The sequence below is a fragment of the Phoenix dactylifera genome, chromosome 1, assembly GCF_009389715.1.
Source record: "Phoenix dactylifera cultivar Barhee BC4 chromosome 1, palm_55x_up_171113_PBpolish2nd_filt_p, whole genome shotgun sequence".
Classification (NCBI taxonomy): Eukaryota; Viridiplantae; Streptophyta; class Magnoliopsida; order Arecales; family Arecaceae; genus Phoenix; species Phoenix dactylifera.
The window spans coordinates 36,113,913-36,185,786 of record NC_052392.1 but is presented as its reverse complement, the minus strand read 5'-3'; the positions used below and the strand labels follow the sequence as shown (position 1 = coordinate 36,185,786).

The 71,874-nt window shown below is 37.5% G+C and overlaps 5 protein-coding genes and 1 long non-coding RNA gene across 10 annotated transcripts; 3 read left to right on the top strand and 3 right to left on the bottom strand.

Annotated features, from left to right (window-relative positions):
* Positions 1-3,339: 3,339 nt before the first annotated feature.
* Positions 3,340-5,531, bottom strand: LOC103715910 (receptor-like protein 1). Its single transcript, XM_008803703.2, has one exon. The coding sequence runs from the start codon at positions 5,529-5,531 to the stop codon at positions 3,465-3,467; it is 2,067 nt and encodes a 688-aa protein (XP_008801925.2). The 3' UTR covers positions 3,340-3,464.
* Positions 5,532-18,342: 12,811 nt separating this feature from the next.
* LOC103715891 (pyrophosphate-energized vacuolar membrane proton pump-like) lies at positions 18,343-24,461 on the top strand. The gene is made up of 8 exons (XM_008803680.4): positions 18,343-18,748; positions 20,700-21,274; positions 21,530-21,909; positions 21,989-22,075; positions 22,164-22,494; positions 23,165-23,575; positions 23,654-23,713; positions 23,849-24,461. The coding sequence occupies exons 1-8, from the start codon at positions 18,496-18,498 to the stop codon at positions 24,053-24,055; spliced, it is 2,304 nt and encodes a 767-aa protein (XP_008801902.2). The 5' UTR covers positions 18,343-18,495; the 3' UTR covers positions 24,056-24,461.
* A 9,627-nt stretch (positions 24,462-34,088) lies between these two features.
* LOC103715890 (arogenate dehydrogenase 2, chloroplastic-like) lies at positions 34,089-35,701 on the bottom strand. The gene has a single exon (XM_026808018.2). It carries the CDS (start codon positions 35,392-35,394, stop codon positions 34,327-34,329), a length of 1,068 nt encoding a protein of 355 aa, XP_026663819.1. The 5' UTR covers positions 35,395-35,701; the 3' UTR covers positions 34,089-34,326.
* A 1,910-nt stretch (positions 35,702-37,611) lies between these two features.
* On the top strand, positions 37,612-53,118 carry LOC120112922. 2 transcript variants are annotated; one of them, XR_005514601.1, is made up of 3 exons: positions 37,612-38,096; positions 45,655-45,729; positions 52,691-53,118. It is a non-coding gene; the product is annotated as an uncharacterized LOC120112922 (long non-coding RNA). The 2 variants fall into 2 exon arrangements; XR_005514599.1 differs by lacking the exon at positions 37,612-38,096 and having other exon boundaries at positions 44,930-45,729.
* On the bottom strand, positions 43,299-57,122 carry LOC103715889 (probable 2-oxoglutarate-dependent dioxygenase At5g05600). Its single transcript, XM_008803678.4, has 4 exons — positions 56,865-57,122; positions 53,091-53,341; positions 44,595-44,922; positions 43,299-43,926 (listed from the first exon to the last, which is right to left on the bottom strand). The coding sequence occupies exons 1-4, from the start codon at positions 57,096-57,098 to the stop codon at positions 43,684-43,686; spliced, it is 1,056 nt and encodes a 351-aa protein (XP_008801900.2). The 5' UTR covers positions 57,099-57,122; the 3' UTR covers positions 43,299-43,683.
* A 4,039-nt stretch (positions 57,123-61,161) lies between these two features.
* On the top strand, positions 61,162-69,026 carry LOC103715888 (calcineurin subunit B). Of its 4 annotated transcripts, none has more exons than XM_026808015.2 (7): positions 61,162-61,574; positions 61,651-61,775; positions 61,875-61,968; positions 62,177-62,286; positions 62,616-62,690; positions 68,282-68,359; positions 68,454-68,753. In XM_026808015.2, exons 1-7 carry the CDS (start codon positions 61,505-61,507, stop codon positions 68,580-68,582), a joined length of 681 nt encoding a protein of 226 aa, XP_026663816.1. In that variant the 5' UTR covers positions 61,162-61,504; the 3' UTR covers positions 68,583-68,753. The 4 variants fall into 4 exon arrangements, with proteins under 4 accessions (XP_026663816.1, XP_026663815.1, XP_008801899.1 ...); XM_026808014.2 differs by having other exon boundaries at positions 61,170-61,574; positions 61,872-61,968; positions 68,454-68,752; XM_008803677.4 differs by lacking the exons at positions 68,282-68,359; positions 68,454-68,753 and adding an exon at positions 68,760-69,026 and having other exon boundaries at positions 61,175-61,574.
* The last annotated feature ends 2,848 nt before the right edge of the window (positions 69,027-71,874 follow it).

Here is a 71,874-nt window from a genome sequence, read left to right as displayed (position 1 = left end):
ATATTTATACATAGAATAGAGCTCTTATGAAAGTTGTTTTCGAACTAGATGCCTCTTCAAAAGCTAGGAGGATTGCTTTAGCAGCTACTACGCTCTCCTTCTTCCCAGCACAAAATAGCAACGTATCATCCGCAAACTGCAAACTTTTGATTTCTCTAAATTCTTGCTTATTTTCCATTTCTTCAATTAGACCTAGTGCACCAGCTTGCTTGAGCAGTCTAGCTAACACGCCCACAACAATAATGAAAAGATCAGAAGAGAGCAGGTCACCTTATCGTAGCCCCTACCACACTTGATCCATCTTCCAGGTCTACCATGTGCAAGGGGAGCAACTGAAACCGAAGATGGAAGACTATGCACCCAACTATTCCACCTGCTAGAAAAATCTCTGGCTTGGAGAGCTGCAAAAAAGAAAATCCCAATTTATCCTATCAAATGCCTTCTCGAAATCCAATTTACATAAAACACTTTTTTGCTTCGTTATCTTACAATAGAAAATTATTTCGTAGGCGCTAAGAAAATTCTCTATAATGTATCGCCCTTTGACAAAAGTACATATTGTCCTTCAAACTCTGTTGATTGCCCTTTCTGTCGTCAGAAGACTTAGTATTATTGAAATCACCCACCAAAAGCCAAGAGCTTGACAAAGTGCTTCAAACCATCGCCAATTCTTGAAAGAAGACATCTCTCTGATCCCTATCATTCGGACCATAAACAGCCGTTTTATAAATAATCTTCCTCACCGTCCTACAATATAGTTCAACTATGAGTGAGAATTCCTTTTTAGCAGAGTTTCTATGATCAAACATTCTGGATATCCATCCGATTAGAATTCCTCTAGCAGAATCTACAGCATCTAAGTGTTCCCAACTGTCCAATTTAGAGCTGCCCATGGAGCTTAGGAAGGCCGATGTAGGTACTGCAATTTTCGATTCCTGTATAAGGATGACGTCGCAAGAGGAGGCTAAAATAAGATCTTTAATTGCACTCCTCTTTTCAGCGGCCCCGGAACCCCTGGCGTCCCATGAAACTGTAATCATAGCAGCATTGATTTCCCTCTCAAAAGAACTCACAAACAGCACCGGTTCATTAACATACAGAGCATCCACAACCATTGCCAATTCCATGTAGGTTTGAACAATAGCATGGATTCATCAGCGCACACAGCATCAATTCGCCTCCACCGCAATGCTAAGTCCACTGTTCCAGGACAAGTCCAAAACGGTAGTGAGCAACCTCCACAAAACCAGCACCACGTCACTGTGTTATTAATGCGAGGCATCCACCGCAAGTTCAGCACACTAATAGATAGCAAAGAGGAGTAGATCGCACCCGCATCTCAGGCATTTCCCCAAGTCAACATCATAGCTCATCCTTAAATAGAGAGACAGAGCAAGAGCCAACTAAATGGAAGGGGGGCAAGCAAGCTAACCATAACCATCACCAACACTAAAACCAAGACTAGGATAAGACCATCCTGGTTGCAAAAGCAAGAGCCAACTAACCATAACAAGTAAAAATCCATAGCAGATTGAAAACCACCACCAACCATCAACCAGAAGCACCACTGCGCCAGCATCGCCGCCTTCCCCTTCTCCAACTCAAGCAGGGTGTCGATGACTTCCTTTGCAACATCCTCTGAGAAAGAAAACCTGCATGTCCTTCCCCATTCCAAGAGAAGTCGCTGTGGGATCGATGAGAGGGGCCTGACATGGGTTTAAGATCAACTCATCTGCTTTATCACCTCTTTTCTTCCTACAAATTGGAATTAACTTAGCAGTTGCCTCCTTCACAGAGCCCCCACAGCCCTTAGTCTTGTTGATCTCCTTAGCCTGGCCTGTGATGCAGGACGGATGTAAGGGATGGAAGGCAACGTGAAAGAGGAGAAGAAGAGGGGAAGAAGAAGAAAAGAGGAGAGAAGGAGGAGGAAGAAGAAGACTAATTTTCTTGCATTAATTCATTCAAAAATAAACAAATGCATGCCCTATATATATATATATATATATATATATATATATATATATATATATATATATATATATATATATATATATATATATATATATATATAGGGCCACAAAATAACAAATAAGTCCCAACGAAGAAAACAATTCGAAAAAAGGTCCTCAAGTGACAATATGCAAATTAATCCTACCCACATAAAATAAATAAATAATAAAAAATAACATCAATCAATCCAGCCACAACGAAAGTGGCTGGACTGTCCTCCTACGACGACCATGATTCTGTAAAATAATCAGTTCAGTACTCGTGTCTGCACCGGCCTGAAGCCTCCTCCTTCATTCTCTAAAATTTCCTTTGCCTCAGTGGTTTCCCCAATGTCCTCTGTATCTTGTTCAACGCAGGACGTTATGGTCAGCCTGCATGCTTTCCGCTGGAAGACCTCCCACGTGAGGTCTCCTCCACAACGGTTTCTTGGTCATCTACATTAGGAGAAGGGTCCATCTCCACATGAGACTCAGGGCCCATTGGATTCACGCCAGGTGTCTGCTATTTGATCTCCTCCACCTGTTTCGTAGAGAAGAGTGCCGACCCATAGTTGGGATAAAGACAATAATAGAGCTCATAAATGGAGTTTAATGAGCACCGGACTCCTTTTGAAAAAAGTGAGTTGTTCTGGCCTGAAGAGAAACCTGGCAAGTTTCCGAGCCGTCTGCGCAGCTGGAGCTTGGAAGATGAAAAGAGCGGCCGATTGGCTGACAACCTTCGTTCCTTAGTATTTCGGTGGTCTATTCTAAAATAGTTTAAAGTCCTTTTTTCTTCCTCCTTTGGTTTATTTCGGTAGACATACGGCTTCACTAGGTTCCTCAAACTACCGGTTCCCACACCAAAGCCTTATCCACTAGACGATGGAGCACCAGACATTAAGACATATGGTTCAAATTAATCTGCTGATGACCACATCATCCATCTAAGATAGCATGTCAACATTGATCCAAAGCCGTCGTATTATGTATCAATTTCTCATCTCAAAGAAATCTGATGTCCAAGCATAAGAAGCCCAAGGGTCATGGCGAAGGGTCAATTTCAATTGCTCCCACCATGGAGATGACATAGGCATTTCAGGTGATAATTAAGTTTGTCATAGGATCTCAAGGTTCACAATCATTGATCACAAGAGTCTGGAAGAAAGTTTTGGAAAGCTGCCATATAGCGTGGTAGGTCGTGAATGATCAGAGACAACGGAATAGAATTGGATATAAGTATCATCTTCACAACCTACAATTGATTGTCCAAAAGCATATGAGTGATATAATCATTCAAATAAGTACATATAGAGGACTTGTACCTAGATGAAAATAAGGGAAGAAGCCATGGAAAACTATATCAAAGTTGATTGCATGGAAGATTTCAAATTACTACATTGAACGGAAGCTTGCTTTGCTTTATTACAAAGTACCAAAAAGAAAGACTTCTCTAAAATGCCCAAGGTACTGTTTATCTCACTTGCGATTCCGCTGCATGCGAGTCCACTTATGTACTGCCATTAAGATCCTTTCAATCAATGAGTCCACATAACCATCCAATATACTGCGAATGTGCTGCCCAATTCGATGACATAACAAAAAAGCAATACAACCCCAGAAGGCAGCCACAAATGAAGCTGCAAGTATTGCAAAGAAGATGGCATCATCCTCCACACTGCTATCATCTTGGTTTTCTTCTACTTCAGGTGGCACAATTGGAGTCGAGTCAGATGTGCAGGTCATATCCAACGGCGGCCCATGTAATCCAATATTACCTTCATAGCTACTCACATTAAATGTGGCAAATTGGTCTTTGAAACCTGGTGTACATCCAGATAAGTTATTGTAGGCAACTGAGAAGACCTCCAAGAAGTTTAGTTGAGTCAATTGCCAAGGTATCCCACCACTCAACTGATTGTGTGACACATCCAAGCTTTCAATCTGACTAAGTTTCGAAAAAGTTTCGGGGATTGGACCTGTCAGCTGATTGAACGATAGATTCAATTGTACAAGCTCGTTTAGATTTCCAATTTCTGGCGGTATGTTTCCCGTCAACTTGTTTCCTGCCAAATCAATTGCAGACATCAAAAGCAAATGATCTGTTGGGTAGGCATATAAGTTTCCTTTGGTGATGAAGTCCACCATCAATATATCAACTTCATAAAACTCAATCCGCACACTTGTACTGAATTCGATCCATCCAATTTCATACCGAGGAATATATGTATCTGTTGAGTCAGCCTTCCTGAAGTGCATTTTGCCAAAGCAAGAGGGCATTGATCCTGAAAGAATGTTTTGTGAAAGGTCCAGAATGTGTAAAGACCGTAGCTTGCATAACTCAATTGGTATATGGCCTTCAAGTGAATTTTCACTAAGAACAAGAATCTGCAAAGACAGTTTTTCTCCGATATGTCTTGGCAGTTTACCTGAAAGCTGGTTATTACTGACATCGAAAACTTCAAGGGATGAAATATTGAAATAACTACTTGGAATTATGCCTGTTAAAGCATTCCCAGCAAACTTGAGAAGCACTGGTTTGGATGATTGGAAGCAATCAGGTAATGACCCGGAGAAGCTATTATGGGATAAGTCTAACACGTAAAGCAGTGTTAGATTACACAAATGATTTGGTACTTCGCCATAGAAATCATTTCCTCCTAGGTTAAGGTAATATAGATAGGAAACAAGTCCTATGCTCTCTGGAATTATACCTGATAATTGGTTATTGTGGACATCCAATAAATATAACTCCTGGTAGGATGGCAGATTGCTCGGCAATGGTCCAGTAAACTTGTTTCCATCTAGATAAACATATTCCAGTGAAGGATAACCATAATTTGTACTAAACATCTTCCCATGCAAGTTGTTGTTGGAAAGCTTCAAGACAGACAATTCAGGGCAATCAATCATCAGGCGAGTTGGTAGTTCCCCGGATAAATTATTATGGGACAAATCCAATATCCCCAGATTACTCAAGTTACCCAATGATGAAGGGATACTTCCGGTTAGATAATTTGAGGACAAATTCAAGACCAACATCTTTGGAAATATTGTGACGATGTTTGTAGGAATCAGTCCACTGAGGAGATTCATGGAGAGATCAAGGGCAAACATGCTCGTATTTAGATGCTTTGGCAATTGAAATGCACCCATTATTGAGTTATTTCTCAAGTTGAGAACTACTAGTCTGGTCAGATTTTGGAGCGACCAATGGGGAAAATTTCCTATCAAGTTATTGTGGGAAAGATCAAGAGCTTCTAACTTGTCTTGGGAAGAAAGAAACGTCGGTGTTGCAAGTGGGTTCGCATCAAGGTTACAATGTGACAACTGGAGGGACCGTAGCTGGAAAGACGGAACAAACTTTCCACTGTCAAGATGTACAAATAATTCCTCATTGCTTGACAAGCCTATAAATTCTAGCTTTGAAAGATTACCGAAGGAGGAAAATGAGAAATGCCCATTGAATAGGTTGCCAGAAAGATCTAGATACCGAAGTGAAACAAGACCAGCGAAGATGTGTGGTGGAATATTACCCTTCATCATGTTATAAGAAAGAGCTAAATGTTGAAGAGAAACTAGTTTCTCCAGAGATAAAGGAAGACTTCCATTGAGTTGGTTGTAAGAAAGATCCAACTCATGTAGGTTCTGTAGTCCACTGAGCCCTAAAAAAAAAGGAAGAAAATTAAAAAAAAACATTTTGCCCCATAATATGAACAAAGTTAGAAAACTTGTGACTCAATACTTGTCTACTCCTAATTTTTTGTCTTCGGTGAGTCATCTTGGTGACACAAGTCAGTCATGCATGTTAAACAAAAATATAAATGAAATACAATAAGAGAATAAATAAAAAAGAGGTTAAAGGTGCCTAGTGATCAAGGGAAGTAACATTTGAAAATTACTATTAAAAAAATTATACAATTAAAATTTATATTCTCCACTCACTGATTCTGGATAACTGATTAAGTATCGCTATGTGTCATGCGAACTTAGTGTAAATGCTTGATATGATGAATCAAAAGTCATTTTAACTTGCTGAAGCCAATTTAGAACGATTGTTGGATTTAAATTGGGGAACATAAGTTTGATAAGTTTTCTAATTTAGCCAAGTTAACTTAATCAAGATTGAATTTGGCCGCAATTTTGGCTTAGACTAAAAAAATGATTCAGCTTGGCTAAATCATCAGTCAACATGTACAGATTTTTTAGCTTTGAATATGGGGGAATTTGTGACCTTAAAATAAGGAACATGTTAAATTCTTAGTCAAAGGAATAAACATTATACCTTATGAAGGCACTAAACCTATTAGATTATTTCGATCCAAATATAAGAAATTAACGGAAGAAAAATTTCTCAAAGCTATGGGTATCCCTCCTATGAGCTGATTAGCTCCAAAATCAAGCACTCTAAGCTTTTGCATTCCTAGCATGCCTGAAATATAGAGCCATAAATATAAACAAAGAAGATAATATAAGCCATTATACTCAATGTGCTGATAGTCTCATGTCAGAGAATAATTGCGGATGAATCCATAAATTATTATGTTCCACATTAAGTGTGCGATTCAGCTTGTTGCCTTTTAGATTCAGGACAATGAGAGAAGATTGATTTTTAAGAGATAATAGAACAGTTCCAGTGAGGATCAAGGATTTCTAACTTTCTCAATACTAATATGTCATTATCAAATACAAAGTTTCCAAAAAAAGTGAATCTAAATCAAAAATATTTATGATAACATGATAGAAAATATGAATAGACTGAAATTGCAGAAACAAATTGGATGAGGGAGAGGCTGACATCAACCAAGAAGACAATATAAAAACCATTATAATCAATGTGTTAATGGTCTTGTGAGAGAGAAATAAATGTAGATGATTTTGTAACTTATTACCTTCCACATCAAGTGTGCCATTTAGCATGTTGCCTCTCAGATATAAGGCACTGAGTGAAGAGAGTTTTTTATAAGATAATGGAATAGTTCCAGTGAGCTCGTTATAGCTGAGATCAAGGATCTCCAACTTTCTCAATCCTGTGATGCCTATCAAATATAATATTTTCAAAAAAAATCTAGATCAAAAATATTTACAATAAGTGGATAGAAAATATGAATAGACTGAAAAAATTAGAGAAACAAGTTAGATGAGGGAGAGGCTAACATAAACCAAGAAAACAATATATAAACTATTATACTCAATGTGTTAATGATCCTACGACAGAGAAATAATTGTAGAAGACTCTGTAAGTTATAAATGAATTGGAGAAATAAGATGGATGCAGGAGAGGCTGACAAAAACCAAGAAGACAATATATAAACCATTATAATCGATATGTTAATTGTCTCGTGATAGAGAAATCAATGTAAATGATTTTATAACTTATTACCTTCCATATCAGCTGTGCCGTTTAGCATGTTGCCTTCCAGATATAGGGCCTTAAGTGAAGATAGATTTTTAAAAGATAATGGAATAGTTCTAGTGAGCCCGTTTTCCCTGAGATCAAGGATCTCCAACTTTCTCAATCCTGTGATGCCTGTCAAATATGTTATTTCCAAAAAAAAATCTAAATCAAAAATATTTACAACAAGAGGATAGAAAGTATAAATATGTTAGAGAAACAAGTTGGATGAGGGAGTGGCTGATATATAAACAATTTTACTTGATGTGTTAATGGTCTCGTGATAGAAAAATAAAGGCAAATAATTTTGTAAGTTATTACCTTCCATATCAAGTGTGTCATTTAGCATGTTGCCCCACAAATATAGGGAACTGAGTGAAGATAGATTTTTAAATGATAATGGAATAATTCTAGAGAGCCCGGTATTGCTGAGATCAAGAATCTCTAACTTTTTCAAGCCTGTGATGCCTGTCAAATGTGATATTCCCAAAAAAAGAAAATCTAAATCAAAAATATTTACAACAAGAGGATAAAAAGTATAAATATATTGGAGAAATAAGTTGAATGAGAGAGAGGCTGACATAAACCAAGAAGACAATATATAAACAATTTTACTTGATGTGTTAATGGTCTCGTGATAGAGAAATAAAGGCAAATAATTATGTAAGTTATTACCTTCCACATCAAGTGTGTCATTTAGCATGTTGCTCTGCAGATATAGGGCACTGAGTGAAGATAGATTTTTAAAAGATAATGGAATAGTTCCAGTGAGCCGATTATTGCTAAGATCAAGGATCTCCAACTTTATCAATCCTGTGATGCCTGTCAAACACGATATTCTCAAAAAAAGAAAATCGAAATCAAAAATATTACAACAAGTGGATAGAAAATATGAATAGACTGAAAAAATTAGAGAAACAAGTTGGGTGAGGAAGAGGCTAATATTAACCAAGAAGACAATATAAACCATTATACTCAATGAGTTAATGATTTTATGATGGAGAAATAATTATAGAGGACTCTGTAAGTTATTACCTTTAACATCAAGTGTGCCATTTAGCTCGTTGACACTCAAGTTCAAGACTCTAAGTGATGATAGATTTTTGAAAGATAATGGAATAGCTCCACTAAGGCGATTATAGCTGAGATCAAGAATTTCTAACTTTCTCAATCCTGAGATATCTATCAAATACAAAATTTTCAAAGAAAGAGAATCTAAGTCAAAAATATTTACAACAAAGGGACAGAAAATATGAATTTACTAAAAAAATTGGAGAAACAAGTTGGATGAGAGAGGGGCTGACCCATGTGTGATAACGATCCTATAATTTGATTGTAGGACAAGTTAAGCTGTCGGAGCTCCTGAAAGGAGGAAAAAATGCTGAAATTCAATCGCCATTTCTCAAGTTGATCAAATTCTACGAGCCTCGAAAGCCTAAGCTTCGACACTCGTCGTGTGCTATTGTTGCAAGTTACTCTCTCCCAGAGGCAGCAGTCTCTCCCTCTTGCCCATGTAGGTGGTGAAGTGTAATTGTTGCGAAGGAGAGAAGATCTAAGCCCTAATAGAGCTTCATACTCCTCCAAAGGACACCCGAAGCTGCTGCTATAGTTACACGGGACTATAATCAATGAAGTCCATAACAAAATTGCTAGCCTTGAGTAGGAGGCAAGGCGGTAGCAATTCCTCATAGCAGAGTGACTGTCGTAAGGTAATTGTGAGATGCACATTTGCTTCTCATCTCATCCTTGCACAATTCATATAAAAGCATAGAGGTATGGAAATCTAAGCCTACGGTCAACTCATCATACTAGTAGGTTGACCGCATGGCTTTCAGTAACGTCATGTTCAATTCTTCAATGCCAAGATTTTTTTCGGAAAAATAGATGGGCGTGGACCCCACTCTGAGAATAACTATTAAAATTGAAAGCGTTTGAACGGTAACACACGGAATGAGAGAACAAGTAGAAGGACAAAAAAATTCAGAGACAAACGAGCAACTCACGGAAGGTAAAAGAGAGAAGCAGAAGTAGGAAAACATGGCGAACAATTTCTTGTGAGGTCTAGAATCCACACATTGAGGATAAGAAAGTTTTGTGGTAGAAACTTCATCCGCAAGCTTGGACTTGGAATAAAATCTTCAATCTTTCCACATGCGCCGACAAAATGCACAGACCAGCAAATCCAAGTCTACATGGAAGAAAAGTACCAATCGACAAATGTAGAAGAATTGACTTAATTACTATGCAAGAATTGACTTGAGCATGACAAAGGCTCCTTGACTGTGGACTACACGTGTCTGCAGACCAAATTGTCCATCTTTAACTACTATTCAAGAAGAGTAATATTTGAATATACGATGCGAAGATCAGTGAACAGACAGAAATCTGTTGGTATATCTATATATTCTTTGTTGCACTTGATTTCATAGATGTTAATTAGCCATGCATGCGGTGTATACCCTTCATTAGCTCAACACCTCTTTAAGTTGCACTTAGCTCTTTTAAAGGTTTATTAATTAGTTCTAGTATCAATATGGGAGACCTTACCCTCTCCACTTAGCCTCTCCAATATGGACCTTCGCACCTGTTTGACAGGTATTATCCACACGAAGCACTTCTCCTTCTCTGATCCTGAAGTTCTCCTAGATGCCACGGCTGCTGCTTCACTCCCTGTCGATCCTAGAATTGAAGACAGGCTGCCACGTTGGGGTCGTCAATGGAGCTTTTCAATGCAACTATGTTTCAATTCGGTATTATAAGGAGTAATGTAGTACTGCCCCCCGGGGTAATGTTATATATATAATAATAGAGAAAATATTCATTACAACATGATATTTAGTATTATAAGGCCAGATTCATTACCCCATTACGATAAAAGCCATCTTTTTTTTTTTCAAATATTTCTCAGGCTGCATTGAAGACCAGGTCAAGGTAGTACCTCTAGATCTTATACCGAAAAAGCTATCTAATATCTAATTACTGGCCTTCAATGCTAAGTTATGGAAGATTAACAAATTTGACCCTAAAGTTAATAGTCACATTAGCCAACTATAATAGTAGAGTTAGACAAATTGTATTTATTAATTATGTTCTTCTTTTATATCTATGGGTAGGGAAAAAAATTCCCTACCCACAGAAAGATTTTGTAACTTAGAAAATATTTGATTAGTATTTCTTAGAATAATTTGATGTGTTCTTATCATTAGTGCTTGTAGACTATTTATTCCCACCACTACCTGAGTTTGGAATGACATGTATGTGAATCAAAAGGCAGACCTTGCATATCCTATAAGGTTAACCCTAGGGATATTCAGTCGTCTGTCATATTCTCGGCTTAGGCTATCGGGTCGGCGTGTGATAGTGAGACTGCGATATCATGGATTATGAGTATAGTTTCAAGCCCAACTATGCTTTATTATCATAAAGAAGGAAAAAACTTATAAAGCAACATATTTATTTCATTATTTATTCTATGATCTAAACCAAAAAAACTTATCAATTGTGTTTACAGTACCCCATCCAACGGTGCGAGCAAGGAGGAGTCATCACTATTTGAGAAAGTGGAATGATAACTATCTCACATTTTCCCCACTGCATTCTTTTTCTTCTCTATCTCTTTTTAAACTAAGCACATCTTGACTCTATTGAGGCAGGGAGAATAATGCAACAAGAAAGAAAGAAAGAAAAGAATAAGAGCATACAATATTTATGGAGATTACATAATATAAAATTTCCTCACCAACACTATCTTCTAATACATTCGATCTCTAGAACACTCAATTGCTCTCCTCATTTTAGGGTTATGAGTGATATATATGATAGAGTAAGTCAATTTGAACTCAAACTGGTGTTCTACAATAATCAAGTTAAGTCTGGCTGGCGGGAGCTCCGACCCCACGACCCCGGTTAACTATTCATGCAGCCCAAACAAAACATGTATGGCAGCCTGGGGGATCTTTTGGCTTTCTAGGACTTGTAAATTCAGGACATGCTCAACAAACTCTATATCGTAGATTTTGGCTGCAATCAGACATCACATGCACGATCGTGACTAACCATGATGTTGTCTGACACTGTGTATCAAAGGAAAACCACATTATAGCCGTCCAGTTGCTCATCACTAGTGATGAATGTGACAAAAGCAAACCAAGATATTAATTCCTGCACATACAATCTTAACAAAAAAGGTGCACTGTTATCGCATGCATTAGAAAAGATTGTCACATTTGTTTGATCCTTGAATGATTTCAAAGTACCATGTGATTTGCGTAGACAAATATGGGATGGAAGTTGAAGGCCAATGTCACATGACACAAGGAATATCCCTTCCCCTGAAGGAATAAGGTACTAATAGAACATAATTTTGCGGCAGGATATCTCAAATGAGTTGGACATCTGCGGTCTCACAAGCACCAATGATTGACAACTAATAGGACTCACATGTCCTTCCAGCCACCAACAACAATCCAATATTATGTCTTGAACTACCACGCAATTACAGCCGTAGATACACCCCACATTTACAGTAACAAGTTTTGTCTTTCATTGAAGGTTAGAGTGGGGGAGTGGGGATGTGGGGGAGGGATTCTCCAACTGGCTAGATTCGCTGGACATGACCAGTCTTTCCATGCACCTGAAGAGAGGGGAGGAATAAACTTTTCTCTTTGTTTTCCCTTTGACAAGGAGAGGTTGGGGCTCTTGTCTGCACAATAGAACTAAGTATGATGATAATAAAAAAACAATCTAGAGGGTCTTCTTCCTAAAGCATTCATTCACATGCCAGTGGGTGGTATGTTCCCCACCCTCCCTACCAACCTAGGTAGCCAAGCATACCAAAATATGCTTGGAATGCTAAAATTTAGACTAACTTTAGGTATCAATTTTTGGCCTCAGTAAGATCACCATCCACCAAAATATAGTTCGAATATCTTAGCTCAAGATAATTTGGATTATTTATCATTTTGGTCTAGTAGGATGAGCATCCATATCACTGGCTTGCTAACGACCCAACCATGAGAAAAGGCTAGTTTAACTAACTCAGAGATAAGAACCATATAACTCATAAACGTTCAGATTCATGAATTGCATTTGTACTGGTAATGCCTCCTCAGCCCTAGAAAACAATCGAACGCCATTGTTGGGCTGCAAAGGCTACATGATGACCTATTAATTTGATCATCCAATTCATAGATCTTCAAGTTTGGATCAAACAAAATGGCTTGATGTCAATGAATTGAGTTTCGATTCTACATATATATAGGGCTTGATTTCAATCAGCCCAGCTTGAGTTGTATCTATATATCTGATTCGCAAAATCATCGTACTACAAAGAATGCTGACAATTTTTTTGAGCATAAAATATAGGCAATTTTTTTGCACCACATACCAAAATAAACTTGCAGTATTAGCACTTAGGGCAACTTTGTTAATCGCTAAAACAAGAAAATCAAAGGGCGCCCATTAGCTTCAACATGCAACTTGGTAGCCAAGTCTTTTTGGGACGATACAAACCAAATTAACAAGACTTCAATTGAATAAGGATTTTCGTAATGTCAATATTCTCATAGTGTAGATCTCCTTCTCGTTGTAATGACTTTGTGATAAGCAACGAACTCTAGAAGCTAGGGGCCTTTTTTTAATACCTTTGGACTACTTAATTAATTTTGCTTAGACCAGATTTGTCGACGATAAAATATTGACAATGCTCAACATCATTGTTGTTTTTGTATTTTTATTTCTCTAATAATAATATTTGCATAAAACTTTATCTATTTCTCTCTTCTATTAATTTTCATTTATTTTTGAAAATAATAATTCTTTCTTTCTCCAAAGATTTTAGAAATAATTTAAGAAAATATTAAAGTTTATGAGTACATTTCTCTTTATTGTTTTATGGAGGAAAAAAGAGAAAGATAAACCATCAAATGAACCCCTAAAATAATAGCCCATTTGCTTATGGTTGTTCTCTCATTTAAAATAGAGTAAAAAGTCCATAGCGGATACAAAGATTGAACTAAAAGGAATACTAGTTTATGCATAAGAATGTTGCACATGTCAAATAATAGTGTTGAGTAACTTTCCAGGGAAAACAATGGGATGTCTAATTATTTGTATCAAGAAAATGAAAGAGGATATTTATATATATATATATATATATATATATATATATATATATATATATATATATATATATATATATATATATATATAAAATACAAACCGATAGTGGCATCCTATAACGTATAAAAAGAGCATGCCTACTTTTATTATTTTACTTTGATATGCTATTAGTTTAGTTGAGGCACTATGTGCTCTCATCTAATTAGTATGTAGGTTATGTTTTTATCCAAGAAAGATTCGTATAAGTTATTTTTCTAAAACCTTTCTTTTATGGTACGATCAAAATGGAAGTGTGATATTAACTTAGCATATAAAAAATTCTTTCTTTTGACAATTCATATCAAAGAAAAACTGTTCAAATCAGGAATAAATTATATATAAAGACAACTTTAGTGGGCATACAATATAACAAGAAATATGTAACAGCGATTACAAAGCACGGCAGCCGTTGTTTTGTACCTTGGATTGTAGGAGTTAGGGAAAAATATTAGCAAGCACCGCTTTAGTGACTCACACGTGTATCACGGCACACACCTATCGCACGTCTTCCTAATTTTTTACCACATCATGACGTTGGAGTTGGTGGGAAAAGTTCTTGCATGTGGTCCCGCACGTACACCTATCACCTCCCTTCCCAGTTCCCACCTATCTTTGCCTTCCATGACAGGATAACAAAGGCAAAGAACTTCCATGACAGGATAACAAAGCCAAAGATCACCACACAACAAACCATGGCCTCCATCTCCCCAGTCCACACCCACCCCACACCGACGATAATGAGATCAATAAATAAAATCGGTTACTAAAATATCAAATCTCCTATTAGAAATAATAAAACCAAAACTTAATTTATTCCGGTACCTCCTTGTACCATGTTTGCTATTTATCAGGGAAGCCACATGAAGGATATAATGCAATAGAAAAGAAAAGTTTTTAGTAACACAATTATCCTATTGCAATCTAGGGTTACTGCTCTTGAACATTAAAACATGAAAAATATTTACTGTACCCTAGTGCATAGCTTAATGGGAACCATAAGTAATAAAATGGATGTTAAGGGCCTATTTGAGTAATTTAGTCGGACTTGAACTGAATTTCATTCTAGATTCAGGGACTAAGAAGTTTATTTGAGTATGCCCATATCAACCCAATATCCTCGGCTCGAATCTTGTAAAAGTGAGGAAACGACCTTTGTGGGATTTTTTTTCCTCCTTATAAATCAAAAGACCCACAGACTGAAATTTAGGATGAAACTTTGGCTAGCCCTTAGAAGATTCAGGCTAGTTAGGTTGACTTGCCCATTTTCCTCAGAAACCTAGCAATCTAGCATTCTACAGCCACATTGTGCTCGGATATTTTTTGGATTTTTACCAATACCTTCTTGTCATGCTGTGATGGAATCTAATGTTTTCTTGTGAGCGTCATGGTCATTATTTCTGCAATCTAATATTCATGGATTTTAACATCACATCATATGATAGATCACCTTTTACATGTCAAACCAACATTCTATTTAGAAATAAAATTTATTTAATAAATAATGGAAGTAAGAACCATGATAATTGTCACTTGACCTCATGTTATTTGTACTAGAGGCATGCATATGCAAGTGTTATGTAGGTAACTAACACATAATATGGCAATGCCATATACTTGGCAACATATTTAAATTTATATATTAAATACTAGTTTTATAAAAATTAAATTGCAGTGAATAATTTATTCGTCATGCAATATATTGCAGGTTTTGTGAATTCCAATTAATATAGAGATATGTACATTGAATGTTGTTCAACATACTTCATAAAATTATAATGTTGTTTGTGAACCATACAACAATGTTAAGCTAAACAATGATAATGTTTCCAAAGTTTTTCATTTAAACTATCATGGTTAGTTGCTAATATCAAGTAGAGGGATGAATTTACATCTTGATTTATCTTGAAGAAAATGGAAGAAAATAATGCAACATAAAAGGGTATTTAGTAACACAATTACCCTATAGCCCTTCAACATTGCTAGTGTTCAATACTAATAATAGAAGTAGGAAAATGCTTTGGAGGAATTTTTTTCATGCACACACACCAAGGTTAACTGACCCTACTAAAGTTTGCTTGGCAACTAAAAATTTAATTATGATACTATGCTGATGTCATTAAAAAAATTATCTGTGTGCATAATGAAAGTGGCATACAATTACCCATAAAGACAATAACCAATATTATTATTGCAATCTAACTTTTGATTATTTGCATACCCGCCATTAATTTTACCAAAACTATAATAACTAATAACAAAAAGAAAATTGATAGCATCACATCATCTAGCAAATTGCTCACTTTGTGCTTTTCATAAAAATTATTTTTTAGAAATAAAATTATTATAAAAATAGTGGACAGATTAAGTATGAGCTGCTTCACAAATGTAAAGGCTGTGATAATTATACTATATGTCAGACATATAATAAAGGTAAGCACATGAAGGTGTGTAAATGTTGAGGCACATATAATATGATGCTAAAATATATATTTAATAACACATCTAAAATATATATTATACATTCTAGTCTTTATAAAAATAAAATCAATTTTAATAAATAATATCTCTATTTTTATTATGTAATATGTTGCAAGCTATGCATATTTTACTTAATAGAGAGATATGTGAATTTAGTTTCGTCCAACAGATTTCATAAAGCTATTATGTCATTTATGAATCATACAATGATGTTAAGCTAAAAGAATGACAAAACTTTCAAAGTTTCTTATCTTGATCATTATGGTTGGCTGCTAGCAAGATGAGCTAAGGTTTTGGTTTGCTTTAGAAAAGATGGAAAATAGAAAAAAAAATGAAAGCTTCAAGGTTTTCTAAGATTTTGGTCAATATTTAAGGAAAGCCTATAGTAACTATCATTTAGAAACAAAAATTATAAACTTAAGAGATAAAATTTCATTAAGGTTAGAAAATTTTAAAGGATGCAACCATGGTATCCTACCAAAGCAACCAAAAAAAAAAAATACTAGTTTTCTAAATTATAATAAATAACATTTCTATTTTTATTACATAATATGTGGCAAGCTATAAGTGTTCTAATTCATATAAAGATATGTGCATCCATCATTTTTCAACAGACTTCATAAAATTACAATGTCGTTTCTGAACTATTCGACAATATCGCGCTAAAAGAACAATATGGTTTTGAAAGCTTACGTCTTTACATCATATTCAGTTGCTAATGCTGAGCTGGAAAATGAGTTGAGATATTGATTTATAATGAAAAAGATAAAAAATTGAAAAAAATTAAAAGGTATCAGTATCGACATATTCTAAGATTTTAGCCAATATTCGACACTATAAAATCTAGACTAGCCATCATTAAAAACATAAATTTTAAACTAAATAGATAAAATTTAATTCATATTAGAATATTTTGATGGATGCAACCATGTTATCATCCCATATGCACTATTTTTTACAAAATTAAATTATTATATGTAATTTTTTAATTTTATTATGTAATATGTTGCAAGCTAATATGAATTCTGATTAATATTGAGTTATGTGCATCCAATATTGTTCAACAGACTGCATAAAGTCGTAATGTCATTTATGAACCATACAACAATTTAAGGCTAAAAGAACGACAACGTTTTTAAAAGCTTCTTGTTTCAGTCATCATGGTCGGTTACTAATATCAAACGCCAGGATGAAATAAGATCTTGATTTATCTTGAAAAGATGAAAAATTAAAATATAAAAAGTACCGAGATATTTCAAAATTTTAGCCAACAAACTGGGGAGCTGAGATAACAAAACATCAACAGATACAATAAAACCTAAGCTAGCCATCATTTAGAAATATAAATTCTAAATTTAATTGATAAAACTTCATTAAGATAAGAAAATTTTCAAAAACGCAACTTTATTTTACCAAGGATACAAGCCAAAAATAGAGAGGGAGAGAAAGAAAAGGGGCCCCACACAAACACAAAGCTACAAACCAATACATCAGCCAAGATAAAAGAAATAGGTAAACTGGGGTGCGGCAGCCTGTTTTCGGATTTTTCAACGGGAAGTGAAAAAAATAAACAATCGCAACTCGGCACCAAGCGTTATCCGCCGGGCAGCGGCCGCACGCCATCCAATAAACTGTTCCCCCACGCCACCGACGTGGACCCTCGCCCCCTCTCAAACCCATCCCGACCGTCCATTTCATACCATTCTTATCCCCTTCTCCATGCCGACCGTACATTAATCCATACACTGCACCGGTGTACTCTCGTCACTCCGGAGTTCCTTTTGTCCTGGGCCTTATCCACTCGCCAGCTCCCATTACTTCCCCATTAATTCACCAATTAATCACCAACTAATTATCGTTATCCCCCCCTCGATCCAACGGCCGGGATCGCTCCTGCTGTAACAATCTACCAAATTCCCCTCCAGCACAACCGCGCTAACCTGTCCTCCGACATTCTCCCCAATCAAAGAAAGACACGCGTATTCTCGGCGTCACGGAGCCACGCTCGCGTTGGAATAACGCGATACTTTATCCAGGACGGGCTCGCAGGAGGTGCGCGGGAGGGCGGATCGGCTGTGTGTGCTTCCGGGATGTTTGGCCCACAAGGTGGGATCCACCGTGTATTTTTACGTAGGGCCCACCATATTAGCCGGCCATAGATGGGCAGCATAGGAGGCCACACGGTGGTGGCCGCAGAGGATCTGGATTTAATTGAGGATCTCCATAAAAGAGGAAATTGTTAGTGTAATTAAAATTCTTCTTCGTTAGCTTTTTTAATTAATAATTAATGATTAATGATCTCTATATAAGGAGCTCAGTGTCGAGGTATTGGAGGAGTACTCTACATGGAGAGGGAGAGCCAAAAACCCTCAAAAATCGCTTTTTAATCTCTCTTCGACCTTTTCTCGTCCTCTTTTCTTGGAATATAGGAGTTTGGTCCGTGAGGTTGAGGTTTCGTTTTTGCGGGCAGATCGAGCAATGGGAGCGGCGATACTGACGGATCTCCTGACGGAGATCCTGATCCCGGTGGCTGCCGTCGTCGGGATTGGGTTCTCCTTGATACAGTGGGGGCTGGTGTCGAGGGTGAAGCTGTCGCCGGAGAGGCAGGGGCTGCCGGCGGGGAGCAACGACAAGAACGACTATTCCGACTACCTCATCGAGGAGGAGGAGGGGCTCAATGATCACAACGTCGTCGTGAAGTGCGCCGAGATACAGAGCGCCATCTCCGAAGGTGAGGGCTTTTGATGCTTTAGATCCCCAGGTTCTCCACTGTTAAGGAAAAAATAATAATTTGGGTGCTCCCGGATTTGGTAGTTTCGGGATTTGATCTCTCCTTATGGTTTTATCTTGAAAAAAGTTTTTTTTTTTCTGAAGATCTTGTTGCGAGCTGAGGAGAAGTGGTTTTTTTCCTAAAAAGAATTTTTTAAAATTCTGAGAACCAGTCTGCAATTTGGCTTTGTTTATTTCTTATGTTATTTGTATTTTATTTGATCCTTGTCGATTCCTGTGAAAGAAATTTAATATGAAGTGTGTGAATAGTGAAATTAAGAAAGCTATGATTATTTTGGTTCCATTTCCACTTATGTCTGTTTACGTTTTATAGTATGCTATTTATAATTGTTGCTTCTTCTTTCACGCTGGTTATAGAATAATGTTTTCTTGGTGAAGGAAAAAAAAGGAAACTTTTTGTCGGGTACTGGATTCATTCCTTCGTTCACACTTCATACTTTCTTTGTACTTTATTTGGGTTTAGTCGATTCGGTCAGAGTAAGGAACTGGTTCGTTTTTATTAATAATTAGATCACTAAGGTAGTACTTCAATGAGTTTGAATTGTTTCTTTTTCCATTTTTTTTCTTTTTAGTGATCTGAAGAAGTAAGGGGTATAAATTCTTAAATTATTGTGATTTCCTTTCCACTCATCTTTGTTTGATATATTATTTTTTGCTGCTATTACAGCTCTTTTTATTTGCGTGTGCGTGTTTGTTTGTTTTCTTTTGTCGTTTTTTATTCATAGAAAGGATAGGATGTTAATTACAAGACCTATCATGCTCTCTTAGAAGCTTGGTTTATCTGCTGGATATATGGTAGAATATCTGGAGTTCTGGATTCCTCTCTAAATTGATGAAACTGATCATACCAAGTGTTTTCTCTGGAGCTCCTTGCTCAACAAGTATACTGAGAAAGGTTAACTTTGATCTAATAATCTGTTCTCTGATAAAAATCTGTTTCTTTTGTGCCTAAAATGTGGCGAATGGTGGCTTTCCTAATATATTTCAGAGCAAGGTAATATTTTTCAGAGCAAGGTTTTAGGCTGAGAGATCTTCACAGATATTTTTAAAATTTCAGTTTTCCTGTCGCAGTATGTAAACAATCTTGACTAATCAATGGAATTTGCATGGAATTTCATTAGTATGGATGTTTATCATCCTTTTTTAGTATCAACCTTTTCATTTGGCTATGGTCGCACATACTCTGTTCGCCCCAAGGAATACAGACCTATCCACTTATGATGTCTGCTATCCAATTTCCTGTGGAATCATTATTTTCTCTTTTCTGTAGACTTGACTGGGGCTTTCTTGTGATTTCAGTTGCAAAGTTTTTTATTCACTAGATACTTGTTAGTTAAAATTGTATTCCCTAAATTCTTGCACATTTATTGCATTTTGCATGACTAATGAGTCTAATTGTTGATCATTGTGAAAGCCTAAGGGATATTCTTTGGGTTGTTGTGCATTTAAAGATTCGTTTTTTTTTTGTGCATTTAAAAATTCGTTTTTTTTTATTTTATGAGTTTTAATATGATGATTTTTGGGTTTAGGTCTGAAACTGAATCTGGATTGCACACCATATTATATTAGTCAAATCATCTTTCTTTATTCTTTGGTTCGCTGTAGAAGTCATTCATCTTATGAGGAAACGTTGTAGCTGGTATTGTTTAAATGGCTGATGATATAAGCATTTTACTTCCCCACACTCCCCCCACTTTTCTTTCAATGTGGCCTGTGGTCATGTATAACTTATAAGCCCAGGTGAAACATTTTAGTAAAAAAATAGATAGCCCCACCTGAGAATGTGTATTATGCTCTGTTTCTATGTGTTTTATGGTAATCAGCAGCGAGAACTTAATGCTTATTTCAGATCAAGATTTTTGATATTCTAATATTTGGGTTCATGTAAACAGGAGCCACTTCTTTCCTTTTCACTGAGTATCAGTATGTTGGAATTTTCATGGTTGCTTTTGCAATCCTGGTGTTCCTTTTCCTCGGCTCCGTGGAGGGTTTTAGCACTAAGAGCCAGCCCTGCACCTATAGCAAAGACAAATATTGCAAACCTGCACTTGCAAATGCTATCTTTAGCACCGTGTCCTTCTTGCTTGGTGCTATCACTTCTCTGGTATCTGGTTTTCTTGGAATGAAAATTGCAACATATGCAAATGCCAGGACAACTTTAGAAGCAAGAAAGGGTGTAGGAAAAGCTTTCATTACCGCTTTCCGCTCTGGTGCAGTTATGGGCTTTTTGCTTGCTGCAAATGGGCTTTTAGTGCTTTACATTGCCATCAACCTATTCAAGTTGTATTATGGTGATGACTGGGAAGGCCTTTTTGAGGCAATTACTGGTTATGGTCTTGGTGGCTCTTCCATGGCTCTTTTTGGCAGAGTTGGGGGAGGCATCTATACAAAAGCGGCTGATGTTGGTGCTGATCTTGTTGGTAAGGTTGAGAGGAACATCCCTGAAGATGACCCGAGAAATCCAGCAGTAAGTTTGTGCATTGTTGTTTAACAATAGGCTTTTGTGGCTTTCTTCCAGTATATACGATAATTTTCTGGAAGTAGACAAAACTATTTTCTTGTTTTTGTGCACTCTACATTCATCTACCTTTTTTACTGGGTGTCTCTTATCCTATTTCTAACCAAACTCTGTAAATAAGAATTTCCAACTTGTGCTATTTTCTGTATGATATTAGATATACCTCCCTGCTTAAGATTCTTTAACTACTAGAATATCTGACAGGTGATTGCTGACAATGTTGGAGATAATGTCGGGGACATTGCCGGAATGGGATCTGATCTTTTTGGCTCATATGCTGAATCTTCCTGTGCTGCCCTAGTCGTTGCTTCAATCTCATCTTTTGGAATCAACCATGATTTGACTGGGATGTGCTATCCACTGCTTATCAGCTCTATGGGTATCATTGTTTGTTTGATCACCACTCTGTTTGCAACTGACTTCTTTGAAATAAAGGCAGTGAAGGATATTGAGCCTGCACTGAAGAGGCAGCTTATAATCTCAACTTCTCTTATGACTGTCGGTATTGCAATTATCAGTTTGATTGCCCTCCCATCTACCTTCACAATCTTCAATTTTGGTGTCCAGAAGCAAGTGGCAAACTGGTAAGTGATACTTATGTTTGTTTGCTTGAAGGTGTTAGATTAATGCTTGTCTAATTGTAATTCGAAATAAAATTTGCAGGCAGCTGTTCTTTTGTGTTGCAATTGGTCTATGGGCTGGCCTGGTTATTGGGTTTGTCACTGAATACTTCACAAGCAATGCATACAGGTGAAACTTCGTTCTTCGATGAGTTGTGACAAATTAATTTCATATGCAATGGGTCATGATAGTTTGACAAAGCTTCCTCTTTTTGTAGCCCTGTGCAAGATGTAGCTGATGCCTGCAGAACTGGAGCTGCCACTAATGTTATTTTTGGGCTTGCTTTGGGATACAAGTCTGTCATCATTCCAATTTTCGCTATTGCTGTCAGCATCTTTGTTAGTTTTAGCCTTGCTGCCATGTATGGTATTGCAGTTGCTGCTCTAGGCATGTTGAGCACCATTGCAACTGGTCTGGCTATTGATGCCTATGGCCCCATCAGTGACAATGCTGGAGGCATTGCTGAGATGGCTGGAATGAGCCACAGAATACGAGAGAGAACTGATGCACTTGATGCTGCAGGCAATACCACTGCTGCCATTGGAAAGGTATAGTTTTCATTTTCTGCTTCTTATTTGCTTAGAGGTATATATGATCGTAGACATTTAAGTATTAGAGATATTTTTAAGTAATTGCATATTTGAGTGGCCTGACCATGATGTTATGATGATTTAACCTTGCATTCATTACACACAAGAATGTGGTGCTTTCCAATCAACATTATGCTTTCATCTAATGATTTTCCGCAAAGCGAGTAACCTCTACAGTCTTACTGTCTTCTGATCTGATCTATTCATTCAGAGAGCTATTTACTTGATTGTAGACATTTCTGTAACACCTCTAGCAGGGGAACAAGCCAATTGCGAAGAACTTATTTTCAGCCTTTTTCAGACAAGAACCTATCTGATTCAGAAGGGAAGAGCTTAAATCAGTTTCTAACAAATTTCTTGAGGAAAAAGGCACCCACACTTTTATCCCTTAAAATTGGGCTGTCTAATTAGACGGCAGTAATGTTGTGAACTACAACATTGCGCTTGCCCTATTTACTTATAGGACCTGGCATCTATGCATGTCTGTATTGAAGTAGTTTTATGTAATGTATGGAATTATCAATGTCTCTCTTTTCGGTCTGTTGGAACTTTGTGTAGGGCTGAATTCCATTTGTTTTATTTGCACAAGCTCATAAACTAATATTCCAATTAAATCTACCTTTTTAAGGGTTTTGCCATCGGTTCAGCTGCCTTGGTGTCCCTCGCACTCTTCGGTGCCTTTGTGAGTCGGGCAGCGATATCAACTGTGGATGTTCTGACACCTAAAGTATTCATTGGGTTAATTGTTGGTGCAATGCTTCCTTACTGGTTCTCAGCCATGACCATGAAGAGTGTAGGCAGTGCAGCTCTGAAGATGGTGGAGGAAGTTCGCCGACAATTCAATACTATACCTGGTCTTATGGAGGGAACTGTGAAACCCGACTATGCAACTTGTGTCAAAATCTCGACAGATGCTTCCATCAAGGAGATGATTCCACCTGGTGCTCTGGTCATGCTCACACCTCTCATTGTTGGAACCTTCTTCGGTGTAGAAACTCTATCAGGGGTTCTTGCAGGTGCCCTTGTATCCGGCGTTCAGGTCTGTGGGAAATCATTATCGATTTATCAGAGCTTTGACTGTACATAGAAGTCATGAGTGCTCTCTCTTTTCTTACAGATTGCAATCTCTGCATCTAACACTGGTGGTGCATGGGATAATGCTAAGAAATATATTGAGGTAACGCTACCCTTGCATCACTTTGTTGAATTCTTCTTGCATCCAGATTAAGATGTCTTCCATGAAAGTGAATTCAGAACTCGCTAATGTTTTTTGTTTTTCGGTTCTTTTTATTCCTTTTTTTCTTATGTTCAGGCTGGGGCTTCGGACCATGCTAGAACCCTTGGCCCCAAAGGATCAGATCCCCACAAAGCTGCTGTGATAGGCGACACCATTGGAGACCCTCTCAAGGACACATCTGGACCCTCACTTAACATCCTTATCAAGCTCATGGCTGTCGAATCTCTCGTGTTTGCGCCCTTCTTCGCTGCCCATGGAGGCCTCCTCTTCAAGATCTTCTGAGAAGAGGTAGCCTGATGGGCAATCCTGCACTTGAGGCCAGCAGCATCTCCATTCACCACCTTACGTCTCAGCATCTTATCCTTTTTGTTTTATTCTCTCTTCAATTTTACCTGTCATGTTTAGGCCCTCCTTGTCTACATGTTAGTTTCAAGCTGTAGTTGATGTGACGAAGCTCCCAGGCCTGTCCATGTGTGTGCCCCTGGGGCAGCCAAATTTTCCTTATGCTAGATGATGATGATGACGACCATGATGATATTCATGATGGTGGTGATGATGATAATTGTTATTAGGAGAGTGACAAAAAGTTCTTTGAATGCCCCCATACGATGGTTGTAAAAGTTGGTGATGCCTTCCATCATGCATGATGGTGGCATGAGTTACCTTAACGATGTGGGAAACTATGGAATTATGGGTGCATTCTAGAAGCAAGGGTGTTATTGATACGTGACCACCTCCATTATTGGTGATGGCCACAGGATGCCAAAGTTTGATGCGGTGGGTCTGAAGCTGATCGATAATTACTTTTTTTTTCTTTTGTTGGTTCCAAAAAGCTGGCGAAAGAAAGTGCGGAGCAAACCAATTGGGTCGCTAAAAGTGTACGGGCCTGATTGAAATGTATGTTTCAGGCTGTGAAAAGAGGGTGGTTGACTGGGGAAGTGTAGAGTTCGGAGTTGGTGCCCTTTCAGAGGTGGAAAGCTTAAAAAATAAACGAGAATCCTCACCAAGTGAACCACAAAGGACAGTTGGGGAAGTGCCGTCCAAAATCGACACTTCCAAACCATCAGTAGTCGAGACATTAAGTAGAGAACGGTGGCTAAGCAAGGTATGAGAAATTCCTGTTATCGCACAAAGGGGAGAAAAAGAATGTCCTGGTGTGCTGTATCAGCTCGAACTAGGTAATACAGAATGTATTGTATCATATCAGTTTAATATTGGTAATCAATATAAGTGAAATACTAATATTTAATTAAAAAAATTTCGTATCGTATCGACACTGTATTAGTATGACATCGATATGGAGTTTGGCACCGAGGCGGTAAATTTTGATCTCGAGGTCTCCAAATTGGAAAAGATGAGGATGGGGTCTTGTAAGTCGTATTGTTGCCCTCCTCTCTATAGGTATGTCTGTTCATGCATAAAGTGCAATCTGCAATGAGCCATAAATCATTTTATGGAATGCTTCATAAATCATTTTATGTTTATTATAAATTTCATACATGAAATTAAGAATTATTCCAGTGAGTGTATGAGAGAGAGAGAGAGAGATGGAAAACGTGATTTATCCTAGCTAAGCAGATTACTGATGAAATTAAAAGGGACTGCTACCAAGGTGGAAGAGCTTAATCTGATGCTGTTAAGTGCCAGATTTAGGAGATTTCAGGAGTAAGAACAGAAGTTGGGGCAGTCAAGCTCACAGTGAGCAACTTGGTGGTGTTGATAATTTTAGAAACTTTCGGCACTTCAACAGCATATGATTACTAGGGACCTCTTCTTGCACCATGCCCCGATTGGTTGCTTGAATATTTATAATTTGCAGAGAGAAATATATGCTTCAGATACAACTATAACTAACACCACCCAGTTAAACAAGCACTATAAATTTCTTCACCATCATTCATCACTACCCTCAAAGGCTTAAACTGCTCGAGTCAACTCAGTAGCAACAAAGCTCAGATGTCAAGCAACTTAAGATTACAAAGGTGCCAAGATTTCCTATTTAAAGATTTATCTGTATTTAAACAAGAAATTATGAAATATTTATTGGAGGAACTGTCATCCAAGTTCTCCAACAAGTTCGCCGCAAAATATTTTATCCTAATCATCACCTATGAGTAATCTGACCATAAGGATAGTAATGAAACATGACTTACAGGTTAGGCTTTACTCCAACCATTGGTAAGGTTCATTTACAAGGAATCTGGTACGCCTGACCAGATTAGGTAACTTCAGTAATATTTCTTATATTTCCTCGTGCAAATACACGAAAGGAGAGAAAAATTTTAAAAAAAAGGAAAAGGGAAATAATACTTCTTCACTGACAAAATGAAAAGTGGTTAAGGCTTGTCCACCATAATGAAGTTTAAAGGGCTGTCCTCAGGTGCAGTATGTATGTATCAAATGTGTTGCTAAAAAATGTTTGACATTCATTGTACACAAAGAAAAACTAGGGATGATATAAGACATAAAACTTTGGCATCCTGTGGCCATCATCAAAGTTCCTAATAAATGAAGCTACCCTTTTGATGTTCAATCCAAGTAGATGATTATTACAATCTCCTCCACAAAATGATATAATTGTCCGGCAGGTTATTCTTGCTGGCAAAACAAATAAGATATCACTGAACGTGGTGGCATCCAATGATCTCTTTCAGGGAGCTAATTCATTACTTTCTTCTGACCATGAAAACAGCTATTATCCCTAGCAAAGTTTTCAGTTCAAAATACAATAACACAAAGGAGTAGCTTATATCCCAGATTTATAAACATCCCAAAGAGTTAGAAGTATTATAAGGGAATTTAAGCAGAGTCAATTTCTATAGCTCTAGAAGAATTTATAGACTAGACCTGGACCTGATGACAGAGAAGTATTCTGGACAGACCAGACATCCCAATTGATCACTAGATTCCAGGATTAAATTTATGGAGTCTAATGATATTAATAATGATGAAAATTTTCTAAAAATAATTGTATATAAAACCATAGACAAGCCCTTCCCATTGATCAGCATCAGCCATATGAACTAATACTTTGTTCTTGGTTGCGATCCAAGCAAAGCCATTTGCTTAGGAGTTTTTTTTTGCCCAAATTATTTCTCACTAATTCAAAATAATGGATACTTGCATAACAAAGGTCTTATATCACCAAAAACTGTAACAAGGTAAGCATTTACATTTTTGTTAAAATATAATTTACTTCCTCAGTGCAGAAAGTTGTCATCATAATAGGACTGCAATTAGCTATCATAAAGATCTTTAGCCAGAGCACAATGGTACCTTCCACTCTTCTGGTCACCAGTTCAGTTTCTAAGCTATTCAACGATCAACAACCCGTGACATCTCCTCGATGAATAACTATATCATAGCTAACAAATAGTTTGGCGAACATGTATTGCCGGCACTGCAAATAGTATGACACTTGGCACAAAGAATCCAAACAAAAGAAATAACAGAACCTATGTTTTATGAAGTCATATTTTGTAGTTATAACACAAAAAAGTCTCAGGATCCAATTCTTCCAAAAAATGAAAGGACCAAGGATATTGATCCTTTCATATATTAAAAAAATGCCTGTAAGGGTATTGCTTAATCAGATACAACATTTTAACAATGGGATCCATGATAAAGAAAAGGAGATCACAACTGATACATATTACATTAATTTATTCAGGAACCAGGGCACAGAATTCAACGGAAACCACGTGCATATCCATTCCGATGTTATTGCCAAATCTTATCAAACTGAATTTTTGTAATTCGACACAGGATAAATTCAGCCATTTAGATGTGCAATTTCTTTTGACTAGCCAAACAAGGAGAAAAAAGCACACCTCACATGTATATTTGATTTCAGGATCTTAACTGACTAGTATCAATCAAAGAAGCCCAGCATGAGCAAACCCCTGGAGCTAATAATTTTGATCCTCCATATTGCCAAATATGTAATGCACTATATTTTTTAAATCTCTCTCACACCTATCTATCTGTGTGTGCTCCCATGCAGGGCTGCACGCACACATCCATGTGCGCATGTGCATGCATGTGTGAGTCATTACAATCAATTTTTCCATCATACAAATCAAGATTTGTCATCTCGGTACCGGACCCCGTACCAGTGCCACACTGCACAGTGTCTGTATGCTACGGTATGAATTTTTTTGGCGTACCGAGTATTAGTACGCCACCCGTACTAGGTACCGGTACGGTATGCCCTATACCGTCCGGTTCGGGCCAGTACGGCATACCATGATACAAATAATTATTGCCATGATATATCCATAATGCAAAACATGATGGAATATGATTCACAAAGACTAAATGAGGTGCACCCCCAAAGCAATGATCTTATCCATCATCAATAATCATGATAGGAAATTTAAAATCATAAAACATGGTTATGAAGCCATTTTTGTTGTATAGATCAGAATATTGGGCAATAAATGCATATAAATATGAGGTAAGCATGATGACATTAATGGCATTAGAGTGGATTCGCGCTAACACTTGAAAACAGAACATTTTAAAACTCTGTTCACTGGACAAACTTAGTAATAGCATTAACAAAGGATTATCACATGATACCCTTAGCCCCAGTCAAGAACATCTGAGATTGGATTAGACCTTGAAATAACAAAAAAGGGTAGACAACAGAAAACTTGGACATCAACAGTGAAAGAGGGATCTAAAAGCATCTTAAAATCACCTGCTAACAAAGGAACCAATAGGTAAGCATATTTGACAAAAGTGCAACCACCTCTTGCATGTTTTTCTCTAAGAAATAAAATAAATCATAACAGCAAACTTTTCTTTAATTTCCCCCCAATAATGTTCTTACCTTATTGAAAGATAGCACCTTCAAAAATTGAAGATAACTGCCTAGTTTTATATGACTCATGCATATATACATAGAGAGGATAGAGGTTTCCTCTGAAATGAGTGCAATTTATAACTTCAATGTATGCATATAAATTATTCTTTTGAGAGTAATAGTATGTCCCTCTTGCATTAGGATGTTAAGTCTAGGCTAAGCATGCATACACAGATATTGACACATTCTGATTTGGTGTGGGCCAGAAACATCGGGCTTCTTGCAATTTACATGAGGAATTGATCATCCATATATAACATCTCAAGTTACTGTGTTCAACGAACCAATTACCAACAGCTCATGCATTGCTAGATTGAATTCACTGAACAAGTATTCATCTTCTAATGCTACTGACCATAAGGGACTTAACATTGTTAGCCTGTTATTTTTCAATGGACAATTCAGAAGCACTCAAAAACGGGCTACAAATGTGAACAGAATCCTCTATATTCCTCCTTCTGAGTTGTGACACTACAGCATTTTTTCCTCTTGGTATATTCTCATCTTTGTTAATGATAAGTCCCCAGAGATTTCAGAAAGCTGTGCACATAATGCTTAGATCATTTTTTTTTATATAATTTCTCATGCATCTACAGTAATAGGAGCAATAACTAAAAAGAGGTTTCATCTTCAAACTCTCACCCATGCTTTTATCTGGGTAGCTTGCATGAGAAATGCTTCTAATAGGAACAGAATTTCTTCACAAAACCTCAAACGAATATAAATTCACCTAATTTGACCTAGTCAAAATCATATGACTTTTGATGTTCATATAAGTTGCCCATTCATCTCCCATGGTTCCAAGCGTCAAAGCCCGCTGTTGATATACCCACTGGTTGAACTTTTCGCTGCTCCTATCTGTTGAACCTTTCTTCTAGTATCACAAGCTTTTCATACATGATCAGGCATGTCCAAGTGATAAATGGTGTTCATTGGTATGTTGTACACACTCCATGTTAAGGGCATTAAGATTCTAAGCTGCATTGGTAAGATCAATCCACTGCTAGGCTGCGTTAGTGGGCCGCTTAACAGTATTTCTTGAATTTCCTTTACTAAAATTTCTTGTGGAGAATAGTATGAGGTTAGTCGGTGGTTATATACACATCAATGTCTAAAGTACCTTCCAGTCGCATTCAGATTAATTTTTTCCAGAGAGTCTATGAGAGTTGGTTTATCATTTATTATAATGTCCAGTCAACTTACACACTAGGACCCTTCTTCTCAATCTTGCATTAACTGAATTAATTTCTATGGGGACATACTTCGTGCTTTGTCAGCACATTATGCACCCCAGGTTGATATTCGTCCTGCAGCTACTTCTCTATCAGGCAGCTACATGTCATCCTCTTTGACCCACCCTCCCAATGTCTATGCCAGCAATAAGAAGTACATAATAGGCTTTAAGGCAGTATGATTTCCTGTGTTTTTGGTACTCCAATCAAACTTCAGGGCATATTGTTCAATCATCAACAACTGCTTTCTCCTCAGCCATGATCCACTCTAAAGATGATTCATCAAATGTCATCTCATAGTGCTAGTCCATCATCTCTCCATAAAAATTATGGTCTAACTGATTTTTCAAGGGATTTTCTCTGTTTCCCACATTCCCATACTATTATTAGTCTTAAGAATAGACCACCATCAAAGAACTTAAGGCTCCACAGCATACCTCTTATCTTCTCCAATCTTCGGCGTAAATTTTTATACCTCACCTGTCCTTTTTCTTACCAAAAGTAGCTTTACTTAAAGCTCAAACAATAATAATTCAATGTCAGCCTGTGTACTTCAAATATAAAGCACATCGCTACTAGTTGGATGAAAATAGAATACACAACATCTTGTACAAATGGCATCTCAAGATATATGGACCTTGGGCTCCAAATATGCCGCTCTTCAATTAATTGAAACCAAGGTTTTAAATATTGGTACCACCAATAGTACTTATCAAAAACTAATGGCTTCCAAAAAAGAAAACTACCATTGGTACTGATCAATATGTCAATACAGATTGGTAAAGTCCATACATACCGATACAACTATTCTGTTAACTCGATACCTGTAGTTTCATGCTAGAACAGTACAGTACCAATAGTACTATCCTGTTCCAATGGTTTTTGAAACCATGATTGAAACTGATGAAACATCTAGGAAAATTTTTGTGTATTGTTTTATCCACTCGTAAAGGGACTTGAAACTATCTGATTGCCACAATGATTTATGGGCTTGCTTTCTAGCTGACAATAATTTTGTTAGAAAACCTAAAAGGATAGATTAGGTTGTGATTTTCGAAGGTGTTCCAAGATTGTGGAATATAATGGATCGCAAACTAGACACAAAGAGGTAAGCCAAATGCCTAATAAAGGTGCTTGATAACGGCACTTGTACCAAGAGAAAGAATTGTAAGAGATAATGGCAACCTGCAAAAATATAAGAAATTAAAGATGTAACACTGGTAGAAACAAACACCAACAGAAGCAGTGATGGATGAAAAGTTAATAGCTGTGACAACCAGAGCCACAAGACTACAAGCACTCAAGTTAAAGGAGGAAAAAATAGTCAGAGTTCATTATCTGCCAATGATTAGGATAGAATAATTGAAGAAAAAAATAACTTCAAATATTTCTACAAAGTTAAAGAATTAGGAAATAATAAAAAAAAAAGCAACATAAGGACTGAATGATAGAAAAGGATATGCCACCACATCAAGAAGCTTTTGTATTCACCATATCATGTATCATTTTCCCTCTCTTCTACTTTTTCATGTCCTTCCCCTTTAGTTAACGTGCACCAAGATTCTCAAAGGGTTCTTAGGCAAAATATCCAGCTAGGTGAAGGTCAGGAATGAGAAATGAAGAAAGGGAAAAAGAAAGGGGAGTAAGAGCCTGAATTGGACACAAATGTAGAATTAGTTTTTGGTTTCCTAAAGAAACTCAATCAATTTGAGATTCATGAAGAATTCAGTCATATATATCTATGCATTACCAATAATTAAGCCAATTGCAGGAGGGGGGAGGGGAAGTTATGACAAGAGTTATAAATAATTAGGTGAATATTGAGACTAGGTGGATAGCACTCGAAATTGGTCTCTCAAGGCAACAGAACTGGAAACAAACATGACTTGAAATTCCATTTAATCAGTGTTATAAATTGCTCATTATTATAAATGCATATCATTAAAGAGAGACTCAGTCTTGCATACAGTCTATAGTCTCTTTCCAAATTATGAACAAGTAGATCAGGATGAACTAAAGTGACGGTCAGCATGCATGATACAACATGATTGATACTTTGGCAGGGCCTTATTAATACATGGCATTGCTACTGTACCAGCCACTTGTCAGTGCCTGGCATGCAGCTGTGCCAAGCACCGGCACCACACAGTGTGCACTATGCTAGCCATTGGCACACAATATTTTGATCCATGTAGATGATGCAGCATTATTAGGAGCACCAAACCTGGCAGCCGCTTTAATTATACTAAGGTTTCCACCTCTGATCAGCCAAACCATAATAAGATGACCATAATCTGTATCATCAGACTCTAGCGCATTTTGCACATTATCTCCTCCCTTAAGCATGCTCACATCTTAAGCCATTTTCTTTTATTTTCTTCATGAGATATGCATCTTGAAGTTCCATACTTCACAAGGCATAGCCAAAACACTATGATAGACAACATTGATTGTCACTTTCTTTCTTTTACTCTTATCAACCAAGATTACATTCGTTTAAAGTCCAAAATGTTGCAAGACAAACAAGTAGCTTGAAGCAAGTCTCTTCAGAGAAGGCAAAAAGAAAATCAAAGATGGTTAGAGAAATGCCACCATAAGGAGAGACACTTACATAAAGAAAAAATCATATCTTCAATAGGTAAGTAATGGATTGTAAGATGGTCAATAATCTCAAAATCCTTGCTGCAATGTACACAATGCATATCGGGCGAAGATGCTAAGCATGCAAAGTTAGCAAACAGTTCTATCGAGTCTAGTTGCTTGCCAAGCAAAACTAGTAGATAAAAATGCATGCTTAAGGACTATAAAGCTTTCCAATGATAAATGATCCTAGAATTCCCAATAAAGTGACACTACAAAAGACGATGTAAAAAAATAAATAAACAAATCTTCTCTCAGAATAAAATAATGATGTAAACAACAAAAAGCTACAAGCTTGCAAAAGTTCAACCTTGCAATTAGAAATTTTTCCATGAAAGAGAATTGTCTAAAACCACAAGAAGGTTTATAACATCTATAAGCAGGTCCTTCACTGCCCATGTATAATATATAAGAAGAGTATGCTTTATATGGATAGGAGAAACAACTCTGGCAACATGTTAGTCAGGAAACGTATAGTAATCAAGTTAACATTGGATTCTCCAACTACATTCATATACATAAGAACTTAAGTACTGCATGCTCATAGCATGTCGGTCTGGCACTTACACAGTTTGCCGTGTCATGTTATGCCTACTTGTGCCAGTGCTTAGCAGGCACTGAACAGCACAGCAGCATGCCAAGCACCAGCATGCTGCCAATATTGTGCCACCACCACATGTCAATAAGGCATGGGCATGGTACATAAAATACATGATATATCATGCCAATCAGCTTGTAAATCCATGTACATTATATGCAATCTGTTGAAAAGGTGTTCCTTGATATCGAAAAAAACTTGGCTTATGGCACTAACAGTGTCTCTAGTTTCTGATCCTTCTATTTTCTCCCTTCCTCACCTCCTTATCTTAGTAAAATGGAAGGATTTCAATGTTATTTTCCTCGCATTACAACATACCATACAAATATAGTAGCTTGGTACCCAAGCACAACTCTCTTTCGTTGTTTAATTGCATAAAACCAAATCACAACCTAAGATCCACAACATAAAATGTGAGCCACATGACGTAATATTTAAACAACCAATGTTCGGCCTACATCCTTAAGCAAAGGTCAAAGGCACTCCTATTCCCACTCTCACACTTCTTCCCCACAAAAAATATACCCACATCTTCCACATTCCATAACCAAACCTATCCTATAACAACCCATGCTGGATTCAAAATCAAAGCCTAGTTATAGGCCTATTCATGGTTCTGCTCAATCAAAAGCATGTGGTCATGAATTACCTCTTTCTAAGCCCTCTAATCTCACCCATTAAACAGACCCGCATAGTGCTGTAGAGCAATAGTTTCAATCAATCTTGTTCTCCTTCACCTTATCAAATCTCTACTGCCATCTTCGCGCAACGACAAAGTTACAACCCTCCATAAATGACTGAAAACATAAAGATACACCATCTGTGAACAAAGAACATAAACAGGACTATGTTTGCTACTAAAATTGCCAACTTTTTATACCATGCTAATTGCTAAATGTGAATCACCATTTCTCAAAAAAAACAGCATATTGAAATGCATCTATGATACCCAACTCTCAATCTAAAGACCTTGCAATGTTCAAATAATCAAGAAGAAATGACTTGATTATTAAAATTGAATTCATTTTTTCATGCCATACAAGTACAAGAAACATACATAGTGCCTCCTTCGTGAACCTATCTTATTAGCACGGTAAACTACAAGATGACCACCTATCTAAACATATAATAAAGTATCCCGCAGAAAAACACTCAACTCTCACTAAGGTATTAAGAAAAACAACTTGTAACCATACCAATAATATATGCCTCTACTTCAATTATTAGCCCTTTCTAAAGAACTCGGAGCGCTCTCAAACAGCTGCTTCCTGAGTATATCATGCAAATTCCCGAACAGCTCCTTCTTCAACGAATCAAATGCGACATCCAACCTATCAAGTAGCTCTGTGGAATTCTTGTTGTACATGAACAACCCATTGTACAGCTCAAAACTATCACTACAAGTGTTCGCCACCAGATCGAGCAGCGTCTCATAGCCCATAGTGTTAATTGGTGTTGACTTGAGGTCCAGCTTGGCGAGAATCCTGCCCACAGTGTGAGTCAAGAACTGTATTTCAGCAGCATTCTCATCATGGTTGGTGCAGGACATCTCCACCATCCGGCAGCCTTCACGCTCGAAGATGTCAAGGAATCGCTGGCAGCGCTCGGCACGGCAATTAGCATCGCCAATCCGGACTTTCTCGTACACGAACGGCAGGCCAGCCCAGCCGTCCTTGCCGCTTTCAGGGCCGAACATAGGGTGAGTGCAGAGAATGTCGAAATCCGGCGGGAGGAGCTGGAGAAAGAGGTTCTTGGGAAATTCTTTGACGGAGAGAACGTCGACGAAGAGGGTATTGCGGCGGAGGCGCTGGATGGGGAGGGAGCGGAGGACGGCGTCGGTGGAAAGGATGGAGGTGGCGAGGAGGACGACGTCAGGGTGCTCCTCGCAGAGGTCGTGGGGATCGCGGAAGAAGGAGACGCCGAGGGACTGGGCGGCGTCGGAGTGGTCGGAACGGGAGTGGGCGAGGAGGGTGTGGCCCTGGCGGGCGAAGGCACGGGCGAGGAACTGGCCAAAGTTGCCGAAGCCGATGATGGCGATCTTGAGCTTGGAGCGGCGGTCGAGGAGGTCGGAGGCCTGGGACTCGTGGTCGAACGTCTGGGCGGCGTCCAGGGCCCGGACTCCCAACCGGCGGCGGAGGGCGAGGCGGGGAACGGCGGCGGCTCCGCCGCCGGCGGCGCGGCGGAGAATGGCGGCACGGAGGCGGAGGGAGGCGGCGGAGATAGGGGGGCGGGAGGGGTTGGAGGTCTGGAGAGGAGTGGGGAGGAGGAGGCCGGAGAGGAGCATTTCGCCAAAACCCAAAATCCTAACCCTAACGGCGGGAAATGGTTAGCTGACGGCGGCCGAGGAGCGGCGAATGGGGAAGGCGGCGCCCTGACGGAAGAATGACGGTGGGACGAGAACAGAGCGTTTCGAAAGAGCGGGACTCCCTATTTGGAGAGAGAGAGAGAGAGAAGCAGGATTTTGCCACGTCTGCTTCCGCCTTGAGCTGTTTTCCAACTGGTGTGTTGACGTCACTTTTTTTTTTTTGGTAAGTGAACAATGACTCAGTTGAATGATGGCCGCACCTGTCGCCGTATTAGCTTATGGCAATAATAATTTACGTCTGCGAACAAAAATCGCACTATAAAATATTATATAGAAAGGAATTTATATTTTGCCAATTCCTTTGACATTCATCTAACAAACAAAATCAAAAATTAAATAAAAATAGAACTCCTCTGACTAACAAAAACTAATAATTTTATAATTTAAAAAAAAAATCATACGCCAAAAAAGATCATCCATAAAGAGAAACCGTCTACATTCTTTTTCTTTTTTGTTAAGCCTCTTTATCTATCTTCTTTCTTATCAAGCTGTCTATCACATCCTTAAGATCATTCTTCTCCTCTCAGAGTCTTTTTCTCCTCCTCCAAATCTATCTCTCTTTTCTAAAATATTTGCACCTAAGAGTTTATAGAATCTAAGAATAGTATATATATAATTTTTTTATATTAGACAAAGTTAGGAAACTATATATGGTAGTGATGAATATCATATTTTGAAAACTATGTATCGCTTTTCTAGAGGTATGTATTGGCTTACTAAATAACCAACTTACTTGGTGTGTATCATCTAATTACATAGTGTATACAGGTAAAAAGTATGTTTTGAAAATTACATATTAATTTACTTGGAGGTATGTGTTGGATCACTATTCGATGTGTATCAAATAAGCTTGCAGTATATATCAAGAAGCTGACGAGTGTTTATCATCAACCATATAATGTATACTGGTGAACATAATGTTCTGAAAATTGTGTATCAATTTATTTGGAGGTGTGTATTGGTTGCTAGATTACTAATTTGCTAAGTGTGTATCATCTAGTCATGTACTATATACTAATGAACGCTATATTTTAGAAATTGTATATTGATTTACCTAGATGTGTGCATTAGCTTGATAGACAACTAATTTGCTTGGTGTGTATTGCTTGGCCATATAATCTGTACTGGTAAAAAATATTTTTAGAAACGAGAAAGAAAGAGGACGCCACACACAATTTCTTTTCTTTTTTTTTTTTTAATCATAAGACCAATGACTTCATTAGTAGAAGAATTCTATGACTTTAGGGTTTCTTCTTTAAAATGGGCACTAGAGGAAATATGACAAAATAAGAAGTCTACTTCATATTTTTTTCTCTAATGCCCACTCTATATGATTTTTGTTCTACTTCTGCATACAATAGGATATTTTCACAGAAAAGCATTCTTTTTGGGCTCCTTTTAAATATCATAGACGGCAATAAAAAAATAGCTTACTTGCTTTGTCCATTTATTTAAAAATAAATTAACTTCAAAATATAATAAAATTAATAAGTTCATTCAGTTAGATTTGTGTGCGACAATATTCGAACTTATATCATATTTCATTTAAAGTCAATTACTGTACTATTATGTAATATGGGCTATGCAAATATTTGACGGATGGCCAGAGTATGATTAATTATATATATGTGACAGAGATATATATATTTTTATTGTTATAGTATAAATTTTTTCTTGTAAGAATATATGCATGCTTCTTTTTTTGGGGGGGTAAGAATATACCTTGCTTTTCGGTGACCATAGTTGCAATATTAAGATAAAATTATTCACCTCTACTTGAAAAAAAGATGATATGGTATACACATGCCTTTGGGTAGTGACATTACAACAATAGGATAAGATTATTTATCTTTATTCAAGATTCATATTTAATATTTATTGCCATAAAGTTATATGTATTAGTATATATATTTTAAATTTATATTTTGCATATATGACTATAAAAATTTAATATCATCTAGATTGCAATAAGTGCCTTAAGTGGCAGGGGAAGGAAAAGTACAGCTGGAAGGAAAAGTGCAAAACTCGTGAAAACTTGATTGAAGCTAATGAGGGATGATAGCTGTACACAAAGAAAAAAGTTGGGTCTCTTTATTATCTTTTGTCTTTTATTAGCTTGAGGATTTTTTTTTTTTTTAGTGTATATATGAACTTAAATATAATCTTTATATTTTTTGAGAAAATTGCACAAGGTTTAAGGGGATGTCATGTTTTATTAAATTTTCTTTTGATTTGGACAAAAATTATTAGAATTGTCCAACGTGCGGACACACACCACAATACCCTGGTGGGCAATTTGGTAATTCACTCCACTCGTGGTGAGAGAAAAAGGAAATTGCCTAAGATATTAATTATTGCCTTCATGTCTAATAATACTTTTTATTAATAGGTTCTGTAATTGATGAACCTATTAGCATTACTAACTGAGATAAGCCCTTACTCCACTCCTATGTGTATTTGCTTATCCTAAGGCATCAAGATCTCTGCATTCTTACGAGGCATTAAGATCTCTGAGGCGATAGATATCAAGAAGGAGGAGAGAAAGATACATTCTATCTATGTGCTTTCTTCTTCCGCAAGATATTATTATAACGATCATCATGACTGCCGGGGCTTTCAAGGTAGCTTCAATCTTCTCTCGTTGAATTTATTATTTTTATGTGGTCTTAAAGCCTGGATTTTGTAAGAGATTAGAAACAAAATAACGAATCAAATTGAGAAGAAATCAAATTAAAAGGAAAAAATCAGAAAAAGGATGTGAGGAAGAAATTAAAAAAAGAAGGGAAGAGAAAGAAGGAAAAAAAAAAGGGACGGCGGCACTCACGTTTCCTGTTGTTGTGTCTTCCTCCTCCATTGGGTGGGTAGAGAGGTCACCGCCAGCTGCCTTAAACAGGCCGATGGTGAGCCCAGTTAGCGGCCGCACCGCCATGTGGGGTGGGTGGGAGGGTTCTTCCTCCTTGTCGTCAGCTTTCAAAAAAAAAAAAAAGGACCACTGGTTCATCTCAAATCTCGGGAAAACCGGCAGCCGAAGTCGTCAGAACAGGGCAGCGGCCGGCGATTAAGAAATTTTGAGGTCGCTAGCGGTTATTTAGGCGAGGACGGGCCGCCGTATTCTTGCCCTCCTTCACCCAATCATGGGGAGGAAGGTAAGGATAGTGGGTTTTGACCCGAAATCCGAACCCCGTTAGTTAAAAAAAAAAGATATTTGCAGTTTATCCCTTAAAGGGCATATTATTATTTCCGTTCTTTCAGAATTGCATTTTAATCCCTATGGTGAAATTTTATTACATAAAGGTCCCTAAATACTTATTTTATTCCAATACTAAAGTTTTATTATGAAATGGTACTCTGATAATTATGTTGTGGTCCCTGTCATATATTTTTATTGCATAAAGATCCTTAAATATGTTGTTGTAAAGTTTATGTACCCTCATGTTTAGAATGAATAATGATATGTTTTGTGCAAATCTATATTTTTAGAGGGTTGTAAGTTTCAATGAATGGTGACCAACAAAATGGACCATTCATTGAGATTTGTAGGATTCCTTGTTTGGTGTTTAAATAGATGGAGAGTCATGTTAATTTTGGTAAATTGCTATGCTATTGGTGCATAGCTGGTTGATCTCTATTTTTGGAGGATTGTGGGTTTCAATGAACAGTGATCGCCAAAGTGGCCCATTCATTGAGATTTGCAGGTTTCTTCTTTTAATTTTTTGAAAGGATTGAGAAGCGTTGAGAGATTAATGCATACAATCCAAGGGAGTATATTGCGTGTTGTAATTCTGAAGTGGAATATTTTTTGACTAGTGAGTGTGTATGGTCTAAAAATCCATTCTATCAGAGTAGATGGACCTCCGAAAGCTGATAATATTTTACTAGTTGATTCCACTATACGTTGGAAAGATTACCTTATGTGGGTCACTTTCTTCCCACAGGAAGTTTGTGACATTGCATCAAAGGCTCTCATTTAAGTAATGTTGATAAATATTTTCAAGCATATTGTTTACTTATATTTGTCTATTAATTAAATGCATTGAAGTTGTTTTGCAGTTAGCACCTTTGTCATGAATAACACTACTTTTCTCATTGAAACTCTGATTAGAACAAACTACAAAAGATAGAAACTTGATATTGAATTACCGATGGGTTTGATGGATTTAGATATTGTACTCAGAGATGATCATCCATCTTAAGTTACTAGTGAGAGAACTTCAGAGCAAAAGACTGCTTATGAAAAATGGGAGAGTGCGAATAGTTTTAGCCTGATGATTATCAAAAGATCCATATCACATTCGACTCTAGATGCTTCACCTGACAATGGTAATACTAGACAATTCTTTGATGCCATAAATAAGATGTATGTAGAATCTAATAAGGTTGAGGTTGGAGAGCTAATTGAAAAATTAATCAATATGAGATATGATGATAGTGAGGGTGTTAGAGCTTATATCATGCAACTAGAGAGTATTGCATCCAAGCTTAGTAATCTTGAAATCCCTATCCCTAGAGATTTTCTTGTGCATCAAATTCTTAATTCTCTCCCTACGCAATTTGGTCAGCTTAAATCACATATAATGTGATGAGGGATAAATGGAATGTAAATAAACTTATTTCTGCTTGTGTTCAAGAAGAAGAAAAATATCTTAGGAAAAAGAGTGAGATTGCTAATATGATGTATCAGCCACACCCTAGGGGTCCCATATATAATAAAAAAAAAGATAATTGTTCCAAAAAGGGCTGGTCAGACTCACAATTCTAGAATTAGAAATCAGAATCCTGGAGACCCACGAGTTGCTATTAAGAAGATTTTGAAGTGCTTCTTCTACAAAAAGAAGGGTCATAAGAAACCTGAGTGTTTCAAGCATAAGAATCAGTTAGAAAAGAAGAACATGCATAAAGGTAATTCACTAGCTCTTGTTAGATGTTCTATTACATTTTTGTAGTTGGATAGTGGGGCATCTATTCATATTATTAATTCTTTGCATGAGTTCATAAACAAGTGGAGGGCAAGCGAGGATGATGTCAAGGTATTCATAGGAAATGAAGTCAAAGTTTGAATTGAACTTATAGGAGATGTTAGACTAGAGTTACAGTCAAGATTTACCCTTATTTTAGAAAATACTGTTTATGTATTGTCCATAAGGCGGAATTCAATTTCTCTTTCTAAACTTGATTCTAGTAATTTTAGGTTTACTTTTGGTAATGGAAAACATAAACTATTTTGTGGCTCTAAATTTGTTGATGGAGGTCTTCCATGTAATAGTTTATATCACCTTAACATTGTCTCTCGTAATGAGTTCTCTTCCATGCATGTAGATGGTAACCGGTTAAATGAGTTGAAGGTCTAAATTAACCTGAACTGAACTAGACGAGTTGCCCCATTTATGATGCAAACCATTTGTATAAAGTTAAACCTGTTTAAAGCGTGTTGTTTATAGATCGGATTGATGGGTCGAATCAACTATGCACTAGATAGATCTTGGATACTTATATAGAGCCAATGACCTTAACTAACACTTTCTAGCCAGTCCTTTTAGGTGAATTCCTTGATCGCTATGAATGAAAATAAACCATATAACCCACAATTGGATCAAAGGGATTCGAACTAGTGATCCCAAGTTTGAAGTAACCACCAAGCTACAACATATATGCCACGAGCTTACACCTACCCATTATCAATAGGAATGTGGCATTATGGATAGCCTTGGTCTTATGTATGGGATAGCCGCGACATATAGAAATATGGCATGATGGATAACTTCATCATGGGTAGGAATGCTACGCATAGGATAGTCGCCACCAACTTACGCGTGGGATAGCCATCACAGATTGGTTGGAACATGGCACTGTGGATAGCCTCATCATGACCAAGAATGCAGCATTGTAAATAGGCTTATCATGGGTAGGCCACGAACATGGCACTGTGGATAGCACTGCCACAAGCAAGAATGTGCTGCTTTAGTTTACCGGTCATGGGTTGGAGTGTGGTTGTGGCTAGTCCAATACTGGAAAGATAATTGGAAGTCCCTTTTGTGAAATCTTATGATTGTTGGTGAATCTAACTTTGTTGATTTGATAATAAAATACTCAAATGAAAACACTGCTAAAATAAATTGCTTTTGTCGGCATGTGATTGATGCATATTAAATTTGATTAACCAGTATCCAGATTTTGATAATTGATTAGTATATATACACATGTTATGAACATTTTACTCTACTTGATATTATTCCATCAGTTATGTTTATCATTATTATTTTATCATTTTATATATTGGTGTACGTTATGAGGATTTTTTATTGAGCTAGTTAGCTCATACCAGTCTCTTGATTGTTTTTCAAAGTCTCAGGTTGCATAGCACTTGGTTGATATTGGGTTTGCTAGTAAGAGATGACAGAAGAAATAAATGTTTATGATGATCATAAATTTATATTGTATTGTTGTTGTTATTTAATAATATTGGAGTTATTTATTTTATTTTGGAATATTAATTTATATTTTGAAATTTGTTATTCCAGCAAGCCTTGTACCTTCCCTAGGACTATACTCTATGGAATGTATGATTGTGTCACGTGTCAACTCACATGATGGGGTTTAGGTGAGATGGTTTTTGATATCACAGCGAAGGTTTCAAATATCTAGGGTTTAACTTAGAATTAGTGTAGGTTACTAGATTTTTAGTGAGAGGTCATTGCTAGCTGCAATGGTAAATAGCTTGGGCTGATAAGCACAATGGTATAGGTTTGGAGCAGCCACTTTGCGTAGAAAAAATGACAAAGGTTAGAATCCTTAGTTTACTCCCTTCAAGACTCCCAGGTTGTCAAGACCATAACTATAACTGAGTGTTTTCAAAGGCTTAACTGAGAAAAATATATGAGGATCCATGTGGTCGTGTGTTTAGTCCCATATTAGCTATGAAATAAATAAATTCTGGATACTTATTCAGGACCAAGAATCCAAACAATACCTTCCAGCTAGTCTTTTTGAGTAAAATCCTAAGTCGTAACAAAAAATACACAGTTTTCATATGATTCTTGAAATATAAATTTAAATTTCAAGTTTGAATTTTGAACAAATTTGGGATTGGATACTGGTTTAACTCGACACGGGCCATTATGGGTCGCCCAAAATGGATCCAAGCTGTTATCTTGTGTGTTGCTTTTGTCAGGGTGTGCCTCGTTGTTTGGACTAGATTTAGTTCTGTCTTTTCCTTCCACTTTTTTTGTATGTACTCCTTTTCTCAATTCATTTACCCCTAAAATGTCAAGTGGCTTGCCATCAGCTTGCTAAAAAAACAAAATAAAGAAGTGCATGGGAAGTCCGAACTGATTATTAGCTTGGAAAGTTTTGTCTATTGTCTTTTGGTGTTTATATTATAATTCTTAAGAAACTTGCACAATTTTGAAAGGGATGTTAATTGTCTGATTTTTCTTTTTGATGTAGGCGAAAATTATTTGAATTGTCCTAAAAGAAAGACAAAAACACCTTAGGGTTTTGTTTGGCAAATTGCTCCTCTCCATGCTGAGAAAAGGAAAATATTTAAATTAACAATTGTAATTAAATCAGATGACAATAGATGCAAATTCTTGCCTTGTCTTCAAATAATACATTGTTTTGGTGTCCCTTTTTTGATCCTCTAAGCATTACGTTAGCATTACTATATTTCTGAAAACAGAACAGACAAGTGCAAACCATACCAACTCTTAGCCAATGGTTAGGTGTCATGTATCTGTATGAGTCCAATGGCTCCATACATGGAACTTAAGCAGAGACGGAGGCAAGCACCTCTGTTCCCTTGGTACACCTCTATTACCTTGACTCCATTGAAAGAGAATGAAGTGTCTATTTAGCAGGTATGATATAAACTTTATGAAGTGCTGTTTGATAGAAAGATTTGGGAGTTTGAGACAAACCTCTCCTAGTTGCATATCACATGACATCCCACTAATGTAATACCAGAGTCACAAAATGACCAAATGTAGAGGAATGCAAGTTCAAGATAACCTGTAAATTGGATATGAAGCAGGCAGCTGGCCTGCCAAGGAAACCTGCCTGAATCTTGGACAATTGAAAAGCACCAAACTAGGATTTGCAGCCAGTATTAAACATGATGTATATGATATCGTTTGTTCGATGGGACCGAGCTTGGATTCCCCTTTCAGCAACAAAGACATTAGTGCTTGATGAAGGTTTAAGCCGATGTTTTGGTTAGATTTTTGCCCAGTCAATAGTTCTCTTCCCTTGTGAAAAGTTCCTGAAGAAGACTTCAAGATAGTCTTTCATCTTCACCTTCCTGTACAATCTTGGATGCATCTCATCTACCAGCCTGTCAGCAGGTTCCAACTCCTTTTCTGGTTCTAATGCATAAAACATAGCCAAAGAGATCCTCTCCTTTTCTAAGTTGGTCACCACTCTATGCACAGGGCTTTTGAAAATCCCATTGCTCATAATCTGAAAAAAAGGAGTCTATTCTCAAAAAGAAAGGTATCATTACATAAAATAGGAAAGAATAAGCAGCGAGAAATAAGCACATGCTTCTTCATTCAAAATTATTTCTGGAATGGAGCTGAACAATTTGCTGTGGAAGGAGTCATTACATGTCAAGAAAAGGAATTTGATATGCGTATATCCATTGTGTTCCTTCTTTTAAAACTTTTTTGTCAATGATTAAATTATATGATACTTAGCAAAGTATCACAAAAAAGGGTAAATGATTATTCTACCAAAATATAATGGTGTTTCCTTCACCATGTGTAGGCCTTACGATTATTCTTCTTAGCACATTTTAATTATGCGTCTCCTTTCAGAAATTTGTGCACTAACCCACGGAAATAGCTCTTTATAAATTTTTCTTTTTTTCTCCTTTGAGAAGCTACAATATTACAAATTTAATCATTTGTGAATGTAGTGTAATCTTCAATTGACATCTGTAATTCCATTAAACATTTGTCTTGTATCATAAGAACTAGTATTTCTTCAAAGAATTAATAAGAACACCGGGAAATGACCAGCATAAATAAAATCATAATAGAATCCTTGTTGAAAAATTAAAGAATTAGGATTCTGACAATGGTCTAAAGGAAGGGAAGAAGAATTACTGTTGAAAAAATGATAGTTACCTCCATCTCATCTCCAAAGTTGACAAGAAAAGAATGAGGATTTGTGGGTATCCTAACCCACTCACCATCTTTGAGTACCTGAAGACCTTCCACATCTTTGTCTGGCAAAACAATAGTGATCATGGAGCCATCAGAGTGAGGTTTGAGGCCGAAGACAAGATCAGGTCTTGAACAACATGGGTAATAGTTAAATCTTGCATATACTGCAGCTGTGCCTCCAAGCTGCTGAGTGAAGTACTCCTCATTCAGATCCAACAACTTTGCCATGACCATGAGGATTTTGTCAGCTACCTTCCTTAACTTCATGGTGTATTCATGGAGGATTTCCCTATAGTAAGCTTAAGAAGTTATGATAGGTTGAATAAACTATAAAGTGAGAATGCAATTCCAAACTTCCTGATTCTATTTGCCGTATTTGTGCATGCATGCACATACCCACACACACAAACATAGACACACACTTACATTCTTTTACGTCACCAGAAAACATGGACTGAGGCATAGAAGATGAAATGCACTGCATAGGCCTGTTCTTTTGGCCCATACTGTGCGAATGTTTCGACACCCTTGTGTGCTAGACAAGCATAGCAACTTAGCAAGAGATGAAGCATCAGAAAATTCTTCCCTGTATCAGTTGGGCTCCTAGGAAGCCTCTAGCCCCATCCTCAAAACAGGATATTTTCATCCTTAGATAAAGTGATTTGCTGTACCCCAAATTTTCAGGGATTGCAGGGTCTCAGGCTCTTGGACCTCTCACACCTCATCAATCAAGGTGCACTGAAGCATAGGATACCAAAGCATTCATACATCCTTGATAGATTAGATCCTGACACTCAGACAACTTTGAAGTTTTCCCTCGAGTAGGAGTTTACCATGCCGATTAGATGATCTATATGGCAAATTATAAGATGGTTTGACACTTCCCTCATCAGCTCACCATAGGAATGGGATCTTCTTATCTGCTGACTTCATTTTTTCAGTGATCCACTACTTTTCCTGATGCTTTAAAGATCAAATCTAAACAGCAATATTTCAGGGATTAAATCAATTAATTTTGCAGGTTCGGCAGAACGGAAATTAGTGAGGCAGCAATTTATTTTAAAACAGGCAACGTGATAACAAAGAAATGAAATAGGTGAGATCTGTAATTTTTGATTGCCAGAATTTTATTTCTCTAATATGTAAAAAAGACAAGATTGAATGACCAGAGATGCAAAATATTAGATGTGTTGGAATTTGAATGGATTTTTAAAGATTTTAAAGAGGTGTTAATAAAAAAAAGATTTGTAACCCCCAAAGTTTTAAAAGAATTATTTCAAATTCAATTTGGAAGTTTCAAAACTTCCCATTATCTCTCATTATGGCCTTAATGAGGCCATAAGTATTCAACCGTTATGGTTGGGTTACAAAAGGCCTATAAAGGAACCATTCCTTGTATCTAACAAAAAACAATGCAAGAGTCTTTTTCTTGCTCTCATTGTTCTCTCTACCACAATTCTCTCTTTTACAATTTTCTATATTATTTTATATTTTGGGCAACCGATATAGACTAGGTAATCTGCCTACTACAGACGTGCACTGTAGATTAGGCCCGCTGTGAGCCGTTTGGGTTGTATCTTGGAGCCGTCGCTGACCGCCAATACCTGCACGTGGGGAGGCAACAACGGTTTTAGGACAGTGCGTCTTTTGGCGTGCCTCTCACACCTCACAGGCCAGATATTTTCTTACCACTATTTTATTATAATTGTTAGATTTTCTTTTTATGTGATTTAAATATTTTACAAAGCATCTTGTTTTGATCAACATTCTAAAACCGTTGTTATATTGTTTCATCTATATGTTTATATTTCTGCAAGATGCATAGTTGAACACTGTTTTTGCTCATCTTTGATAGAAATCATTGTTGAATACACTTTTAAATAATAATATATATATAGTTTAGCTTTAGATTCTCAATTTTAATATTAAACTGTTTAATAAAAAAAAAACAGTTTACTGCTTAATAAAAAAACAGTTTCTGTTTAATTAAAAAAAACAGTTTACTGTTTTACTGTTTTAATAAAAAAAAGTTTACTGTTTTGATCAAGAAAACAGATTACTGTTTTAATTTAAAAAAAAAAACAGTTTACTGTTTTACTGTTTTAATAAAAAAAAAGTTTACTGTTTTGATCAAGAAAACAGATTACTGTTTTAATTAAAAAAAAAACAGTTTACTGTTTTAATTAAAAAAAATACAGTTTACTGTTTTAATAAAAAAAATAGTTTACTGTTTTAACAAAAAACAGTTTACTGTTTAATCAAAAAAAAAAAAAAAACAGTTTACTGTTTCAACAAAATACAGTTTACTGTTTCAACAAAAAAACAGTTTACTGTTTAATAAAAAAAAACAGTTTACTGTTTAATAAAAAAAACAGTTTACTGTTTAATCAAAGGAAATAATTTACTGTTAAAAAAAAAAAACAGTTTACTGTTTCAACAAAAAACAGTTTACTGTTTTAAATAAAAAACAGTTTACTGTTTAATAGAAAAAAAAAAGTTTACTGTTGAATCAAAGAAAACAATTTACTGTTAAAAAAAAAAAACAGTTTACTGTTTTAATTAAAAAAACAGTTTATTGTTTTAATATAAAAAAATAGTTTACTGTTTTAATTAAGAAAATAGTTTACTGCTTTAAAAAAAACAGTTTACTATTTAATATATATAAAAAAAGTTTACTGTTCTGATTTAAAAAAAAAATAGTTTTGGTGAAGATATAAGTATTAAATCTAATTGGTGACATTAGGGTTGTTTTCCTTTACAATTATTAGTAAAGTTATTGTTACATAGTATATTATTAAGAGATACTCTTAGGAACATCTTGTTTAAATTTATTCATTAGTGACATTATTGTTATTATTTTTCCTCACAGTTGAATACTCTACTGCCCTTTTTAAACTTTAAAAACTTAGAGTTTAAAATTTAGAATGGCAAATATGGAAGAAGCTAATAGTATTAAGCCTGAAAAATTTAGTGGACAAAATTTTCGTAGGTGGCAAAGACAACTTAAATATTGGTTGACTGTGTTAGGACTTGTATCTGCAATAGAGGAACCACGGTCTAATCAAGAGTTACCTTCACAAATGACTAATGAGCAAGTCGAGTACCACTGCTATAATAGAATACTTAGTGCTTTGTCTGACCACCTTTATGATGTGTATCATGCCACTACCTCAAGTGCAAAAGAACTTTGGGATGCTTTAGAGGCTGAATATGGGATGATAGATGCTGGCATTGATCGGTTTACTGTCTCAAATTTTAATAGTTATAAAATGGTAGACAATAAACTAGTGGGAGATCAAATTCATGAGTATCAAGAACTTCTGAGAGGAGTTGAGAAAAAGGGAACCAAATTTAGTGAAGATTTTAAAGTCTCATGTCTTATAGATAAGTTGCCATCATCTTGGAATGATTTTGCTAGGACCCTTAGGCATAAACAAGGAGAGTTAACCTTAACCCAAGTCATAAACTCTCTTAGAGTTGAGGAAAAACATAGAGCCAATACTAAGAAAGAGGATGAAAAGACTCCTAAGGTGAACCTAGTTGAAAATAATACTAAGAATTTTTACAAGAGAAATAATTTCCAACATAGGGGTAAGAACTTCAAGAAAAATAATAGGTTCCACAATCGTTCTAACCAAAACCAAAACTTCCAACACCGTAATAATAATAATAATAAAACATTCAAGGGCAAAGGAAGTGAGAAAAGGCTATGCTTTGTTTGTGGGAGAACTAATCACATGGCGAAAGATTGCTTCTTCAAGAAGACTAAGGAGTATAAGCCCAAGCCCAAGTCAAATCACTATCAAAGAGATCCAAAGGCTCAAGTCTATATGTTGATGGATCAAGAGAATTCAGCCGAGCCATCCTTTAGGTATAACTTTAGTTCTTCTTCTATTAATTTTACTTATGAAAATAAAGATTGGTGGTTAGATTCTGGAGCTAATGTACATATTTGTTTTGATTATGGTTATTTTAAAACTTATCAGAAATCAAGTGGAGGAAGTGTAACATTAGGTAATGACTCTGTTGCACGTGTGCTTGGAGTTGGAGACATAGATTTGAAGATGACATCTGGAAAGATCTTAACTTTGAAAGGAGTGCGACATGTTCCAGAAATCAGAAGAAATTTAGTTAGTGGGTCATCCTTAGTCCAACAAGGATACAAGGTTGTCATGGAATCCAATAAAGTTGTAATTTCAAAAAATAATGTATTTGTTGGGAAAGGATTTATTAGTGAAGGGTTGTTTAAATTAAATGTACTTTCAGAAGTTAAAGTTATCTCTTCAAGTATTTTCAATGTTGAATCTTCTAATGTATGGCATGAACGATTGGGACATGTAAACTTGAAGAAAATTAAAAGAATGATGGATCTAGATTTAGTCCCTAAATCCAATCTAAACTTCAAACATAAATGTGAAGTGTGTGTACAAGCCAAACAACCTAAAAGGCCTTATAAGTCTGTAGAAAGAAACACTCAACTCTTAGAGCTCATACATAGTGATGTATGTGATTCGAACAGACCACCTACTAGAGCAGGAAATAAGTATTTTGTGACTTTTATAGACGATTGTTCGAAATTCTACTATGTGTACTTAATAAAAACTAAAGATGAGGTGTTTAATAAATTCAAGATTTATAAGACCGAAGTAGAGAATCAATTAGAAAAAAAGATTAAGAAACTCAGATCCGACAGAGGAGGTGAGTATACCCTTACTAATTTTAGCATCTTCTGTGAGGAATATGGAATAGTACATGAAATAACTCCGCCATACTCTCCCCAATCTAATGGAGTAGCTGAAAGAAAAAATAGAACTTTAATGGATATGGTTAATGCGATGTTGATAAGTTCTGGGCTACCTGAGAATTTGTGGGGAGAAGCAATTCTTACTGCATGTTTCATATTGAATAGAGTAACTGTAAAAGATAATGATAAGACCCCTTACGAAATTTGGAAGAAAAGAACACCTAATCTTAAAATCTTGAAAGTGTGGGGGTGTTTAGCTAAAGTAGCAATCCCTGAGCCTAAGCGAAAGAAAATAGGGCCTAAAACTATAGATGCTGTCTTTATAGGGTATGCTCAAAATAGTAGTGCCAATAGATTCTTAGTTATAAACTCTGAGATTAGTGAAATTTCAAATAATACAGTTATAGAATCTAGAGATGCTACCTATTTTGAAGATATATTTCCTTATAAAAATAAAATTTCACACCAAGTAATAGATAAATCATCTACTAATGATAAACCTTCCACTAGTACAAGTGCATCTAAGGAACCTGAAACACAATTAGAGTTAAGAAGGAGTAAAAGGTCTAGAATAGAGAAAAATTTTGGAGACGAATTTTATACCTTTTAACAGAAGGAGATCCTACTACCTATAAGGAAGCTATGTCTTCTTTAGATGCTCCATTTTGGAAGGAAGCTATACAAAGTGAGATAGAGTCTATTATTCAAAATAACACTTGGGAGTTAACTAATTTACCTCCTGGAAATAAAGCTATTGGGTGTAAATGGGTGTTCAAGAAGAAGTTAAAACCTGATGGAACCATAGACAAGTACAAAGCTAGACTAGTAGCTAAAGGTTTTACACAAAAGGAAGGAATAGATTACTTTGATACATATTCACCTGTATCTAGGATAACTACGATTAGAATTTTAGTTGCTTTAGCATCAGTGCATAATCTAGTGATTCATCAAATGGATGTTAAGACTGCCTTTCTAAATGGAGACATAAATGAAGAGATATATATGGAGCAACCTGAAGGTATTGTAGTTAAAGGTCAAGAACATAAGGTCTGTAAGTTAGTTAAATCCTTGTATGGTTTAAAACAAGCTCCTAAGCAATGGCATGAGAAGTTTGATAAAGTGATCTTAGAATATGACTTTAAGATTAATGAATATGATAAGTGTGTGTATTACAAAGAGAGTAATGGAGAACATGTGATTTTATGTCTTTATGTTGATGATATATTAATATTTGGGACAAATTTGGAGATAGTAAATGATGTTAAGTCTTATCTTTCTAGAAAGTTTGACATGAAGGATTTAGGAGAAGCCTATGTAATTTTAGGAATGAAGTTGGAAAGAACACCTAATGGAATTACTCTTAATCAAACCAGTACAATAGAAAAGATGTTAAAAAAGTTTAATTATTTTGATTGTAAATCTATATCAATACCATATGATCTAAATGTGCATTTGAAGAAAAATAATGGTGAACCAGTATCTCAACTGAAGTACTCACAAATGATTGGATCATTGTTATACATAGCAAATAAAACTAGGCCTGATATAGCATATGCTGTTGGGAGACTTAGTAGATATACTCATAATCCTAGCAAAGATCATTGGGTTGCTTTAGAGAGAGTCTTTAAATATCTTAGAGGAACCTTGGAATACTCATTGTGTTATAAGGGATTTCCGAATGTAGTTGAAGGGTATAGTGATGCGAATTGGATAACAGACAATATGGATATAAAGTCCACTTCAGGGTATGTATTTCTTTTGGGTGGAGCAGCAATATCTTGGGGATCTAAGAAACAAACTATTATCTCTCGCAGTACTATGGAGTCAGAACTTATAGCTTTAGATACAACTTGCTCTGAGGCTGAGTGGATTAAGAACTTGATGCTTGACATGCCTTTAGTTAATAAACCCATGCCTGCCATTTTTATACATTGTGATAGTAAGGCAGTAATAGAGTTAGTAAGGCAGGCACATACTAATAAGAAAATGAATAGACATTTGCAAGTGAGGTATAAATCAGTTAAAAGCCTATTGAATAAGAATATTGTGTCTTTGGAATTTGTAAAGTCTGAGAAAAATATAGCTGATCAGCTAACCAAAGCTCTTTCTAAGAAAGCTGTCATTGATTTGTCGAGGGGGGTGGGCTTAAGCCCATAAGGGAGTCACCTAGGGAGGTAACCCAACCTTTGTGATTGGAGATCCCATGAAGAAGGTTCAATGGGTAGAAACAATCCGTATTGCGTGACTCATTTCAGCACTACTTTTAAGGAGAGAGTCTCCTGCTCATCCCTATGGCAATAGTGCTTTGATATGTGACGTTAAGGAAGGGTGTTACCCTGAATGAGCCCGAGGCAGGCATACTCCTGCAGGATACAGGTCACATGTATTCTTGGAGGACTCACCTAAATGAGAGTTGTCGTGAGGCCGCGACTGTGAGAATTGGGCTGTTCTCTAATAACTCTCATGAGAATCAAGATTGAGCGCATGGCCATAAATAGCGCTAACCCGCACCAAGTCTATATCAATACTATGTGTGTGACATGTTAAAATCTGGTCCAAAGGGTCAAGTTCAAGACTTAGTTTACTATGATCCTTCAGGTTAGAACTGTCAACACTAAGTGTAGGTTCAAGTCCGGAAGACACCTGCACCCATTGCATTGTATAAAGTTGCCCAAATTTTTATATATATAAATTTGTATGTGATTTTATAAAGTTTTGAAACTTGTGGGGGACTGTTGGAATTTGAATGGATTTTTAAAGATTTTAAAGAGGTGTTAATAAAAAAAAGATTTGTAACCCCCAAAGTTTTAAAAGAATTATTTCAAATTCAATTTGGAAGTTTCAAAACTTCCCATTATCTCTCATTATGGCCTTAATGAGGCCATAAGTATTCAACCGTTATGGTTGGGTTACAAAAGGCCTATAAAGGAACCATTCCTTGTATCTAACAAAAAACAATACAAGAGTCTTTTTCTTGCTCTCATTGTTCTCTCTACCACAATTCTCTCTTTTACAATTTTCTATATTATTTTATATTTTGGGCAACCGATATAGACTAGGTAATCTGCCTACTACAGACGTGCACTGTAGATTAGGCCCGCTGTGAGCCGTTTGGGTTGTATCTTGGAGCCGTCGCTGACCGCCAATACCTGCACGTGGGGAGGCAACAACGGTTTTAGGACAGTGCGTCTTTTGGCGTGCCTCTCACACCTCACAGGCCAGATATTTTCTTACCACTATTTTATTATAATTGTTAGATTTTCTTTTTATGTGATTTAAATATTTTACAAAGCATCTTGTTTTGATCAACAAGATGTAGCGTTGGAGAAGCTTTGCGGTTAGTGAGAGTCCATAGATATAAACTATTAATGTACAAGACCAACTGGAGGCAGCAGCAACTCAGTCAGGAAACTAATGTACAACAGTGAAAACAGGTTCAATGGGGATTAAGATTTGGCTTTCTTTTTATTCATAATCAGGTTTTGTTTGTGTCCACAAAGTTCTACAGTAAATTTTCCAGCAGTTTTCCGTGAGTCAGGTACTCTTGACTAGCTCGCACTCTTCTTCTGGTCATGCATCGATCATCTGTTTCAACAATTAAAGTGGTGGATTTTCTCCATAGCTAATTCCTATCTACCAGGGTTGAGAAAACTGTCCTTTGTCAAAGAACAATGCATTGTACTATATTTTGAAGGCAAAACAGCAATAAATACCTGAATGAGTGGGGATTCTCTGGCCAAAGGTCTAGATTTCTCTCATTTTCTGGTTGTACCAAGAGATACAGGCGATCAGACCAGTCGAGGATTTGGTCTTCATTTGCAACAGGGTCACTCTCATACCCTTCTAATTTACCCTCTGTTAAGTATTTATATTTCTGCTTTACTTCCATTGGGAGTTGAAAGAATTCCCTTGCTGTATTTCGCACTTCGTCCAGGAATGAAACTGACATCTCATGGCCAATAGCCTGAAGATATAAAAAAATTCGCCCCATCAGTGCCTTTACACAAATATCCATGCACATGTTGAGCTAATTAAGAGAAAAAAAAAATGTAGGAATGCTGAAGCATTACTCTCTCTCTCTCTCTCTCACCCCCCCCCCCAACCCACACGCACAATAAATGGAAGCATTAGTCTTGAAAATCAGTTTATGTTTATATATTTCTTTTGTGTAAACCCAGGTTTGACTTTTCACATCAACATTCAGACTCTAATGAAATGAAGGATGAAGTTGTGATGAGCACATAGCTAGAAGTAGCTGCAAAACTTTTGAAGCAAATAATGTCTATAATATTTATTTAACCACATTGAGGTATATGGGTTTTAACCAATTGTGATTCATACCGGTACCATCCTATTACAGCGGTACAATACGAGATGGCGAGGTGTACCGAGTATCAGTAAGGTACGAGATTACGTACCGATTCGGTACCGGTATGATACAATATGCCTAGTATGGTACAGTACCGGATGGTACAACGAACCTCCTTAATCTTGATCCTTGAAGAAGATAATGTCAGAACATTTAGTCAACTAAACTAAAGCCATCTATCTTGAAAACCAATTACATGAACAGAAATTTTCTTTGAGAGAAACATATACAGAAAATTGGTGTCAGAAAGTAAAACACTGAGTAGACTATCTGAGCATAAACACAATTTTTTTGAAACATAACAACCAAGTGCCTCATAATGAGCTCCTGCAATCCCAGTAGGCATGTCACTGTTCCAAAGAGAGGAATTATCTGTTCGACAATTGCTCAAAAGACGTATCTTCAAGTTGAGAAAATAAAAAATTGAAGAATCTAGGACTAGCATTAATTGTTAGATTTTTAAAATGGAGGGTAACCAAACATGTGTCCCTGAATTGAAATTCTTCAAGGGAAAATTAGGCCCACAAGAACAATTGGTCTCAAAAAAGCAGCATGACTAGTTTGGTTTTCACTTAAATCAATCTATTAATGATAAAAGGTTATAGATGATGTTGGTCAAATTAGGGGCTCATTTTATACCATTATCTTCTAATGGTCTTTTCTCATTACTGTTTACCGTTCAATGCAACCAGAATAGCAAATTGTTCATGTTTTTCTCCATTGGCACTTTACAATGTCAACTCATGTAAATAGTGGTGTAATGATTTTTGAGGAATGGCTAGGAAAAGACTGACCTGCTTTTCAATAAGAGAATAAGAAGCACAAAGGAAACTGGCAAGGACAAGAAAAAACCATCTCATGCCTAAATATGCCAAGGAAGAAATACCAATAATTAAGATAACTCTAACTTCAGCTGTAAAACCTGGTAAACAGGGAGAAGTTTCTGTTTATCTTTTGAAGCAGAAGATCTAATCTAGTCCTCACCAAGAATTGGATGTTGTGAATTATCTCTCTACATGTTTAGCTTCATTTCTGGACCGCATCTAATTGCATTCCAGACAAATATTTCAACAAATAATAAGCACCAAAATATCCCAGCCTCTTTTCCATTTTTTCACAATTCATATTTTCCTTGTGTATTTTGTTATATTGTAAAACTACATAGACATCACCATCATGCACATGATGATATTATAAAGAAATTTCCATGATCCTTGATATCTTTGTAACCGAGAAACATTTAGATGATAATATTTTGAACCATGTTCTGCTCTAGTTTGATTGATGTTCCTTCTCTTTATTCTTATTACAACATGATAGAGAAGGTAGTTGTATTTTAATTGGTTGTGTTGTTTCTCAATGCAAGAAGTAATTGTTAATCAATAATGGCGTCCAAAAGGCCATTGGAAAAAGATTTCCAGCATAAAATCATTGATCTACTCAATAAGTCTGGTGTAAAATTTGGGTGTTGCAGAGGACCCAGATTTGCACTCGCAATGAGTTCTGTTCCAGTAAGACTTGAGATGTCTGTCAGGCAGCTAGAAACAACTCAATGAAGGACCCAAATTGGATCATTAGGCCTTCAACAAAATATGGTCATGAGACTACATTTTTGAGAGAAAGGGAAGGAGACTTGCTGCACTATAATTATCCAGGTTTCAATTTCAGGGATGCACCACTCAAGAATTGAACCCAAAATCTTTGGTTGTTAAGCAAAGTGGGTCATACAACCCAAGAATTGAACCCAAACTGTTGTTTAAGGAAAAGAGGTGTCACCACCGGGACAAGTCTCAATAAGTACCACTAGAGGAATTTCACATTCATGCATGAGGGGCCAAATCTACACATGCTTTCGATAATTCTATTAGGACTGTGATGCTCTGATATTATTAGCTGACAAACAATAACCAAGACGTTGCCAGTATATTGCAAACAAGATTGTCTATGATCTAAAGCATGCTTCTAAAATTTAGTTACTACAAAACTTCACTTGAAATAGTAAAATAAAGATTAAAAGCATCTTGGCCATTATGTTGATAGTGAATTAGACAAACTCCTGAGGAGACATTGGTTCTTATTTGGCTGAAATATCAAAAGTTGGTACCTGATTTATAGATAATTTACAGGTTGTAGTTCACTAACAATATCAATTGATATCCCTGCTGGGATCGAAGTTCCAAAATACTGCCAATATAATGATTTCAGAGGCCTAACAAGAGGATGTCAAAGATGGTTTCCATCAGAACCGAAGCCTCTTTTTAATTATTAATAACATCATTTTAAATAATGGTCATTATCAATATGTTATTTTGTTATAACGATCATTGTTATAGTGATTGTTATATAGTGATAACAACAAATTAATGATCGTTATTTAACATATTTTATTGTCTCTTGATGTGAAAAAAGAATATTTCTTAAAATTTAAAACTTTATTCCAGCTGAAAAACCTATTATTCAGGGAACTGTGAGCAGTTTTTTCTATTACTATCTATTGGAAAATGCTTCACAATGCCTGTTTCGTGCACACGCGCCGATTTCCCAGCTCCATACTCAACCAAACAAAGTATGCCATACCATACTAAACCAGATAATACGATCTGTACCATATCATACCAGTTTGATAGCAATATGTGGTACAGAGAGTGTACCGACAATCAGTACGCTAAACGAGTCCTATATTGGGTGTACCGATAGAGTAACAAAATAACATCGGTATAAAACCCGACACCGAGATGGTATACCTTGCAACCGAACCTCGTGTTTGGCACCAATTACCTGTACTAATTCTCTCTTGCCACTTGGCAAGAGAATTATTTACAATGGCCCTTATAACACTATTTAATTCTCAAATAAACTTTTAGAGCTGAAATGGAAAATGAGGAAACTTTTTTCACCGCTATTTCCATTAAACTGTAGAACGGTTCTGGCCGTCCCTTTTGTTGAGCTCGATTAAATCATGAGCGTCCATTCCAGTCACAGATCCAATCTCAACCGTTCAACCGGATTAGTTGGGTTGTCATCACCGCCTAGTGAGTTAACCCATCCGACTCGCTCGTGGTTTTCTCGAACTAAAGCTCTAGAGGAAGTCTGAGAGGCGAAGGTGCGGGGAGGTTACCTGAAACAGACCCCAGGACTGGAGCGCCGAGCGGAGCTTGGCCGCCTCATCCTGGCCGTCGGCTTGGAGCAAGCGATGGAGATCGACAACGGGGACAGGGGAGGACGGCGGTGGAGGATCGATCGGACGGTCCTCCGCTCTCTGGATGTATCGGATAGGCGGCTCCTGGCCGGTCTCCGCCAGCGCCTGGACCAGCTTCCTTCCCACCTCCCTCTCCTTCTCCTCCTCAGTCATTACAACACCTTTGACTTCCCCCTGATGCGTGCGCTATTTTAATATAGATTCTTTTTTCCCATCCCTTTTAAAAATTCAAATTTACACGAATGTCCTCTTCAAATTTATATTTATTTTTATATCCTCATAGGATATTATTTTTGTGCATATGCCCTATGACGGTTCTTTTAACACCGTAGATAAAAAACATATTTATTTTAATTAAAAATAAAATAAAATTTTGAAATTACTTTTTTGTCTTTCATTATGATCGCTATATTTTTTTTTGCATCTACCCATTAAGAGTATTTTAATCATTTTAATTTAAAATCATTAATTTTTTAACATCGTTAGATGACGTGGGTACATATGCAAAAATAAGAATAAAAAAAAGATAGAATAGCATAACAATTATTTTACGAGAATGTATATGCAAATATTAATTTTGGAAGGATATTTATGAAAATTTTGATATTTAGAAGAATATTTATGAAAAAAACAAATATATTAGCTTCTAATGTACCGTTCATATGTTCCTTCATGACCATCAAACTTAGGGTGCTCCAAACATGGTGACAAGTAAGATCATCATGGTTTGTGCTTTACCTAGCTTTGTGGTGGTAACTTGACCCTGGCTCAGACTGAATTGGCTTAAATTTAAGATTTAGACCTTGATTCGAGCCATCACTTTGTGGGTCTAAGTGAGCCAAGATCTCCTTTCTAGCCAGGTTCAGGTTAGGTCTAAATATAAGGCTATGCTAGAGTAAATTGTTGTTGAATGAAATTGAGCAACTTTGCGTTTGATGAAGTCATGTCAAATTTGCTAGACCTAAATCTAACGTAATTGAAGGTTTGGGTCATAAATTGCGACCAAGCCTAACTCATGGGTTGTTAACTTTGATTATGGATTAGGTCGAACTATGGACATAAATAAGTAAGATTTAGGTGTAGCCAACTCGCTTAGTCACATATTTATAGCTTTCCCAATATTACGAGAAGGTCCAATGAAAACCAATGCTCCTACCATTAGCATAATATTCATTATATCTAGTAATTCCTTAGATCAAATTTGGGGGATGGAGATAATAATGGTTATTAACCATTGTTTCGGGAAATGAGGGATAATAATTAAATAATTGCATTACATAATCATGGCAAAAGCTATTTGATTGGGTCAGATAATAAAACTGTTACACAAACGACTGCTATTATTTCCCTTGCACGGTAGCTATTGTAACCAAATGGTTGCTAATCAAGATCATTTTCAATGTTGTCTACAAAACTGACCATTATGATGTAATAATGTACAACTACAAAAGTATTATTTGTGAAATATGCTAAAAAGTGGTCTAATTATAGAGGACATTAAGACCTATAAATAATAGTGCTCAAGTATGACTTCTGCAATAATGTAAGGATCATTAAATTAATCGTGTAGAAAATTTTCATTCATTCTACTATGGTTACCTAATGTCACAGTTCTATATTAAAGAGGTTATCTATCTACATTCTCGTAGATTTTAAATTGTATAGAAAACCCTCAATCATAATATTTAATAATAATACTATAAGAAAATTCTTCAAAAAAATACTTTTAACAATATTTTTGATAATTTTATATTTTCAACAAATATAAAATGCTTCTAGTTATAACTTTCTAGAATTCACTTCCAATTAAATTTATCAATTTTTATATGTCAATGCTAATGCAATCCATGGTATTTTTTAAAAAAAATAACATTTTAGAATTAACTTCTATGGAAGTGCTAAGTTGAGTGATTCTTTATCAAATTATCTTAGATAATGCTAGATTAGGATTAAGGGTCAAATAAAAAAAAAGGTAAACAACTCGAGGGCGACCTTCAGTTCATAATACCAATTGTCAAAAAACAAAAAAAGCGGAGAAAGTGGACTCTGCCTCCTCCTCGCTATAAAGCTCCCACCCAAACCTTATGAAACCCCAAGCCTTTCTTTCTCCTTCCCTGTTCTTCTTCTTGTTGTTTCTTTGGGTTTTCGTCGTCATCCGCTACTGTCGCAGTGGCCGCACCGCTAGGCTTGCCGGAGAAGAGGTATAGGATCTCTCTCTCTCCCTCCCTCAGAGTCCTTACCGATCTACCCTTGCTGTCTCGCCGATGTTGGCATCGCCGGGAGCCGTCGCCCCTTAATGAGCCAAGGGGGCCAAGAAGAAGCTCGAAGCCAGGCTCTGTATGAGATTCGATCGGACTGGTAGTCGGAGATCCTGGACTGAGACAAGAATGCTATCATCAAGCGCTGCCATCCCCGCCTGCGACCTCAAGATCCTCGGCCCTGTTTTCTCCCACTCTGCCAACATCCTCACCAAGAAAAAAGCAGTTGTTGTCAGCCTAGAATTTTATTTAGGCCATAGTTACTGCTCAAGAAGGCCTGCTGTTGGATCCTATTTCTCAAGAAGTTCTTCCTTTCGTGGAGCGATTAAGGCAGCAACTTCTTTTAAGAGTCCATTTAGGATTCACGAGCCTGGCCATGCAAGACAATGGTTGCATGTTAAATTTCGCACCTGATGGTGAATGTGAGCTTTTTTTTGAGTTTCAAGTATTGGAGATTGCACTAGAAGTAGACTATTCATATTTGGACTCTAATGCGGTCGATCTTGAGAGAGTTGTTCATCCTGGAGTCAGACTCTGATGAGATTTATCATTGTACTTATGAGATAAAGTCATACTTCACTTTTCTAGATTTTATGAGCAATTATTAAATATTTATATTAATAAATTCTGAGTCATAATATTCATGATCTATGAATTTTGATGCATAGTATTTTATTATTGAATCTATCTTCTTCTAGAACATTACATGATGCAAGATCGATGGTTTTGATTTTGTTATAGATTATGCTCAACTAATTTTGACATTGTATGATTTTATGGATTCCTCGAATTGAAGCATGAAGCATGTTTTTGTGGAACAAGGGTTTTAATTCAGTGATGGTTTTGGACTATCAGCTTAACTATAATAAGGACCTCACCAATGGGGGTTAAATATTGGCACTTGATTAGTCATGAAATGTTTATGCCGCAAAAAAGACATCACACCAATGGAAGTTAAACATTAGCAAAGAACTCTGCCAATGAGAGTTAAATGTTGGCACATGATTTATCTTGAAAAACTTTGCTACAAGAAAATGCATTATATCATAAAAAAGACTCTGCCATCGAAATATTATAGTCATAGCTCATGATAGATAAGATAAATTTGATTTTTTTACAAAATTTGACTTATGAACATAAACTTCAATTTTGAGACAGATTATATTTGCATGCTCGATGTTTTGATATCTAGATCTGATTTTTGAATCGATGTATTTTATATGCTTATTTTTCGTCAACTATTATTTATCTTATTAACTGATTTATGTAGTTAAAGTGTTTATTGCGTACTAAGCATTATTCAATATCTAAATATTCAGAGAACTAGTATGGTACGAGGTTTTAATACGGGCGAATGATCAGAAGCAAAGTTTTAACTTCTTTATTTTAGATTAAGATTATTTGAAATTTTGGATATTATTGAATTTTATGAAATATTAAAGTTTATATTTAGTTGTTTAAATTTAAAGTTTAAATTTTAGTTATCTAATTTTATTTCGTTATATAATTTATGATATCACGATGAAATGTCTTGCATATTTTGGAAAAAGTTTTTTATAAATATATGGTAGGTACAGCATCCCAGGCTCACGAATTTAGGTCGAGGAAACGACACCAATGCTACAATCAACTAAGCTATGGGACTTTTTTTTATACATTTTTCAAAACATAAAATAGTCAAATAAGGCAACATTAATAAAGAAGATTATATCATTACTCCTAGATTTCTTGTGTACATCCATCCATTTGTCATTTGCTACACATAAGATGGGTTGTATGATGAATCTCAAAACACTAGTACACTTGTCCTACAAAGAACACCAATAAATATTTTTCTCTAATAATTGTTTTTTAGTTGCGAGAGCATGCACCAGCCAAGACACTTTAATTGGATGAGTCCATGGTGTTGGCAAGGCTCTTGGCTTCTATCTCCAACCCTTGTTAGGTTTATTTGTCACATCCCCGGAGAAACGTCCAGGCGGCGCTGATGATTTCGATCTCAGCACGCTACGCTTGGACACCCACTTTTTTTTCCACGGAAAGAGACAAGTCTACGACCCCATCCCATCCCCAACCTCCCCTTCGCTCTTCCCTCGGTCTCCCTCGTAACGTCCAACCGCCCAAACGAAAGGCTTTCATCGATCCCATCGTTGCCCATCTCCACCAAATCCCCATCGTCGTCATCGCCAATCCGCAAGCCCACACCCGATCCCGTTCCCTTCCTCCACCTGTTAATCTATCTCCCATCCCTCCCCAATTCCCCCCGCGAGAGAGAGAGATAGAGAGGAGAAGGCAATCGAGATGGGCAACGCCTCGTCGATGCTGACCCAATACGACATAGAAGAAGTCCAGGAGCACTGCAACTATCTCAGTACGCCTTCCCCCTTTGTCTCATCTCTTATCTCTTCTTCTCTCTGTATTATTCTGAATCCATGGAGTTGGTTTAGTCTCGCAGCAAGAGATAGTTTCCCTGTACCAGAGATTCTGCCAGCTGGACCGCAACGCCAAGGGATTCATCTCCGCCGATGAGTTTCTCTCCATCCCCGAATTTGCCCTCAACCCCCTCTCTCAGGTGTCATGACCGATCCCTCCTCCAAAAGTTGCGATATTTAGTCTTTTAGAGTATGGATTGTTACCAAAGCTATATATTTTTGTAACTTTGTTGCAGAAGTTGCTAAAGATGGTCGATGGATTGAACTTTAAGGACTTTGTGGCATTTCTTTCAACATTCAGCTCGAAAGCCAGCCTCGAGCAGAAGATAGAATGTGAGAATCAATTGTCAACTGGTGTTTTTTTTTTCCTTTTTTGATTCAAAATGTCATCTTTAGCTGTCTATTGGTCGTTTTCTTGACTCAAAATGTAATCTTTAGTTGTTGGTCGTTTTCTGTTTCAAAAGGTAATTTACTGGCAAGATTGTGCCTAAGGGAAGGATGGGTTAATATGATCTGTTTGATGGTTTGATGTCTGAAACAGTATTATTTAAGGTGTATGACATTGATAGTAAGGGGAAAGTGACTTTCAAAGACTTGTTGGAGGTTCTTCGCGATTTGACAGGATCTTTCATGTCTGAGGAGCAGAGAGAGGTGATATTTTTGTCCCGAAGGTTTTTTTTTTAAATTATAGTTCTAAATTTTCCTAACATTATTGCTATTGTTGGCATATATATTTCTTGTATGCACTCAACACATTTAGATTTGTGTCTTGATTTTGGGTAAAATAGCAATAATTTGTAGTAAATTTCATGATTTATCACCCATCAGTATTGTGGGGAAATTGATTGACATAGCAGCTGCTAGGCTTGTAGATAAAAACAGGGCTCAACATTTAGATGCATAGAAAGAAATATACTGGTTGTGTTAAAAATGCATCTCAAGACTTCCTAATAGTTCTATGTTCTTATTTTGTTTTTCAGAAAGTCCTGAGCCAGGTATTGGAGGAGGCTGGTTACTCAAGAAATTGTTCACTTTTATTGGAAGATTTTGTTAAGGTAATCTTTTTGTTTTATTATTTTATTTGGGTTGGTTAGTTTCTAGATATTCAAAGTTGCAAGGTTGGTTTGGAAAAAATCGTGACAGATTTAGTTGGTTATGTTTCTTGAAATGGATGATTTTCTATTTTCTTGGTTAAGCTCATATTCTATATTGTTATGCGATTAGTAGTTGTGTATCTATGCTTGCACTGAAGATTGTTAAAAAAAAGTGATTTTCATTTTTCGCCAAAGTGTTAGTCTTGCATTTGCACATGTATGGCACAGTATGAAGAAGTCATCATGAGTCGTTGGAAGAAGTCTCATTGATTCCTTTTTATATCAAAATGAAATTTTGGTCAATTCTTCTATCAAGAGGAAGTCTTAATGAGTATGTGTTGAGTTCATATTTTGTATCAGTCCTGAACTTGGACATTTGCAATATATTATCATGATGGTTTTGTGTATCCTTCTTTCTAGGAGAAGTTTTCTAATGTTATACTTCGTTACATGCATGTAAAGGCACATGTGTGTGTAGGGCGGAGTAGCTTAGTTGCCTCCTATCATGTAATATATACAACTTAAATAAGCTCATGTGTCTACACCTCCACATGCAAGCACCAAGGGACCTTAGGCTGTGCGCTGTGGAGCTATTAACATGTTTTTGCTTGCTTAGTTACAATGATGAGGTCAAATACCTGTGCATCATCAATCATCATTACCATGCCTTGAAAAATCAAACCATTAAGAAGTGAATTTCTTAAGCGAAACAATTCTTTTCATGGATTTGTTGAGACTGCTCAGTATAATCAGCAACAGATTGATCACTATGCTGGGACAATTGATGAAACTTATGCTAAAGATATTGAGAGTAATCCAAGAGAAGAAACTTATGATCCAACTTCAGCTTCATTTCAGCACATGTATCGATCCTTGGACACCCCTTCAATCTCTATTATGTTGGCATTGTTGCCACCTAACAAGAGCATGATGCTTCAGATTTGTAGCAACAAACACAATCTTCCATTCATATAAGAGAATCTGCCATTCAAAGAAATCGTCAAAAGATGCTACCCTGTCACAAGAATCATCAGGATTAATTTTTTTTAGGAGTAATGGAGGAAGCGAGGCACTTCCTCAAGTAACTTTTCCTTCAAAATTACTTGATACTTTGATATGTCCCTTCAAGCTAGCCAATCTTTCCATGCTTCATCTATCTCCAGCTAGGAACACTGAATGAACTAGAAGAAGCTGCATCATCTTGCAAAATTAGATGGGCACAATTCAGCCAAATCTGCTTGAAGAGCATCACCATCTATATTTCTTCTTTGCCTGCAAAGCATCTTGGTCGATTTGGGTGAAGGAAAAAAAGAACTATAAAATGTGTTGGCACTTGGCACAGCATCAGCATAAACTGCTTTGATACCAATTGAATGCAGGCTGAAAACCTGCAGGGATGGTCCAGACTAGAAGTCTGAACCAAAGGGAAAGAAGTTAATCTCAGGAATCACTCACTGGGGGCAATAGGCACCATTAAATGTTGCTAATCGCAGAATTACTCATGTGAGCAAGCCATATGCTTGATTTGGTGGGAGGGTTCACTCCATTAGCAAGAAACTTATAGAAAATAATTTCTGATCCAAAAGGCCTCCTTAGAATTTATTTTATTGATAATTTATAATAATCACAAGTTAGAACCTAGTTACAATGTCTGCAATAAATGCTAGGCATTCATGCAGATTACAACTTATTAGGTGGCTGAAAACATTGAAAGACACTTCAAGTTACTAAAATGCTAATAAATCCCAATAACTGAGTAGTAATACCTCAAGATGAAGTCTGAGGTTACAGAATTTGCAGCTTGGACTCTTCCTGATATGTGTCGCATGTCATCAGATTTTTCTCCTGCATCACTGTTCCTCTCCTGCTCTCTCTCCCTCTCAACCTTCTTCCTACATGCCCTTTCCTCTGTGTCCTGCTGGGTGCCATGGGATTTTACCAAACTTATTGTTGCTATCAAAAGCAACTGGAAAGACAGCAGTCATAGTTTTTAAACATAACTTAAACTGAGTCAGGTCGTTGTCCTTAGCATTATATCTATCCCTTGTTCAACAAAATCCCTGGTAAAATTCAAGAGCTATGTGTATGACTTCTCTCTCTTAACCTATATATGGTACACGGTTGCAGCTCTTGCAAACAAGCATAGACTTTGAGAGTAACCTGGAAAAAATCTTTTAATCTCACTGATTTCATAATGTAATCAGTACTGCCTATAAGACCCTAGAATCAACTTAAATCTCATTAAATCTCTTGGTAAGCAGGGAAGGGGCATGAAAAGATTAAGCATGCCATAGTTTCTCTTTTTCCAAAGGAGGCACAAGATTTACATGTATTAACTTTGCAATCATGAGATGCTCCAAGACTCTTGAGCAGTATGCCATGTACAAGAGGGGATACATTACCAATTTGCCAAATGAAAGAGGCCTATTCCTTCTTGAGGGAATTAATTGTTATAGAGTTTGAAGCTAAACTTGTGCAGATATTTTTGTTATATGTATTTTGTATGACAATGTCTTGAATTCCATTTAGGGGGATCAAATATTTTATTCCTGTACATCTTGAGTTTGATACACTGCCCATCATTTACATTACCACATCTCCTCTTGCTGGTTTAGGCAAAGCCATGAATAACCACTTTAATCACCTCTCATTTTAACTGCAAGCACCCCATTGCCACCAAAATACAAGTCCTCTCATCTATAAACAACTTTATAAAGTTACATTTTTATGTTATTTTTTTAATTTTTAGAAATCAATAAGCCTTTTCTCAATCATCATCGTCATAGCCATCATTGTCGTCGTTGTCATCGATGTCGTTGCCATGATCATCATTGTCATTTTTTTCCTCTTCTCTTATCCTTCTTTCTTCTACTTTTGTATTTATATAATAGCTCATACTTCTTGTAGTCTGCTACTTGTGGAATTGATGTTAATATATGCCCTATATCAATTAAGAAATAGCACCCAAGCTACTTGTGTATCAATTACAAGATAGCCATCACGATGAAGGACCAGGTAGGAATGGTCTGCATTGAGTGAAGGACCTAAAAGTGAAGTCCTAGGGATTAAGCTCCTATGTGTGCTTGCTATCCATTTTCAGAGAACAGGGTAGAAAATATAAAATCGGGGAATTATTTGCTAATAAGAAGGAGATTGAATCTTGTACTCATTATAAGAGGGTTCTGATATATGTTTGAAACCCTAGTAGGCTAGTGCAAAAGCTTATGGCAAATTGAAGCAGTTCAACCAGTCCTAGACAAATCAGGTAGTACGCAGTATCTCTGAGGAGGAAGGTAGAGGTGGGGTGGGCTATGTGATTAGGGATCATGAGTCCAGGCTTGTGGCGGTCGAGGGACGGCATATCTTCGATGAGTCTATTAGTGGCACAGAGCTGAGGGTTGTTTGGGAGGACATTATCCATGCCATGATGGCTTTGGGAGTGGAGTGTATCCATCTTGAAGGCGACGTGGCCATGGTAATCGGCTGGATTCAAAAGAGTATTGTCAGGCACAGCCGGGTTGACAGGCATCCGCTACTACGGGATATGTATGAGCTTGTGGGAGTGCTCATAGCCTTGGGCTACTTATGTTTATAGGGAGGCGAACAATGCTGTTGACTGGGTTGCCTTCTTCGTTGCGTACCATTCAGGAGAGTTCCTTTGGGAGAGTCTTGACTCCATTCCTTCTCCTTCTCAGTCGTCTTCTTCTTTTTGACTCTTATGGGTGTACGCATGCGCATATGGCGTGAGGTACCACTCTATCAAGAAAACAAAAGTTAGAGTTGTACTGAATTCAATAACAGAGATACTAATTTGATGGTTCAAAGGCTATTGTAGGTTGCTTTGCAGATTATTGATGCAGAAAAGTTTACAAAAATAGCAACCTAAAGATATGAAGAGGAGAAAAACTAGAGAGAATAAAACAGCATTAGATAGCAGATTTAGGATGTAAGAAGAGGATTAAGAGAGAGGTGAGAAAAAAAGTACCAAGAGAGAAAAGAAGAGGGCCGTACCCTGGCCAAAAGAGTTGTCTTATTTCTCCATAAAACTTTCATCATATAATACTTCCCAGTATGCTGCTTTTTAGACGCTATGTCCCTAAAATTTTTTATTCATTAGTCAACTTGGACTCTCGTATAGAAATGAACCTCCTAAAATTTGCTAATTAACTAACCAAGTTGACCACTATTAGCAATATTAACTGATCCCGGCACTGTAGCGATCATGGTTCATGCTACAGTACTGCGTGAACAGCATACTTAAAAATTAACAATAAAACAGCATACTTAAAACAGCATACTTAAAAATTAACAATAAAAGGCCAATTGATTAGTGACAGATCTGGGCCATTGGATTTAAGGCCAGCTGCCCCTTGCTTCATTGATGTTCCTCACAGCAGGGTGAGGTCCTAAAATTCCTTGATTGCTGCTCCAATTTGCAATCTGAGCCCTCGGCTGGTTCAAACAGTGACCTGAGCATTTACAGGACTGATCCTTGTTGCTGTTGCATCCACCTCTAGGCCATAAAAGCTTCTCTTTGATAGCAGTTGCATCACTCCAATTTGTCAACTCATTGCTCTCATACTTGACAATCATTATTTTATACAAAGTTGTTTAGTTTCAAGTTTATGTTAATTTTTCTGAGGTTTTTATATCTTTTGATAAGTTTGTTGAGAACATATAATAATCAAATTACTAAGGATTGAAAATAATTTGACAACCGCTTAACTATAGTTTTTGTACACTTTTCAGGAATTATAGAAATAAATAAAATACCTACTGTTCCAGGGTAGGCTCCATGGACCCACCTTTCCATTACTCCATATCTTTTCATTTTCTTCATCATGCTGTCTTTGGGCTTTTCTGCAGATATGTGAGCCATCTCAATTGACAAATTTTTAACTTTATATTCTACTGATTCTGTTATGGTTCTGAATGAAACTCTGGAAAATGTTTCATTTTCCACAATTCTGTTCTCAAACCAAGGGTGGTTTTAGATTTCTGGTAAAACTAACCTACAGAGTCATATTTATTGTATATACTTAATTTGAACTACTCTCCAATACCTGATCATTCATTTGATTTTTGGAAGCATATTTGAGAGACATTGAGGGGAAGGGAAGGGTTTGTTTGGTAGATTGTACTTCTTTTTTGTAAACTTGAAAGATTTGATCTTGAATTTGCAAAATTCAAGGCTAAATCTCCTTTATAAAGTGTCAAGCTCCAAAGTCCCGGGAATTTCTAAGATTCTCTTTATCCACTCTATTATAGATTTTGTAGACAAATCATCTTCGTGCGCATATCCTACAGATATATCATGAAGCTTTTGCATTTTTAGCAAGTCTTGTAGTTTTTCATGAAAAATATGGATTTGCTAATTATTCCTTTTTCTCCATAAACTTGATTTATGGCTCATATCTTGCAGCTTAATAGTATGTCTGACAGTAAGATTTTCATGTATTATATTGTCTTTAAACAGCTGGATGATGTAAACACTTCAAAATGATGTGCAGCTTGCAATGTAACATTTCTCCTTTTTTTTTCTCAAAAAACAGTTACATTCGGAAACAACCAAATCTATAAAAATAAAATCAATATACCAAGGTTCAAGTGCTGGGCTAATTCCTGCACAGGTCTGCACAGCACCAATTATGTCTTTTTCTAAATAGTCTTTTTAATTAGAGAAAGGGCTTTTAATTCCTTGTTTTGTTCTAATTTTTGGTTTAGGCACAACCTGGCAAATGTGCCGGCAAAGCACAAATACATTCAGGCTACTCTCTACGTCCCTCCCTTAAGTTAAAAAAAGGAAAAGAAAAACAACAAAACAAAAAAAGCAGAAGAACAAGAACAAGATAAGTAGAATGGCAACAGAGACTTCGCACAAGCACACAAAAGGACAACTATCAGTCTCTTCTCCTGATACTATTGATTTCACAAGATTTTTCATTTGCATCATTCAAGGAATGATAAAGATGTTCTCTGGTGCTTTTAAGGTATGGTATCCTCTTGCTCACGCTGCATGTCTTATTTCAGATTCTTGGCAAACCTGGCTTGAAAATCGAAGTGGAAGTGCCAGTTGACTAAATGTTGCCAGACTTTGTACAGAGGCTTCAATCAAATGGCGGATCATCCTTGTTCAACAACTCCCGCAATAAGAAATCAAATGCTTACTTTTGGCTCTTGAACAAGACCTTGATGTGCTAGAAATTAAAAAAATAATAAATTTTGGCTTATATTCCTCGGGCCCTTTTTTAATGTGTATGTGATATTCTCATCATGTCAAATGCATACCAAATTGCAACACAGGACTGAAGTTGTCTTTCTGAGCAACCAAGACCAGAGTAGGGAATGAAAAAGTAACGGAGAGAGAGAGAGTGAGGAGAGAGAGTGAGTGACTTGGGATGCGCACTCAGGTGCGATTTTTTTTCGTGCTGCGTGTGGGGAATTTCTCCGAACACTTGGGGGGCTTAGGGTGGTGTGGAGTGGGGTCGCTCGGTATTCCCTGTGCAACCAGATCGGGAGCTGGGCTCCGCGGATGGCGTCATTGGGATCGGTTGCACCGGGGGTGGGGGAGACGGAGGCTGCAAGTCAGGGAGACTTACCGGCGCAGCCTCAACAACCGAAGGTGGCTGGCAATGACCGGACGTGGGCGGCGGTGGCGAAAGGAACGGCGAGACCGCCGATGTCGTCGTTGTGGACCCAAGATCGGATCTCAGAGGGGGAACTGGAGACACTGAAGAAACGCTTCACAGACGTCGTGGAGATCCCGTCGGAGGAGGGGGAGCTGGCTAGATCGGCGTGGAGGGACACTGCGGTGCTCGTGCGCAGTGCGGGCCGCCGGGTGCCTATGGATTGGATTCGCCGGGAGCTGCGGAGGGTTGGGAGGCTTGATTACGACGTCGAGGCTTTCCCAATGTCGCACGAAACCTTTGCCTTCCGCTTCCGGAAGGAGAGTGAAAGGGAAGCCGTCATGGAGGCCGGACCGTGGTTGGTGGCCGGCCAGTTACTGGTTTTGGAACGGTGGCGACCGAACTTTGTTCCGGGTGAACAGCAACTCAGGCGGCTTGTGGTCTGGCTCAGGCTTCCCAATCTGCCAATGGAGTACTGGACCCGAAGCATGATCATGAGCATAGCAGCAAAGGCCGGCCACCCCCTGACCTTGGATAAGTTCACTGATCTCGGCCGGAGGCTAGGGTATGCACGAGTCAAGGTGGAGCTGGATGCGAGGGAGCCGATTCGGCCGGGGACTTTCATCCGGTTAGGCACTGATGTGCACTGGCAGACGTTCAGCTACGAAAATTTACCGGCCTTCTGCTACCAATGCGCTCGCCTTGGTCATGGAGTGGAAGTCTGCCCCTATCAACCAGATCTGGTGGAACCAGGAGCTCCGGGCGACCGCAGTGCTCACCACGCATCACCACCGGAGTCGATGGAGGGGGTTACGACGGTGAGCCGGCCCCCTTTTGGGCCGTGGTTGTCGACTACCAGAATCCGACAGCCAAGGTCGGTTAAGTCGGCGAAGAAGACGACCGAGTCAGAGGGCGAGGCATCACGAACTCACCCGGGTTTCGAGTCTGGGCCGAGTTCTCCCCGTGCGGTGCCGACTTCCCCTGAGTCGCCGATGGACACGGAAGGATGGCAGAAGCCGACTAAGTTGGCCAGGCGGCGGTCGCCGGGGAAGGGGGCGGCCGGTAACTCGGTGGCCGAGAGTGGTGAACCCATCCAACCCGGTGTGGTCGCCGAGTCAACTGTGGCTGAGGGCCAGAATCCAGGATTGGAAGGGCCGGCCCACCAAGCGGCCCTTGCGCCGGTTCGGGGCCTGGGCCACAGCCCGATGAAGCGGGCCAGGAGCCCAGCCAAATCGAGCCTGCTGCTGGGGGCGGGGAAAGTCGGGCGTGGGCCGGTCCAGAACCTGGCCAGAGCATCTTCATCTTCCTCCTTCGAAGGCTTCGAGAGACGCCGACGGGAGGAAGGGAGGAGGCACTTCCGGAGCGCCTCCCTACCGCCGGTGAGGCCCCCTTCTCGACAGAGACCAGCCGGTGAAGCTGGTGGCGGTGGCTTGGAGTCTCTACCGGCGGTCGGTGGTGCCCTGGCGAGCGGAATGCATCCGTCGACGGCGACGACAGCGGCTGATGCTGGAGTTGGTGCCCTGGTGTCGCCTGCCACCCCTTTCCCGGATGGTGGTGGTGCTTCGGCGAGCCGGGAGATGCGGCCTTGTGGGACGATGACGGCCCGTGTGCCTGGGTTCACAGAAGAAGGGCAAAACCCAGCCGTGGGTAGGCGACTGGATGAAGCGGAGTCAATGGGCAACCCGAGGCACTCTGATGGGGCGTTGACGGGCAGGCCACCGGCTCTGGCTGCCCCTGTAGCTCAACCAACAGGGAGGTGTGGTGCGGTGGAGGAACTGGGCAAGCCTTCTTCAGCGCCTCTCTCCCCCCTGACAGTCGGCGAAGTGGTGAGGAGGGGTGTGGCAGGGGGCTCTAAACAGGGATCTCCTATTCTAGAACATGGAAGGGTGGTCGATTTGTTGAGAGCCTCAATTCAAGGAAGTGTCATTGCGCCAGTAGGGGAAATCAATCTGGCAATAGGAGCAAATAGCCCGGGGACAGTGGGCACAACCTCTTCTGATATTTTTAAATGAAGGTGCTAGCTTGGAATTGCAGGGGGGCGGCCAAACCGTCCTTTTCCTCCTCGTTCAAGAGGTTAGTTCAGCTTCATAATCCTGAAATTTGCTTTCTTTGTGAAACACGGGTGTCCGGAGATGGATTACGTCGTGTGCAGCGACGGTTGGGAGGTGATTGGGAATCTTTTGCAGTGGAGTCTCGGGGTTTATCAGGAGGTATCCTGTTGTTGTGGAAGCGGGGTATGGCTACTGTGGATGTTTTTTGCAATTGCTCCCAGCAGGTGGTGATGGTCATCACGGAACCAAATGAACCCCCGTGGGTGTTATGTGGGGTTTATGCTAGTACCGCCTACCGGGCAAGAAGGATACTTTGGGGGGAGCTGACTTGTTTGCTGACCCAGGGAGTACCGACTTTGGTGGTAGGTGATTTTAACTGCATTTTAAGTCCTGATGAGAAAAGAGGAGGCAGAGCCTATTCTGATTCGGTGGACAGGAGAGAGTTTCGGGAGTTCGTGGGGAGAAATG

Bases quoted from the DNA above. Each gene is read 5' to 3' on its own strand.
- LOC103715910 (XM_008803703.2), bottom strand. From the start codon at position 5,531: ATGATGAAGGGTAATATTCCACCACACATCTTCGCTGGTCTTGTTTCA.
- LOC103715891 (XM_008803680.4), top strand. From the start codon at position 18,496: ATGGGAGCGGCGATACTGACGGATCTCCTGACGGAGATCCTGATCCCG. The intron at 23,576-23,653 runs GTCTGTGGGAAA...CTTTTCTTACAG, and splicing joins CCCTTGTATCCGGCGTTCAG to ATTGCAATCTCTGCATCTAA. The intron at 23,714-23,848 runs GTAACGCTACCC...TCTTATGTTCAG, and splicing joins ATGCTAAGAAATATATTGAG to GCTGGGGCTTCGGACCATGC.
- LOC103715890 (XM_026808018.2), bottom strand. From the start codon at position 35,394: ATGCTCCTCTCCGGCCTCCTCCTCCCCACTCCTCTCCAGACCTCCAAC.
- LOC103715889 (XM_008803678.4), bottom strand. From the start codon at position 57,098: ATGACTGAGGAGGAGAAGGAGAGGGAGGTGGGAAGGAAGCTGGTCCAG. The intron at 53,342-56,864 runs GTAACCTCCCCG...TTATATCTTCAG, and splicing joins AGTCCTGGGGTCTGTTTCAG to GCTATTGGCCATGAGATGTC. The intron at 43,927-44,594 runs GTAACTATCATT...CCTTTTTTTCAG, and splicing joins ACTTTGGAGATGAGATGGAG to ATTATGAGCAATGGGATTTT.
- LOC103715888 (XM_026808014.2), top strand. From the start codon at position 61,505: ATGGGCAACGCCTCGTCGATGCTGACCCAATACGACATAGAAGAAGTC. The intron at 61,575-61,650 runs GTACGCCTTCCC...GAGTTGGTTTAG, and splicing joins GGAGCACTGCAACTATCTCA to TCTCGCAGCAAGAGATAGTT. The intron at 61,776-61,871 runs GTGTCATGACCG...ACTTTGTTGCAG, and splicing joins CCCTCAACCCCCTCTCTCAG to AAGTTGCTAAAGATGGTCGA.